At 40.8% G+C, this 72,089-nt stretch overlaps 1 protein-coding gene across 1 annotated transcript; it reads right to left on the reverse strand.

Annotated features, from left to right (window-relative positions):
• Nucleotides 1-17,537: 17,537 nt before the first annotated feature.
• Lpl (lipoprotein lipase) lies at nucleotides 17,538-44,114 on the reverse strand. Its single transcript, XM_051181917.1, has 10 exons — nucleotides 43,906-44,114; nucleotides 33,325-33,485; nucleotides 29,545-29,724; nucleotides 27,931-28,042; nucleotides 26,751-26,984; nucleotides 25,817-26,059; nucleotides 23,073-23,193; nucleotides 21,351-21,533; nucleotides 20,838-20,939; nucleotides 17,538-18,870 (listed from the first exon to the last, which is right to left on the reverse strand). Coding segments are annotated over exons 1-10 (1,425 nt in total). The 5' UTR covers nucleotides 43,994-44,114; the 3' UTR covers nucleotides 17,538-18,869.
• Between the last annotated feature and the right edge of the window lie 27,975 nt (nucleotides 44,115-72,089).

Raw genomic sequence — 72,089 nt, forward strand, 5'->3', positions numbered from 1 at the left:
CCAAATTTCCAGTGGGTTCCTGTTTTCTTCCCCTAGGCATGATTGAAGCATGGACAACCACGTAGAAACAGGAGTGGACAGAATGGAGAACCCTGTCTGTCAGTTTCTTGGCCCCACAGAGTCATTTATTTCTCCAGCTCCAGGTTTAGTAACAGATAAACTTAGAAACTGAATGCAAAATTCCCAGAAATTTAACGATGGCCTCTTTTGAACACTGGCTCCAGAGCTTACTGATAAAGAACACTTGTCTGTCACTTATTGTCTTATTACCCACAATGCTTTTGAGTTGCTTGTTTTTCCCAGTTCTCAGAACCTAGTCAGTCCTCTGCCAGGAAAGATAGGTGGTCTTCAGGACAAACCAATGCTGCCCCTACTTCCCGTAGGTAGTCATGTTTCTTGTTGGAAGGCAACTAAGGAGATAGGAAAAATATGGGTTTATGCATGATGCAGAATAATTTGTTTTTAATGAAATATTTAAAATTTTGTCACTTTTTTTTTGTTTGTAGCTCGAATAAAAGTCCTTATATAGCCTGCAAAATCTGCCTTTAAGCTGCATTTTCCCACAGCATCAGAGTCATATTCTCCAGGGACTGTATTTAAAGAAAAAGTGGAATTACAGATGTACTTACGCATCTTTTGGTAGAAAATTTTCCTGGATTCTCTACTGTGCCTGCAATCATAAAAGTTTTTACAAGGAAAGGATGAGGGGATGTGGGTAGAAGACACTCTGCCTCAAAGTCAGAGGAGAGGAAGGGGGCTTCGAGGCAAGAAGAAGGGCAACTTAAATCAGAATACACAGTATTTAGACAAGGAATGCCACCAGTAGCAAAGCCAGGCAGATGTTTGATTGCAGCCTACCTGGAGAGCCTTTGCCCTTCAGACCACAGACTGAAATAGGTTTGTATTCCTTTAAGCCAGGGAATGTGGCACCATTTGTCAGAGTAGCAAAACAAACCTGCTATGTGCATTTACTGGGGGTCTTATGGAAACACACTTAACATTTGTCTTGAATAAATATATACCGGGAAGCTGAAATCTGGTCCCTAGAAATGTGCAGGTTTAACTTCAGAAGAACTTATAAAACCCCTTTCCAACATGACTGAAGTATTTTCTGTTTTCACCAACACTTTTGCATCTTTGTCAGAATTTAATTCATGTTTTCCTCAATCTTAACCACTTAATATGAAAATGTCAACACCTTTTGCACATTTACCAGTAATATAGTAGATGTGAAGCATCTAAATATTTTGCTTAATTTAATTTTTTTCTCATCCCTATCCCACCACTCCTTCTCCCATTAAGTAACAGTTTACCATTCCGCTAAAAGTTCCTCGTTCGGGACTTTCACAGTAATGAAATCAAATCAGTGGTTTTTTTTTTTTTTTTTTTTTAAATTGGCTTTTTGCCCTTTAGGTTAGGTGTTCAAGTACAGTATTTTCTTGCTATTTACACCCAGTTTTCTTTCTCCTGGTGAGATATGAACTGTTTCACCTTTTCTGTGTTGTGAATAACGTTGTGATAAATGTCTGTGTTGACAACTTATTTTCATTTCCTTAGGATGTATAACCAGTGGGGGGATTTCTGGGGTGTATGACAACTCCCTGTAAAGTTGCTTAGCAACTGTCTGTTTTCAAAAGTGGCCTGATGTTTTCCTTTGCCACCATAATCCTATGAGGATATTGCTACCACTAAACCCTTGTTAATACTTGTTATTCTGTCTCTGTGATTATAGCTATTCTCTTATGACCAAAGATTTGAAGCATCTTTTTGGGTATTTATTTGTTATTTATCCATCTTTTCTCTAGAAATGAGTTTCTATAGCCTCTACATGTTTTTAAATTTGTACTGTTTGTCATTTATTATTATTGAGTTATATCTTAGTTAGAAGTACTGTTGCTGTGATGACCAAAAGCCAGTTGAAGAGAAGGGTTATTTGGCTTACATGTCTCAAGTCACAGTACCTGGAGGGAAGTTAAGACAGAAACTGAGACAGGATAGGAATCTGGAGGCAGGAGCTGATGCAGAGGCCCTGGATGGGTGCTGCTTTCCATGGTTGGTTCTGCCTATCTTCTTTTTCTTTTATTTTGTTATTTTTATATATAGTTAATATTTTTTCTTATTTAACATATCGATCCAAGTTCCTTCTCCCTCCCTTCCATGCCCCCAGAGTCCCCTCCCATCCCACCCCCACCATTCCACAGAGAGGGTGATGCCTTCCATGAAGGATCATCAACATCTGTCAAGTCCTTTGGAGTAGGGTCTAGGTCCTCCTTCCTGCCTCTAGGATAAGGGAGTATCCCTCCATGGGGAATGTGCTCCCAATGTCCCTGTGCACCAGGGATACATCCTGGTTCCACTGTCAGAGGTCCCTTAGACTGCCCAGACCTTCTAACTGAGACCCATGTTCAGGGGGTCTAAGTTGGTGCAATTCTGGCTTCCCAGCCATCAGTGGGGGAGCATCATGAGCTCCCCCCCTTTTTCAGGTCATTTGTCTCAGTAGATTTTCGTATGTTAAACCATCCCTGCATCTCTGGGATGAAGCCTACTTGGTCATGGTAGATGATTTCTCTGATGTGTTCTTGGATTCAACTTGCCAGTATTTTATTGAGTATTTTTGCATCAATGTTCATGAGGGATATTGATCTGTAGTTCTCTTTTTTTAGTTGTGTCTTTGTGTGTCTGCTTATCTTCTTATAGAACTCGGGACTACCAGCCCATAATGGGTTAGGCCTTCCTACATCAGTCTTGCCAGCAGCTAGATCTTATGGAGACATAAGATAGCTGTAGCTAGCCAGCATGGGTTGTGGCAGTCCTTGATATAATTCCCTTAACAGGTAAAGAGCTTGTTGTGTGAATTTGGTTTCTCCTTCCTTACTTCCTCCCTCATCTTCTCCCTCCCTCCCTCCCTTCCTTCCATATTATTATTATTATTATTATTGTAGGGAGCCGTCCCAGCATTCTCCATTACAAGATGGCGCCTGCATCCGGCTGGCATTGAGAGTAAACAAGTCAATGCGCAGATGCAGGGTGATTTTCCCTCCCTTGGCCTCTGCCTCTCCCGTGACGTCATATGGGCCGATGGGCTACAGCCAATCAGGAGGTGACATGTCCGAGGCGAAGGTTGTAAACCTATATAAGGGTTGGGTTTTGGATGTTTGGGGTCTCCGCTCTGTAAGCTTATGCTCTCCCTCTCAAGATGCATTAAAGCTTTACTGCAGAAGGATCCTGAGTGTGCCGCGTCGTTCTTGCTGGAGAGATGGTAGTGCGGGACATTTGGTGCCGAAACCCGGGAACCAAGGCCTCATCATCGTCAGCACCATCGGAGACCCCTTGACTACAAGGAAGATTCAGAACTGTTATCAGCTCTGTGCTCTGGCTGGGGAGGGTTTCCCCAGCCAAGTTGTTATAGTTCCTCTCTGGTTCCCTGGAGAGCGGAGTATAACAACTCTGCTTTGCTAGAAGAAGATTTTACAGCTCCACTATGTTCCTGTGAAGGAAGTCTCACTCAAACCTCATTCATGAGATTTATTGGGAGGGAAGAATCCAGGAGAGTGGCTGCCCTCTGCCAGGGTGGAAGTGGACAGCTGAACAGACACAGGGTTTATATAGGGTTCCTTAGGGGGTGGAGTTTTTCCAGGGAGAAGATTTCCAGGGTGGGAATTGGTCAGATTTCAGTCCCTGAGCTCAGACTGGCTAGATCTTGTCCTCAGGGGTTGGCTAGTTTTCTGCACAGGTTTAGAGTCAGATTTGACTTTCCTTTCAGGGTCAAAGTGTGTTTCTTTCACTGGTCCTTTTTGGGTCTAATTTTAGGGCAAGGGTGTATTTCTTTTCCTGACTCTGTCTGATTCCGGGGACAACAGGGACAAGGTATGTTTCTTTGACACTAATTTGGGGGTGATGGTGCTTTTTTTTTTTTTTTTTTTTTTTGGCTTGCAGGGCCAAGGTATGTTTCTTTTCTTTGGCTGTGCTCATGGTGTGTCTTTGCCTGGCCTTTTCCCTTACATTTAGACTTAGGAATAAAGTGTTCCTTGGGTCCTGAATCCAGGGTGTATTTCTTTTACTGGGTTGGGACTTACTTGGGGCCCAAACTGTTCAGAGGCTGTGGACTAGGGATTTTCTGGGACCTGGGTCTCTCAAGCTTCATTCTTTATTCCTTTGCTTTTGGCTACCCAGTTGATTTGATTTAACTTCATGAGTTTAAACTGCTAGCTTCCAGGCAGGTGTTATTTTAGGGACAATCACCTGTGCTCTTGAAGGCCTGGAGAAGCTATTGCACCTTTAAATAACTCTTCGAAGTTGCTTTTTGTTTCAGAGATGAGAAACTTACAAGAAACTGATAAAATTGCCAAGTCATTCTGCTCCTCCCATTTTAGATGACCTAAAGCAAACTTTGTTCACCATTGCTCCAAGGGCTCCATCCTGGGGGCTTCCATTTTTTCTTTTTATTAACATGTGATGTATGAAAAGATATGACCTCAAACTGAGCGTGTTCGGAACTGTGGCCATGTCTGCACAAGTGCAATGTTTTTCCCAAATAAAAGCCCTGTGCTTTCTTTGTCCTGGGAGGTGCTTCTTTGGGAATTATCAAGTCTTTGCTTGCTGCATTTGTGCCTTCCTTCACTCTTAACTTCCTGTTTATATTGCCAGTTTTATTCTCACCACTGGGTGAGCTCATTTCATTATGCTACAAAGGACCATTCTTCCTTCCATTGAATGGTTTCATAATTCTTGTTGAAAATTATATATATTTCATTGATCCATGTTTTCACTCTGCCAACAACACCATGCTCTCCAGATTACCATTGTCTTGTAGTAAATTCCAAAATCAGAAAATGTGAGCTTGCTTACTTTGTTCCCTTTTCAAGATCACTGTGACATTTTGGGACCTTCATAATTTCATATGAATTTTAGAATCAGCATATGAGTTTCTATTAGGAAGATAGCTGGAACCCTGTTAAGAATTTTATCATGTCTCTATATGAAATTTAACAAATGTTTCCATTTTAATGCCTGTTAGTGTTCCAATCTATAAAGCAAAATTTCTTTTAACAATGTTGTACAGTCTCAATATGCATTCACTGCTTTTCTCATTGCTGTGACTAAGTAAATGACAAGAAGGCAACCTAAGGGGAAAGGGTTTGCCTTCTCATAGTTTAAGGGATGTAAGTCCTTTGTGATGGGGTGGAGGACGGAGTTTTGCTGTGCTCTGGTGGCAGGAACATGAAGCTGCTTGCTCACCTTTTGATGGATCAGGAAGCAGAGATAGGACAGGAGACAGGGTAAGCTGTAAACCTTCACCTCAGTGAGTGGCTTCTAGCTAGTCACCTCTCCAAGGTTCCACAACCTCTCAAGGCAAGCACCACCAGCCAAGGGGTCCACATATGTGACCCCTTAAGAACTGCTCCATGTTCAAAGCACAACAAAATCTTAGCATTTGATTTCTTGTGTTAAATTCAAGGGCTTTTTGCTGTGGTGGTCTGATCATAAATATGTTTGAGGATATTGTTTTTAGGTTTTTGCAAGTATATAGATATTGCACTGATTTTGTAATTTAGTATTATGGAGTATGGCCTTGCTGAGTTTGTTTAAGAATCCATTTGAAAATGATTATTAAGACTTATCCCTGTGTTCTGCAGTTGAATTCTTCAGCTTTTGCATATGTTAGAAGGTAAGGCTCCAGATTCTTTCTCTTGTCCATAGCAGCGCAGTTGCTTGGTCGACTATTAACTTAGTTGAGAGATTTTTAGTTGATTCCTTAGCAGCTTCTGTCATTTATAGGTATGGATAGATTGATTCTCTCATTATTCCAGATCCTTTTTGTAACATCTTTTTGCCCAGCTGCCCAACTTAAGCCTCTAAGCTGTTCTGGTCAAGACTGACTGGAAGGGATGAAAGCAGACATCTTTATTTTTGCTATGGTGAACCCAGCCTGTTGTGGTGAGTGACAGTGATCATTTTTGTTTTTCTGTTCTGTTTCAATGTTTGTTGTATGTATGATTTTCTTCTTTTTAGGAGGTTGGTTTTTATATATTGCTTTTGTGTGTTCATTGTCTCTTTTTTATTTCTGATATGTGCAAAAGCTTATATAATATTTTATATAATTCTATTTAATGGTCACATTCTCATTGATATTTCTGATAGGATTTTAAACAATGTGACTTATAAAATACTTCAAGAAACATTGGGTTTTAGTTTTGTCAATTCCTTTAACAAATCTGATTGTGGAAAGAGGTGCCCAGCTGTTGAACTTGATAGATAAACTGTGCCAGTTCATGCTATTCCTTCTCACAGAATGTAGTATGTAAAAAAAAAAAAAAAAAAAAAAAAAAAAAGTGTCTTCTCTCATGGTTGTGACAAAAGATCCCATCCAAACTATCACATTGTTTTATCAAGTGTGAGTAGAACATGGACAGCAAAGGAGCCCCGTGGCCTCATTTGTTTTTATATAACACTACAATGTGCCCTCAGACTTGTAATGACTTTGAGATAACTGGTTCCACATCTCAGATAAAATGTTCTACACCAGTAGTGCATTAATCATCCTGAAGACCTCTGAGAGCGTAATTCCTAATTCTGTAGTCCTTATTTGGATAACAAAGTGCTGAATCTACAACGTCATGTAAATACTGCAAAGTCTTCACTTGACCTGTAGGATCCCTGTCCTCAGTGTGTGACACAGCCTCACATGATATTGGCATGCACAGAGGTTTAAAAATATTTTTTAAAATGAGGAATGAGCTATTAAGATAATATAACATAAATGCATTTCTTCCTTCTTTCTAACTTCTGTTCCCCATTGTTTTCTTTTCTTTTTTTTTTTTTTTTTTTAAGCCTAGTTCAATGCACCCACTTTCTCCAAATGGCTTTTCTGAGGGGAGGCGCAATATCTCAGTTCCTGTTTTTCCTTCCTTTTTTTCCCCAGTACATATAGGGGAAATGCTTCCTAATGCTAATAATATTTATGGTTGTTACATTCTTGAGAAATTCACTCTAATGAATCAAGCAATGTATTTTTAGAACATCTTATGTGTCTTACTTCCTGGGAGAATGAGTACACAGGTCAGTTTCAATTGCCCCCACTATGTGTAGAACATAGTGAAATGAGAATTTCTGTTTACTAGTCAGAGTTCCAAAAGTACTCCTCATGATAGTCATGACCCTTTTATTTATTTGTTCATTTATTATTTATTATTAGTGAAATGTAGATGTATTGGACTAAGATGTTTTATTTATTCAAGTGTGTGCATTTGTGTGTATGCACGTGAGCACACCATGGCACACTTGTGGAGGTCAGAGGGCAACTTGTGGGGGTCAATTGTCTCCTTCTGTCATGAGGGTCCTAGGATTGACAGCAAGTGCCTTTACCCTCAAACCATCTTGTTGACCCAAGTCTCTTTTTTAAAAAGAAGTAGATGAATGTCAAAGTTACTGCCATCAAGGTAACTTACTGTTCATTTGAGAAGGTGAGACAAGCATCCATCATTTGAAGCTGAAATAACAGTACAGTTTTTTATTTTAGTTTTCTTGGAGGCTTCAACATGTGTAAGTCTTTCATTTGTAATTTACATGAGGCCCAAGGCAATAATTAAGTCTAGGTTTAGCATGTGTAGCATTTCTGTGTTTCTGTGTGGATTAACCAAAGACATCACTCTGGATAGATAAAGACATTGCCAAAAGACATTTCCTTCTGAGCACATGAAGCACATGAAGACCTGCCCTAGACCAGCTCCCCTAGATACTTCCCTATGTCTGTACAAAGCTGCAAGAGATACTGTGATGCTGCACCTTACAACTGCTTGATATAGAGGCTACCTGGTAAATATACTGCACTTTACTTCCTTTATCCCTCAAGTTGTTAGTATCATTCTCCCAGCCATCTTTCTGTCACTGTGACAAAGCGCTCTAAGTAATCAACTTCAAGGGGAAAAGCTTTCTTTGGGTCATGGCTGGAGAGGTTTGTGTCCACACTTCTGACTGTTGTTTCTTGAGGTGGGACAGAGTATCATGGCAGGGAACACACAATGAAACAGAGCTGCTCACCTCAGAGCATTTGGAAATCAAATCAAGAACTTGTGTTTGTAACAAAAACTCTTCCCATGAACATATAAAGCCATGAATCCATAAGTGAATTAATTTATTCATGAAGCCAGAGCAGCTCTCAAAACCCTTATCTCCGAGGATTGCTGGCTGCGCTGGGGACTAAGCCTTCAATATCTGAGCCTTGGGGAACAGTTACGATCCAAACTTTAACAACCTTGCTGGAAAAAAATATTTGGCCACCATTCCCTCTTTCATGGCCACCAAATCACCCTCTGATTGTCATGGTTGCTCCGTCCAAGCCTCATACATTCTTCCCTAGGGGATGGGCTGCAAGGGCTGCAAGACCACAGTGGAAACAGACATACTTCTGTGTGTTCTCAATCATTTTCCCTAGAAGAAACTTTGTTAACAATAGACTTTTGATAGATAATTTTCAATTAGCCCAGATACCTTCAAATAGGCTTGAAGCTGACTAAGAGTCAAAGTGAGACTATGAAAGCCAGCAGAGAAGGCTACAGGCAAACTGGACTTCCCTGGCAGTTGTAGAGTTGTTAGAGTAGAAAGACTAACTTGACTGAAGGAAGGTAGTCAAAGAAGGGAGAACTTGAAACTGAAGTTAGGAGTTAGGACCAGCAAGTTGTAGGATATGCGTGGAGGACCCTTTGCATAAGTAGATTAGAAGTTAAGATCATGGGAGGACACTGGGAGAAGAGTTCCCAAGGCTGGAATGTTTACGTGTTATCAACATAGATTCCAACTCTCTGCAGTATAATGTATCTATCCTCTCAAAGTCTAGTTTAAAAAAAAACAAACTTTTTAAGGAAGGGTCTTAAATACATATCATCAAACATGCTATGTAACTGAGGATGGCTCTGTCTCCCAGATGCTAGGACATATGAATTGCTAGGGATTACATCCAGAAACCCATACATGCTAGGTAAGAACCCTACCAACTGAGCTACATCCCCAGCCAGTGTTAGGCAACATATTTTCTCTGGAGTAAACACAGACTGTGAGGCACTTTTTCTGTTTTGGAGACTTGAGCTTCAGGAGAATGGAATTAATTAATAAATTGATCTCTATTATAGGTGGATGTAAATATTGTATACCCACCTTTTTTTGGTTTTGTTTTTAGTATATAATTGAGCTATAGCTGACACATAGCAACCTACATTTCTAACTTGTACAATTTCTCTCTAAATTTTAAAAGAATCTGCTCTTCTAATTTGTGTCTGTGTGTATTCCTACCTCTGTGTGTTCATTATTTGACACTATTTCTGAGGAGATGTGAACTAATGTCCACTCATCCCAGATAGGAAACAACTACAGTTCAAAGTAAAGATACCACCAAAGTCCTCCTCATGGAACCAATGAGTTTTAATGGGGTTACTTGAAGAAATATGAAGGAAAGGCTATTTACAGGATCAAAAATGAGTCAAGTATAGCCATATCACCAAAGCCTATCCCAGCATGAGTGACAGTCCACTGAAGCCAGAGACCTGGAGTGTCCTGCCCAACTTGCAGGCAGAGCAATAGGTTGGAGATTATCCTTTCCAGCTAGCTAAGTTGATCTGAGATGCTTCCAAGCAGCTTGGCTGGTCTTGGCTTTTTGCATGCATCTTGACTGCTCTGTTTCTTGGACATGGCTAGGATGGTCTGAAACTCTCCCAGGCAGCATCTAGGCAATTCAGGTGGTCTGATAGTAGTTCTAAGTAGTCTTTGCTGTTTAGATATACTTGGGGAGGGAGAGGCCTAGTGAATTTGGCTGAAGAAATTGGGTTGTTATTTCCTGCACATAATTAGTGTCTCTAAAGGATGGAATGTTTCACCTTCCTTAGAACACTGTTGCTTCACTCCTTTTTATCATCCCGAGTAACAACCTTTCCTCCAAACTGGGCAGTTTTATCCCTGCATGCATGCATGTGTGGTGCATTTTATGTATGTGTATAGATGTCTACACATGTGCTCAGAGGAAGGTGTTAGGTGTCCTCCTCATTCTATGCCTCATTCCTCCCTACTAAGCCTTACTCCTCTGAGGTAAGATCTTCTTCTAAATCTGAAGCTCATATTTATTGGATAGGCTGGCAGCCAGCAAGCCCAGTGATTTCCCCCCCCCATTGCTGTTCCCATAGCACTGGGCTACAGACACACAGTGTCACACCCAGATTTTCATGTGGGTGCCAGATATCTGAACTGGGTCTTCATGGTTGTACCACAAGCACTCTTAACCACTGAGGCATGTCTCCAACCCTAACTTTCATAGTTTAATAAACCAGGTGATGGTGAAGCCATCAGGTCAATCAAGTTGATAAACATATCTATGACTTCTTGAGTCTTTTGTAATTCCTTTTTCTGGATCTTTTCCCACGTAGTCCTCAGGCAGCTGCCAGTCTGCTTCCTGTCTCTATGGGTTAACTGGAAGCTACTGGAATTCTAAATAATCAGAGTGACACAGCATGCACTATCAGTTTGGTTTCTTTTACGTAGTAAAGCTATTCAGTGGCTTGTCAGTGCTGTTGAGTGTTAGCAATAATTCTTTCCTCATATTGCGAAGTAGTGCAGGTCATCATGTTTACACCCTCACTTGTTGAGAGACCTGAGGTTGTGTCTGGTTTGTAGCTGTTACAGATTTAAGTGCTATGAACATTCACACACAGGTGTGTAGACATAGCCCTCATTTCTCTTCACTAACGTTTAATACACGGGAATGGGAGTTATTTTGAACTATTTGTGTGTTGTTTCACATCCTCATCTCCAGTAGATGAGCATTCCAGTTACTCAGCATTATCACTAAGCTGTTCAATGAACTATGTATCTCATTTGGGCTTCTTTATAAACACATTAACATGATGGACATGATTAGATTAGGCTTATTGGGTTGTAATTATTTTCAATTTGTCTCATTTTTGAATTGTTTCCTTCCCTCTTTTCTGCTTCTGTTTGAATTGTGTATACTTTATTCCTTCATTTTATCTTCTATAACATTATTTACTTTTTAAGCCATTTTTCATATAACTTTTTATCATAGTCTTTGCTCTAATGATACTAGACACTTTCTCCTCCTGCATAAGAACTCTTCAGTCATGGTAAGCTTCCATTTATCTCCTTATCTCCTCTGGTTCATTGTTGGCATTTCTCTCTCTCTCTCTCTCTCTCTCTCATATATATATATATATATACATATATATATATATATATGGACAATATATATATATTGCCCCAATACACTTCCCTTCCTCCCTTCCTTACTCCCCTTCTCTTTCTTTACCTCCTTTTTCTTTCCCTCTCTCTGACTTTCCCTGTTACTGTTTGCTGCACAGTACCTGGTAAGTCTTCGAAGTATAAAACTTAGTAGCTCACAGTTTTACCTTCAAGGAATAGTATATCTGAGAAATTAACAACAGTGTACAATCTGTTGGAATCATGTAGCAGAAGACAGTAATTTTGGTGAGAAGAAGATTACCCCTGAGCATTTGGGATGAATACCCTACTGTAAGCAGAGGTTCCAGAGTTTCCCTCCCTCTCCAGGCCATCAGCAGCTTTTCACTTCAGCCTTCTAGTGTGTTCTTCCACTTTGCAACCGTGGTTCTTTTTAGTGACTTTGCCATTCTACCAGTGGAAATGTTACATTTCCTAGAAAAGCATTTTAGCAAAACTATTTCAAGTGTCAGATAGTTAAACTATTTAAATCTGGTTTCAATGAAATATTGAATAATGAAAAAGATAATTATGCTTCTCTAACATAACTTTTTATACTTGTGACTTTTGTCATATGAACACATTTCTGTGCAATTTTGAAAGCAGTATAGTTGATATTTCAAACAATCAGAATTTGAAGAGGTACACGTGTTTGAAAATTATTTTAAGTATGAACAAAATTTCCATAGTTGTATCAAGGAAACTTCTTTATACAAGCTTTGTGATTCAAATGACACCAGGGAGGCCACCATGCAGCTGTGTGAGAAGACATTCCATCCTCATGATTCCATCACCCAGGGCCCTGTTTGTAGCAATCATAGGATAGGAACAATGAGGCTGTTTCTTTGCAGAGTCACTAACTCACATGCTTACTTCAGCTACTACCCTTGGCTTGCCTGTGTTCACACCTATAAGTTGATCTGATTCCTCATATTTTCTTTGAGCTTTGATAACTGTTTCCTGAAGGTCAAAGTCAGTGTTAGTAGGAATCATGGGAAAAATAATGTGTGAGCAAATGCTCGGATTCTAAATGTCCCTTATACTGAGGTTGCATTTAATTAGGGCATCCTCCATGTCCATTGCCATTCTGCTACTCTAGCACTGAACAACAAGGCCATCTAGAACCACAATGCCAGCATCAATATCAATAGCATTTCTCTTTTTAATTAAAAAAGAGAGAGAGAGTGTGTGTGTGTGTGTGCGCACGCGCACGTGCGTGCGTGTGTGCACTTCTGCTGCAGTATGCACATGGAAGTCAGGGACACCTTCAGTTGTCACTCCTTGCTTTCATCCTCTAGGCTTACTAGCCTGGGAACTTCTAGGTGTTCTACAGCTCCACTCCTATCTTGCTGTAAGGATGCTGGAATTTGGTACCCTTATGCTTGCACCAGAGGTACTTTATCTATTGAACTGTCATCCCAGCTTCTCATGGATAGCATTTCTAGCAGCCTTCAAGCTGTAAGTTATATGTTTTATTTGACCCATAGTCTGACAATGTGGATTGTTACATTTCTCAATAGAACATCCTTTTTGTCAATATATATTCAGACAAATTCTGTATCTTCCACATAGTGAAGATTCAGGTCATGAAAGGAGAAAACAAACCAGAATCAGGCTTTCCATATTTTCTGAAGGGAACCATGTTCTTTTCTGAATCAACACAGAATTTATTTTTCAGCATTGGCCTTGTTAGTTATGTCGTCAATGATCATTCCTTTAGCTCTTGATAGTTTCTTTCCCTCCCTCCCAATGCCTCTCCTGTGCCCTTGTAAGAAAAGCCAGCATTCCCTTATGTTTTCATCTCCTAAAGGTGTATTGTGCATGATGATGCAAGCCTCTTCTCTTTGCCTAGGATGCTGTTCTGCATAGTACCCAACAAGCTCCTTCCTGGGCTTATAGCAGTCTGAGATCTGTGTTTCTTCTCCATGATAAAGAGGTTAATAGGTTCATCTTGCCTTTCAAAGACCAAAATGGAGTCCAATGGAGCTCTACTGAGACATCAGCAAGTTCTACACCAACTTGAGTATATAAAGCTGTTCTGGCCATACCTCTGTTTCCCTGCCCATATCTTTGCTTATTTTGACTTGTTCCAAAAAAGCAAAAGTCACACAGTTGGGAGGGGATGTTTTTCAAGCTTGGGTGTTAAGTCTTTTCTATGGCTCTTTCTAGAGATAACTTTGATTCATAAATCTGTGTTTGTGGGGCTTTCCCTTCAGATTGTAACACAATCTCTGATAAGAAGACTGAGAAAAATCCAGTGGAGGATTTTTATTTCTCTAGTCATACTCTGCTGTGGAAAAGCATTCACAAAGCTAAGTTCAAGTATTTTGGGCCAGAAATAATTAACATCCTAAAGCAGCCGCATGACGTTTGTAAAGTGACAATGAGGACACTACATTATTTACACCCAACCTGCAGGGTTAGTGCCCATGAGATAGACAGGTGATTAAGTCCCTCCTGAAGTATAGAACAGGAATAACTTATTGGATGGTGTGGTTAATTCACAAAATAGATGCCTTGTCTAAAATATTAGTGGCTTAGTCATCTCTAAATATATTAAGAATTCTGGAAATATTTTAAAATCATGTTCTGATTAGTTTAAAGCAAGAAGGAAGCAAAACATGATAGGACTTGGGATGTACTGCTGTGATAAAAGTGTGTGCTTGGAATATACAAGACCTTGGGGGAAGTCTGTACATGGTGCCATATACTTATAATCTCAGTTTAAAGAACAGAAACACAGGAGGAACATGAGTTTGAGAACAGACAGTTTGATTGATCCCAAAACAAGAAAAAAATGTAAAATAAAAAAGGAGCACTGTGACCCCAGTGGTATTCACCTTTAATCCCAGCACTTGGGAGGCAGAGGCAGGTGGATCTCTATGATTTAGAAGCCAGCCTGGTCTACAGAATGAGTTCCAGGAAAGCCAAGGCTACATAGAAAATACTTGTCTTGACAAACACCCTCGACAAAAGGGGAACATTATGGCTGTGGGAGATGTTTGTCTAAAATGTACAAGGCCTCAAGTTTGATCACCAATACTAAGGGGAAAATATAGAAGAAGGAAGAAAAAGAAAATAATATATTGCTAACAACTGCATAGCTGTTCAAACAGTAAAGGCTTCTACATCCAGGGAAGGTCAATTGGCTAGAAATTGGTGCGGGGACTCCATCTTCTCCATCAGGCTCGACAGGGGACATATGCTGTGGTTTGTCTGGAAGCCTGGCAGCAGTCCTGTGGAGTTATGTGCAAATGTGCATAACAAAGGGTAGTGAGATTGAAGGCAGTCCCTTTCCACTGTCCCCTGTCCTGTGCCACCTCCTCCGGGCTTCTAGGGACGGAGTTCAACTGTCTTCCCCTAGAATGTTTCTAGTGCTGAGTCATTTAGGCTAAACGAGACAGCTCATTTGTCACTCGCGGTGTAATGACTGAACCATGGGGAGGCATTCAGTAAGCTTGGCTAGCACTTGGGACACAAAGCCAGCTGACTTTTCTGACCCTTCACCTAGACCTTAGTACATCCCAGGAAGACTCCACCTTGACTCTACTCTTTAGCCCCTGTGCTGAAGGAAATTCATGTCCCCAATGGGAGAAAAAAAGACCACCCGCCAACTTACAATTATGCTACTGGAAGGACAAAGGGGAAGCAAGCCAACTAATAATCATGGGATTCCCAAACCACAAGAATGTCATGAGAGTTTGTGTGTGGGACCAATTTTCTGGATGGGAATACTATGGGAAGAAGGGACAGGAATTCAGTTGGCTATTCTTAGCTCCAAATCTCAGTTGATTTAAGAATGTCTTCATAAACCACCCTGTCCTATGAAAAGTGTAGTAAAAACATTATGGCAATGGTGTTCTGTTGTGTAGCAATCTCCTTCAAAATGGAACATTCCATTCTGGAGGGAAACTTGCTATGACTCAAAGAATCTAAAGAAAGGTGTCTTAGGATTCTGGAAGTACAATCTCACAAGGCTCAAGTGAACCCTGAAACTTAGAGTTGCAAGGCCTCTTCCTCCCCTAGGCTAGTATAAGTAGTAAGGACTGTTGAGTGTTAAGGAAAGAGACTCTTCAACTTATGAAGTTGTCTACATGTCATTCGGCATCCCAGGTTTACACCTTTGATGAGTTGTCAGCTATATTGGAATGTTTTTTTGTTTGTTTGTTTTTGTTTATTTTTATGATGTAGCTACCTTTGAGTCATGCAAGGTCCTGCACGTAAACCCTCACCGGCAGGTAACTACATTAAACTCATTGGTTTAAGTTGGATTTCTAGTGTTAATACTTTGGTCTATTTTTAGTTCCTATTTGGAACAAGTACACATTTGTCCACACCTCCCCAATAGAAGTTTCTAGCACAACGTTGTATCTTTGCCTACTGTCTTCTCCCTCCTCTTGAGAGTATCCAACTTTGTAATAAACTCTTTGTTCTATATTAAGAAAATAAAGTGATAAAATGAAGCCCAAAGTGCTGACAATTCTTGTTTTGCAGAATGCTAAATGAAAGATATAGAAATAAGTGTAACCTTCAAAGCATAAGCTTCCCTGGTTCTTTCAAAATATGGACTTGTAAGTGCTTGACTTACAAGGAATTAATTAACTAGATAAAGCTAACTATGGGCCTTAGTCATTTATGGCTACATAAAAAAGCTAGCCCCCAAGTTGACAGGTGAAAACATTTATTCAGTCTCTGTGTGCTAAAAATCATGGAGTATTGGGGTGGAACAGGGTCTCACTAGAGGTTATAATTAAGCTGTTAGTCAACATGAAGCTTGACTGGATGTAAGGAAGCTATTTCCAATTACTCATATGCTCAGGGTGAATTCTGAGCTCCAGTTGGTGCCTCACTGTCCCTTCTAGATGCGCCAAGACAGAGTCAACATGAGAGACCCCCAATGGAAGCTGTAGTCCTTAACAACTAACCTGAGGTTTAGAATGAGATGCCAAGGCTTTTCCAGCATGGTCTTGGTCACACAGATCTTTGAGAGAAAGATTACACAAGGGGGTTAATATCAAGAATCAGCTATCATGGTAGCAGCTCTGGGAACTGATTTCTACAGTCCCTACTGTTCTATGCATCTGAATATGGGCTTAGTCCACAAATTGGGATTCTGATCTATAGGGAGCATAAATGGGGACCAGTGTAAGAATAAAAGAAAGATCGGCCATGTGATCAACATCTTGGTATCCACAGTGTGGCAATAACTTACTGGAAAGTCCAGGCATGTGCACTGTCATTGAGGAGAGGAGTTGAGATTGATTTGATTAGTTTGATTTTAGTAGATGATCAAGCATATGTCTAATGGGAAACTTACATGACTTCTATGACTTACTAAGTACTGTAGTTACTCAGTCAAAATTTGCTGACTGAATATGCCCTAAGAATAAATCTAATTTGCCTAGACTCTAGAAGGGCTAAAATTATACAAAATGATGACTTTGTATCATGATAAAATGTCAACAGTTTTATTAAAAGCAGATTCCATTTCTTCACATAGTTCAATTTCTTTTCCTCTTTTAAAAGCCTATTTCATTGTACTAGTTCACCAGAGTAAGTTAGCTCAGTGACACAGACCATCACTGATTGAGATGAACAAAGTTAGCACCACAAATCTACACTGCAGATAATCACAACAGCCTTTCCCATGTTTACAAGTTCTCTTACATACCCACACATATATTTACAGCTAATAAATAAAATGTAAAGCTAAAGCATCATTGAGATACATATGTACATTATATATATGTATACACATATATGTATAGCTTTAGAAGCATTTGTATATATATTAGAAGCCAGACAGTGATATGTACAGGTTGGCTAGGTCTTCTAAATTTGTGAGCCCTTGATCCAAACCCAAGTGTACAAAGTCAACGAATTAGCAATAAAGGGGATGCCAGTGACAAATTGCATATCATTTTATTGTTAGAATTGACTCCAAGCCTGAAAAAATCCGTCATTTTTGTCCTATATTACATAGGCACAACCATCCTTCTCCTAGCAAGGGCTAACATTCTAGCATATCTGGAACAACTTCTCTGACATTCTCCAGTATGTCCCTTGACTCTTTTCCCTTTCCAAATGACATTGAATGACAATTATACTTGTGAGACTTTGCCTGCAGGTAGGTGTTCAGACACCCACAGTTTCACAGTTTGTGTTCCCAGCAATAGCCTGTGGCATAGGACTTTTTTATCACTTTATATTAATATATAGTAAAAATATTCTGAAAATATGAGATCTAGTTCATAAATAATTGTTTACTCACTCTTGATTGGGTTTTTTTGTTGTTGTTGTTTTTGTTTTTTAAGTAAAATGAAACAGTGGCAATCTGCCTGGTACTTCCTGTGGCTATTATAATTGATGACTCCCTTCTTTGTACACAACAATTTACAAGCATTGATAAGCATATTTCCTAGTAATTTCAACTTTTATGTGGTAAAATGGCCATTATCTAAAATTTGTACATTGCGTGCTGAAGAGTTTGAACTTGATCATGTCTTAAACTAGAAATGAATGTGATATGTTAGAATATGGCAGAGGCATGGCTGAGAAGAGTCTCAAACTAAATGCAACTATTGGCTGTTGACTGTGTTCAACTTGATGAAAACAAATAGGAAAAATTCAGTGATAAAATTATGGTATCAAGCCCGGTATGGTTCATGCTAATAATCCCAGCACTCAGAAAGCTAAGACAGGAGGATCACTGATTGTTCAAGGAAAGCCTGAACAACATACCTGAGTTCTGGGACAGGCTTGGCCTCAGAGTAGAACAAATGAGAGTTTTTCTCAAAAAAAGCAAAAAATAAAAGTAAAATCAGACTAGGCATTATTTTCTTTCCATTCAATTTATGTGTTACCTGAGTTATAAGCTCATTATCAACATCTACTTAGAGAGCAATGTTAAAATATAAGACAAACTTTTAAAAGATGTAGGGGTTAAGCCATAAAAATTCAAGCCAATTAGAGTTACTGAATCTAGTTCTGTACCTCTGTTGACTTATACTTTGCCATAGTGAGACCAAGGCTCAGGACATCATGAGCTCTGGCCTCCATTGCTTTTGCTAAGTCATACATCCCTGATTATCTTTTTGTTGTTGTTGTTTTTGCTTCATCACAAGGGTGAAAAGAACTAGTTACAAAGACCAGGTATTTCCACTGCTAAAGAAATGAATCTGACTCATGCCACAAAAATGTCATCTATATTAGACTTGGAGAAAACTTTGAAAAGGTCTCAGTTTAAAGCCTCAGAATTCTAACAAAATAAGAGGCCCTCACCCTCACTAATTTTTTGACCATGACCAATTGGGTGACAGGAAGGAGTTGTATTTATTGGGAAGAAAAGATTCCTTCTTAAGGGACAAAAGTCACCATGCTTCTCCTATTTGCTGTCCTGTGATGCTGGAAAACATAATATTGGCCACGGGACTCCTCACCTTATTAGTCACGTTTTACTATTTGAGCTTGTCTTCTAACTTAACTAACAAGATAGAGCTGGGATTAATACTCAGGAAAACCCACTTTCAAACACCCAAACAAGGGTATTTTTTTCTTTTTTATAATTTACTTCGCTCACTCCAGTCTTCAAAGAACTCATGTGCTTTCTTTTCTTGTTGGTTTGTTCAGTATCTGAGGAAAAACAGAAGAAAGGCAATTTATCATCTGCTTTGCCTTTTACAAATCCTTTACCTTCCTACTACTACTACTGTCATAATGAAGAACAGTCCAAGAGACATTCAGAACCAAGCTTGTGGGATGCAGATAATGGACCTGGGAAAGCAGTTGTGAGTTGGAGCAGTAGACACACCTGATGGGTATATAGATAGGCTACTTCTATGAGCATCATCTTCAGAAGAGTGGGTCATGTGATGGCGAAAGTCACACAACTTTCCTTAAACTCTAGACATAACGAAAATCTTGCTCCATTCTTTTCTTGGAGTATGAGCCTTTTGAAGAGTTAGGCAGGGATGGTAGACTGAGTCTGTGAGCTGAAATCCCTGAAGAACATTGATGTCTGGTTCATAATGACCTCCTAAAGTTAAAGTGCATTGCTAGAAATAGCTGCCTATGTATTTGCCATTTAGAAATCCTATGACTAGACAGAAAGGTACATCATTTGACCTTCTCAGATAATTTCTCATAAATAGTCTGACCAGAATGTTTTGTAAACAGTTGAGGTTATTTCTTTGGTTTTGGATTTATATTTGTTAAAGAAGACTTTATCTTTATATTCATATATGTACTTAAAGTTACTGATGGTTTGGGGGGAGGTAGGTGTATATAAGTGTATTTATGTGTGTATCTACATTTTTATACTAAGCCCCCATTTTTAGAGTGGAGGCAGGTATGAAGTTGTCTCAGATCCATGATTTGTAAGCAGCAAAGCACTTATGGCTTAGTGGAAATTTCCCTTAGTTAAGAGTCATTTTTCCAGCTTAATACTGGTAACTATTCCCCATGGAATTCATAGTAATGTCTGGGTCCCTTATGACCTCTCTTTTTCATTCATTGCCACAATTCTATGTTTGTGATATGAAAACATGTAGATGTCATGTCTGTGTAGCGAAAAGGACATAAACCAAATTGTTAGGCACATGTCAGATATTACCAATAAGGCCTTATTGGTTTTCTTTCTGTCTGTTTTTCCTCATCTATCCATAGTGAGCCCATATAAATTATATTTAAGTAGACATTGTAAAGGAGGTGCTCCACACAGGATTTTTAGTATTCTTTTTCTGAAGAGGCAATCTTTATTCAGTACTTCTGTCTATAATAATCTAAGAATCAGGATAAAGCAAAAGCAAATGCTTTATTTCCCAGTGACTCTGTGACCAGCCTTTGTGGTTGTTTCAGTGTTGCTGCCTTTGTGGTGCTATCTAACATTCTACCTTTAATATGTGTAACCTATTAGCACTTGGTGTCTGGCAGAGGAGGGAGGGGCGGGATGAAACCGCATATCCTGAGAACTTGGGAGAGGAGATGGAAGGTCACATGCTTGGTCTCCACTTAGCACTGACGTGCTGGAAAGATTCTGCTGCCAGCTGCCCTGTGGATTAGCCCTAGAGGTCATGTCGGACAAGCCAACAGTTGGTTTGAGATTGGAGAACAGTTTCCTGTACTCTCATTCCCCTTTCTCCCCATCTTTGGGGTTTTGACACAGTTTAGGTCTCCCTTGTGGTCCAATGTCCTGGACTCTATGGCAACTGGAGACGGAATGCATTCTGTGGCTCCAGCTGATATGAGACACTTTTGTCTCTGGATATATCTTGGGAAGAGTTGAACCCACACCCACATGGTCCCTACTTCAGACAGCATCTATGCAGCTAACAGACCTGCAGTACTGGGGAATACAGAAGTGAAGATTTGTGGGTAGTTTAAGAGATATTGTAAAATTGAACTTGTATATCTGAGATAAAGATCAGCAAGGTGAGAAAGGAAAAAAACAGTATTAAGGTGTTAAAAAAAAATCAAGTGAACATAAGAAAGAAGGCTATGAGGCACCCCTAAAGAAAGGGACCGCAAGAGTTGCAGGATGAAGAGCTGGGCAGGGGCCACTTTAAGTGGATACTTAGAGAGTTGTGGTTCAAGATGCTCACCAGCCAGACTTCTTCAGAGACTTATCATGGCACTTCACAAACACCGCAGAGTCCTTTCCCTTCTGCAGATGAGACACTTTCTCCCTAGCACAGAAGATGACCCTGTGGAAGACAGTAGATAGGACAATAAGAACAACTGTTCAAAAATGGGTGCTTGGTCAAGACCATTTAAATCCTATGTGATCACATTAGTTAATGCGGTGGCATTTCCTATCACCGGTGCCATGTCTCACTCAGAAGGTCTGACCGGGAGAAGAGTTACAGAACCACCTCTTAGCAAACCCAAGTCCAAACTCTTCCAGTCCCAAGAACAATTGGTGTGCAATCAGTACTCCCTCCTCTGTGAGGCCATGAAAGAATATTCCTTAATCATCTGTAATAATTAACTAGGGCTCAGGGGACTGGAGAAGGTTTCCTGCAGTTCCACCCTCATGTTGAAGGTTCCAGAAAGGTTTCCCCTAGGTAATGACAGGAAGCTGTGCAAAGTATATGGGGAACGCTCCCGTCAATTACTTTTTCTGAGTCTCTCCTGCTTTCACCCGAATCTTCTCGATGACAAAGCCGGGGCTGCTCCACCAGTCCGACCAACTGAAGTAGGAATCACTCTTCCACTTGAGCTTCATCATCAACAGTTCTCCGATGTCCACCTCCGTGTAAATCAGGAAGGAGTAGGTTTTATTTGTGGAGACCTCAGGCCTGAGTGAAAATCCCACAAATTTGGTTACTTTTAGAAGTCAGCCTTTTCTCCTCCCTAGACATAAATAGCTTTATTGTTTGGCTGGTATTTTAAAAATGCAAACCATGGCCATGATGAATGTCAGCAGCATTTGGCGTATCTTAGGGTCCCACACCCCTTTCCTGTGCTCCAGAATTCCTCTTAACACTATCAACTATTTAGTGCAGCTCTTAGGAGAAAAATGTCCATTAGCCACTTCGATTTCCATTTATTCCATTTTAATTTATACATGTGTGAACCTATATCCACTTTTTTTTACTTGGCTTTCTCTGTTTTCATCATGCTTTTCCTATTTTTCAAGAATTCTAATTTTTAGAGGCTATATTGACTTTACTGACATTATAAGTCATAACTCACATGACTTTTGACTCAGTGCTAATTAATACTCAATTTATGGTATTATATGTTCCATGACAATAAACATGCTACTCTTAAAATTGTAAAGATTAAGTATTTAAAATTGTAAAGATATTAAGTACTTCAGGATACATTGTAAAAGAAGCCATCCTAATCCTTGAAACTATAGCTATAGAGAATTATTTCCTCACTGCCTTCCTTGCATGGAAAGTTCTAGCAACCAGCAATAGAACAGGATATGTGTGTCCTGCCCAATCATTTCAGTCACTGTACATTTTAGAAGATGTGGCATAAGCCTTTAATCCCAACACTTGGGAGGCAGAGGCAGGCAGATCTCTGAGTTCCAGGCCAGCCTGATCTACAGAGCTACACAGAGAAACCATGACTCGAAAAACAAAAGAAGAAACAAAACAAAACAAAAAACTAAGAAGTAATACTTTGCCATGGGCTTTTTACCCATATCACTTTCTATATCTGTCTGTCTGTGTTGTAGGTTAGCTTCCTGTTACAATTGTCCCTTCTTTCTTCCTTTTTTCTTCTTTCTTGGTGATGCTGGGACCACATACAAGTATTTGGTAAGTGCCCCACCTCCCAGGCACATCCTTGCTTCATAATATCAACTCTTTTGGGGGGAACTTAACTATTTTGTCACTGCTTCTTGAAAGAAAGGAAGGAAGGAAGGAAGGAAGGAAGGAAGGAAGGAAGAAAGGAGGGAAAGGTCTCAAATTGTTGAAAAACAAAACATGAAGTAGAGAGTAAAAACAAAAATAAAACAGAGATTAGAAAACAGTATTTTCTCTTATGAAATGGTGAAGATTTACATTTTTAAATTCTAATTCTAATCTCTCTCTCTCTCTCTCTCTCTCTCTCTCTCTCTCTCTCTCTCTCTGTATTTTGACACGGAGTTTCTGCATAGCCCTGGCTATCTTGAAAGTCACTATGTAGACCAGGATGACCTCAAACTCAAGAGCTCCACCTGCCTTTGCCTCCTGAGTGCTGAAATCTCAAGGCATGCTCCACCATACCCAGCTAAATTCTGATTTCTTTAACTAGAGTTTCTTTTGGGGAGAGGGTGGTGATGTACTCTGTTTCCCAGATCAAGAGCTCTGGCAATGGCTGGAGTTGTACCCTGAGCTACTCACAGAGTGAAGGGGATGTTCTCACTCTCGGCCACTGTGCCATACAGAGAAATCTCGAAGGCCTGGTTGAGCTGCTTGTCATTCTCAGTCCCAGAAAAGTGAATCTTGACTTGGTAGTGGAAGACTGTAGGGGAGGAAGAACATTGGTACAAAGGCAGGCATGGAAACATCATAGTCCCCAAACAATCAAGTGATTCAGACCCATAGAATAAATGTTTTTGGAGGACCCAAACAGGAAATGCACACATTAGACTATCCAAATGGCTTGGAATACTTCCTATTGTGTGCTTTTCAGCATGGCTGCAGTATATGGGAGAAACCCAGTTGTATCTGAATTGCCAACCTGGAAGGGACAACCAGGGAAATCAAATTAATAACCAAACACTTCCTGAAGACTCTTTGTAACCTCTACTTGCCTTGGCCACCTTATATTTCTACATCTGTACCAAGCACATTTGGTATTTGTTGCTTTATTACTGTGTATGGCCTCATTTCTTCACATTTTGTGGACACATTGTTTTCCCTGGTCCCCACCCAGGTCTCATTCTGTTCCTCCACCATCTGCACAGGGAGGTGTGAGGCACAAACAATACAGTGAATTCCTGTGAACCAACACAAAGACTTGATGTCTGACTTACAAAGCCGGGTCCCAAACTGTCCTGACTTAGGAAGTGTGTCTGGAAGCAGGAACTTGAACTTCCTCATTTCTTCCTGGTTCTTCTCTACTTATCCACCAAAACCCTGAGCCTGTAACATAGCTACTGTGACTAGAATGGGGATCATTCTGCACTTGTCTCCTGCAACCCAAGATGTTATGAATCTTTATATTATAGCGTTGTCTATTAAATGCAATTTCTATTAATCTGGGATCCAACATCCTTAACTTTAATGGCATAGAGTGTGGCAAAATTGAATTTAGATGTCACCTTGGATATTCATATTCCTGAAAAACATTTCAGTATATTTTGTTGTGATTTCTTGTGACAATTTATATTTATTTTTGCTCTTTGTTTTGTTTTAAGTGATATTGTGCGCACGTGTGTGTGTGTGTGTGTGTGTGTGTGTGTGTGTGTGTGTGTGTGTGTGTTAAGATAAGATTTCATGTAGCCCATCTGGCCTCAAATTGACTATGTAGTTGAAGATGACCTTGAATTCCTGATCCTTCTGAGTCTACTTACTAAGGACTAGGATTACAGGAATTTGCAACTATGCTAACCTTATAGTTCATTTTATAACTAAAATAAGTAGCTAGTTAAGCAAAAACAGAAAACCAAAACAACCAAACCCCAGAACTATTCAAAAGTAAAGAGAAATCATCGTGTGGCTAAGGTTGTCCATATGTCTCTAAGAAGCCCAGACAGAATTAACTCTGGGTGACCCTGTGTAAGCCTTTAGCCTTTATAGTATGGCCTCCTCCATACCTCACACCTGGTTCTAGAATTAGAGAAAATAAGAGCTCTCTCATAGCCTACAACATTTCTTTGAATAACATGTGCTCCAACATCTGGGCCACCCTGCACATCTGCCAAGCACTGCTGAAGACATTTTATCTGAGGAAACTATTCTTTAACAAGTGCCGTTCCTTCCTTCAGGCTTCTACCTGAACTCTACCAAAAGCAATTTGTTCAAAATCAGTCCCTGTCACCAGATGTGTTTTACAACACAACTTCCTTCCTCATTTACCCCTGTATGTCTTTAACTCTTGTTTTAAGCAAGAAGCCAAGTTTTAAGTTCAGGTTGGAATTGAGTTTATGGCAAGATGAACATATGACTTGGCACATTCTTGTTTTCCTAGTGTGCTGGCTAATTTTATGTCAGCTTGAAACAAGCTATAGTCACCTGAGAGAAGGGAGTCTTAATTTGGAAAATTCCTCCATAAAATTAGGTTGTAGGCAAACTGTAGGGCATTTTCTTAATTAGTAATAGATGGGGAGGGTCTAGTCCATTGTGGGTGCCGACACCCCTTGGCTAGAGGCCCTGGGTTCTATAAGAAAGCAAAATAAACAAGCTATGCTGACCAAACCATGAAGAAGCCATTCCATGGCCTCTGCATCAGCTCCTGCCTTCAGGTTCCAGCCCTGTTTGAATTCCTGTCTTGACTTATTTTGATAATAAACAGTGATGTGGAAGACTAAGCCAAATAAACCTTTCCTCCCCAAGTTGCTTTGACTGTGGTGTTTCATCACAGCAATAGTAACCCTGACATTTGGGTTACTTGAATATTAGTGGTTCTTGACTTCATGAAAAGCAAATTTTAAAAGTGGCAAATGTTCTGTGAAGTTCCAGAAAGTAAGAAATTTAGTCTTTGTGGACTCTGTGGGCTTTGTCTCAATTACTTGAGTCTGCTTTTGTGGCAGGAAGGCAGTGTTAGATACTGTAGAAAGCAATGTGTCTGACTATATTCTAATAAAACTTTATTTATAAAAGCAAGTGATAAACTGAATTGGGCCAAAGGACTAGGATTTATAATCCCAAAGTGATGGTTTCAGATTAGCTTTAAAGCCAGTACTGGTCATAGCTACAGAGAAGTCTAGCTGCAAACTGAAGCCTGAGCCCTGGGGTCTTGCCGGTATGGGAATCAAGAGCTAGATGAAATAGTGAAAATCCCACTGTATTAACAGAGGCACAAGTGATAGTTCAGGACTTAGTAACATCTTCCTTAACTCTATTGTAATAGACAGAATCAGCCCAAGATAAGAGAGATGGCACTAACCACTCTCATCTCTTTCACAGAGCGTCCAGCTTACCTTTGTAGGGCATCTGAGAGCGAGTCTTCATGTACATCTTGCTGCTCCTTTTGGCTCTGACCTTGTTGATTTCATAGCCCACATTGTTGCATCGATTCTTTCTGCAACTCAGGCAGAGCCCTTTCTCAAAGGCTTCCTTGGAGTTGCACCTGTAAGCCTTGCTGGGGTTTTCTTCATTCAACAGGGAATCAATGAAGAGATGAATGGAGCGCTCATGGGAGCACTTCACCAGCTGATCCACATCTACACAAAGAGACATGGAAAATAGCAGTTCTCCAGAAATTGTCTTGCATTGGGGTAGATTTGGTACCAGGTTCTTTTAGGATGTGTTCTTGATGGTAGCTCCTCACCTCCCTCCATAAGTGTCAAGTTGACTGTTAAAGGTTGATAAAGAACTTTCTACTCTTGCTATCTTACATTTATGAATGTTTATTATACCATAATAGATAACACTCAAGACAGACATTTATTCCCTCCTGATTAATACAACCTTTGCTTTATTGAAAATGTCTACCTCATCTAGGTGTTTCTAAAAGCACAGTTTTGGAAAGCACATCATAAAGGACATAATTGTTAAATTAATAGCAGAGAGAGGTCAGAGGCCAACCTTGGTCCTTGCCTTTTATCTTATTTTGGACAAGGTCCCTTGTTTGCCACTATGCACCCAGGCTAGCTAGCATCCGTAGATTCTTCTGTCTGCCTCCCACATCATTGTAGGATATCTGGGATTACAGAGAGGCACTATAGCATCTGGATTTTATGTGGAATCTGTGATCTAAATTCAGGTCCTCACACACACACAGCAAGTGCTTTACCCCCTGAGCTGCCTCTCCTCACCACAAGTGTGTATACTGAAGCCACACACTGTGGAGGCAGTGAACAGGACACATCACTCATCCCTAAACCTCAAAACTCACACTTCTGTTTTACTCACCTCCCAGGCCCCTCTCTGCAATCACACGAATGGCTTCCCCAATGTTGCATCCTGGCTGGAAAGTGCCTCCATTGGGATAAATGTCAACATGTCCTACTGGTTTCTGGATACCAATACTTCGGCCAGGAGACCCTCTGGTGAATGTATGTAAGACATCTACGAAATCTGCATCATCAGGAGAAAGGCGACTAGGGGCCTCTGCATACTCAAAGTTAGGCCCAGCTGGATCCAAGCCTTGGTGAGAAAGAAAAGGCCCCACCAATTTAAAAGTCTGCATTAAGTTCAGTCTTTATGTCAGCATCTTGCTCATTTGAATATAATTGGAAATCCCTTAAATTCTTACCAGCTCCTAGTCTTAGGAGTTGACTCTTTCAGTGACTAAGTTTCAAAAAAGTAGGCATAGCTCTTCTAAAATAGAATCTTGCCCATTTACTCCCTTGCTGCCTCACCCCCATTCCCTCTCCCAGGCTAGCCTCAAACTCTTTATCCTCCTGCCTAAAATTCCATAATGTTATGACTACAGATGTACATACTGTTGTCCACACATTTGAGTTACTCTTACTCTCCACCTTTCTCCAGATGCTCCTGTTACTAGGATGGCTGTAAACACACAGTGTAGTTGTCAGTGACTTTGAACTTCCCACTTCCCTATCCTGAGTGTTACAGGCATGCATCATCAGGCCTAACAGGCATCTTTTGAGCTGACCAGTCTACAGTGATTGTTCACACCTAATGGCCTGATTTCTTCTTGTAAGTTATTTCTGAGTCTAAGAAGACCTATTTCATCAGCAATTCTTTTCTCCCTCTCTCTACAGCAAGCCCTTTATAGCCACTTCCTAGATGCCTGTCTTATTCCAGATGCTCTCTAGAATCAGTCCTTATCAGTCTCCCCGGTACTGATGTGACAGGGGATGGCATAGATGCAGTCTTTTGGCTCAACTGGAGTAGAGGAAGGTGAGAACCCTTTCTTGGAGGAATGTTTGGGCCTCTGTCCTTAATGCTGTTATCTGCTTCTGTGTCACGGCCAGTGAATGGAAAGCTAAAACCAAGCAAGAGATGGTGAACATTGGACGCAAGCCTCACACCATGCTTCTGGGTATCTAATGAAAATAACTCCAATTCTCTTTCAGAGTGATGGTTGCACTGGCTCTTGTGATGAGAGAACAAAAGTGCCCCTTACCAGTGATTCTGTTAACCTTCTTGTTCGTCAGACTTCCTGCCACACCGGCAGCATGGGCTCCGAGGCTATAGCCCAAAAGGTGGACATTGTCCAGGGGATAGTTAAATTCTTCCTGGGGGAGAAGAAATGAAAAAGTCTTGGAGTAACTGTTAGCCAAACATCAAAACCAAATTAATAAAAGTGAAAATAAATATGGGTTTTAAAATGTTGGCAGTACTATAAGTTAATTTTACTGATTTTTGTGTTATAGTTAAAAGAGACAAATATTCTATGGTATTGATTTTTTTTCTTTAATGATAGGTTGAAACTAGGAATTTTTTCTGGACATCTAAAAGTGTATTATTTATATATACAAATGAATATGTATACATAGTAGATGTATATATACCATATAAGTGTACATATAAACTTTTGCACAATATCTGCTTGTCCAAATATCCTGCATCCTGTTGTTCCTTGAAGTTGGCCAAGCAGTGACTACAGCAGACAGCAGGAGGGAAGAGATCAAAGGAACATGTGACTCAGCTTTCTGCATTAACAGGTGTGGTGGTTTGAATAGGACTGACCTCCACAGGCTCATGTATTTGAATTTGTGATCCCCAGCTGGTAGAACTGTCTGGGAAGGATTAGGAGGTGTGGCCTTGTTTGAGGGGTGTGTCACTGGGGGTCGGCTGTGAGGTTTCTAAAGCCCACACCATTCCCAGTGGCCTAACTGCTTGGCGGCTGTGTCTCAAGATGTGAATACCACACTCTCTCCAAGATGGTCAAATACTCTAACCCTCTGCAACCCTGAGCCTCAAGTTAAATGCTTGGTTTTCTAAGCTGCCTCAGTCATGGTATTTTATCACATCAATAGAAAACTAAGGCAAGTGAGAAGCCTGGGGCTCAAAGCAGTAATCTTCCAAGTTCATTTGTCTAAAAAGCCAAGGAATGGATTTTGTCTTTTGATGATTAAAGTATATTTTTCTGATACAATTCCCTGTTTTAAGTAACTTGGCCCTATCAGAGTATTAGCTTCTCTTTAGCCCTCCCCCTGATTTCCCCCTCCCCCAAAAAAAAGACCATTCAGTGTTAACTTCCAGAGTGTGGCTCCCAAGAGAAGAAAGTGGGTAAAATCTACAGGCAACTCCAATTCTGAACCCTTAGCTATGTCATGCCCTATGCATCCCCCCACTGTTTCCCTGTTCCAGTTCATCTCTACTACTACTGGGTCTCAGCAATCATCTGGATCTTTTATCTTCTCTAAGTGCTAAACACTATTTGCAATTTTGTTAAAGAGGTTGGTATTCTAATAGGAGTCAAAGCCAGGATAGAATTCCGTGGCAGCCAACTGGAGGGGAAAGAGGTGGCTGAACACACCATCTTCCCTTTGTCCTAGAGGGAAAAAAAGGCTTTTGTTCCCGACTGCTCCCTGGAATATCAAAGAACAGTCAGGGTAGAATCATTTGCTGGCTGTATAATCTAGCCATTCCTGCCCTTCTGACAATTTGAAATGCTTCAGAAAACACCTCAGATCTTGGTGAAAAGGGGGAAAAATCAGCTGTCTGTCTAGCTAGTTCCTACCTCACCAGGAGTTTTCTCCTAAGCACAGAAGGCTCCCTTCCCCACTCTTACCTCCATCCAGTTGATGAACCTGGCTACATCATTTCCCACCAACTTGGTGTAGCCAGCAGACACTGGATAATGTTGCTGGGCCCGATACAGCCAGTCTACCACAATGACATTGGAGTCAGGTTCTCTCTTGTACAGGGCAGCCACAAGTTTGGGGACCCAACTCTCATACATTCCTGTCACCTAAAAAGAATAATACATGATTTCTTCTAGCTATAATTTATAAATATTACAGCATGAAATGAGAGATACAGACTTGCATGGAAGCTCATTGATTCTGCCTGAAAACTCAGACCTCAAAGGTCCTCTAATTCTTTCTTATTCCTTCCCCTTCCATGGCAATGTGAGTATACCAGGGAGTGTACTGGCCTCAGCCACAGCAGGCTGGAGATTAACTTGCATTAAAAACTGTTTTAACAATTAGTAAGACATCAACAATTCACACTATTAAAAAAAGGTCAGGGTCAATGTATTAAAAGTATATAGCCAAATTACACACTTTTAGAAAAGAAATGTTTAATTACTTTCAACTAAGCTGAGGAAATGTATCCCAAAAGAGCCAAGTAAGAAGCCAGGCCTGTCAGCCATGTCTATAATTTTAGCACCTCTGGAGAGTAAAGTGAAAGGACGTTCATGACCAGCCTCAGTTACATAATGATTTCAAGGGAGGTTAGTGAGACCATCTCAAAAACAAAGAGGGCAAGAGCCATTGCACAGTGCAAAATGCTTGCCATGAATTGCAGAGCCCAAGGCTCAACACTCAATACTACAAAATAAGAACAGAAGAAATTTTTAAGGGAGGCAAATGCACTGCTTTGCTTATAAAGAATGGTTTGCTAAGGATGTTGGGGTCAGGTCACTGCAGCCACAGTAAAGGCTATCGATTATTCGGTGAGCTTAGAATATGGTGACAAATATGTTTAAGGAAACTTAATGCAGACCTACAAAACCAGCAAAGAAATGGGAACCTTGGACACCCAAATGCCCTGGCTCCATTTGGAGTTTTGCACTCATGAGATGAGACTCCTGTTTTATTGTTTATGCATTTACTAGACTAAAATAACCACACATGAACCTTGCTTCACTCTGTGCCCTAGACAAGCTGCATAACTTTTCACCTAGTTTCTGTGCCCTGTACTGGGGCAAGGCCAGCCCAAGAGATATGTATTCTACCTCTCCTATTAATCAGTTCTGTAAACTAACTTCAGCCCTGCACCACAGGGCCCAGAATGCCTCAAAACTGCTCATACATTTCCACTTGTGACCAGTCTGGTTCCCTGTCTCCTTGCAGGCATAGGGCCATCTCCACTACTATTTCAAGCTTGGAGGGAAAATGAAGAAGAAAAGGCACAAAGGTGGTGAGGTCAGCCCACTAGGAACCTGGTTAAGCCTCTCTGGACATGACTCTGGAAGGATGCTTCTAGTCAAGGTACAGAGTGTGTCGTAACCCCCTCCCTCCCTTCCTGACTGCTACACTCACTGTCTTTTGTAGCTCCAAAGCAAGGCCATGAGAAAGCAGTGGCCTTTCTTCAGAATGCCATGCTAGCTGCATTGCACCCACCCCACAGTAAGACCCAGCAAGTGCAAAGCCCCAGAAGAAGTAAGCAGTGCTGATGTGACACAGAGGGTCCTGACTTCCCCGAGTCTGTGCCCTTGAGTGACCTGGAAGCTTATCTCTGGCAAGCTGTTTGTCCTAGGTTCTGACTGTACCAAGTCAGGCCGTCTGGCAAAGGGCAGGTGACCAATTTACCATACTGCTGGGTACCTCTGTTAACTCAGCAGCAACTAATCTAATCCTTTCTATTTTTGATTCAACACAAAATATAAATGAAAGAAATAAAAGGGGTTGAGGAGGCTGAGAACTGTCTTCTACTCAGGAAAGGTCTAGATTTTTCTACTTACAAGCCTTTGACAGACCAGTCTCTGAACCAGAGCCCACTCTGTTACCTATGGCAGGTTGTGTGTCTGAACCCAGTCTGCGTTTACTCAGATAAGCCAGAATCAGCTGGCTTTATTACATTTCCAGACAAGGCAAGCCTGTGTGACTGGGAGACACAGGCTGTTTGGCCCACAACCTTGTTTGAGTCTAGCACTCAAAACACCAGGACATGTGACTTGAAGAGCACAGGTGGATTTAGTGAGACAGCAGGGCCAGTGGCAGCAGCTGGCACTATGTCTGGATAGTGCATTAGTCATGTCATCTTAGCAAGAGACCTGTTGTAACTTCCTAAAGCACCAAATTCTTTCAAGGTGAGATGCTTAGGACTTGATACACGCAGTTGCTTCCTGTGTGCTCCCTAAGCTTAAACTTCTTGGAAAGTACTAAGAGCCATGCTGTGTACATCCAAAATGTCTCTAAGAGCCTTAAAGGTCTTTTCCCTACTTACAGTTTATGTTAGGAACTTAGACTTTCTTTATATGCTATATACCTTACTATGTATACTAGTAAATGTGTATCTTAAACACACACACACACACACACACACACACACACATCTGTATGAGTCCTATTGCTGACATATCCATGGAAATTACAGCATTTGCCTATGGTTTTAATAAAGAGATCACTTCAGTATGTGGGAAGAGATAGCTGGTTTGGATATATATCATTTTTACTTAATTTTTCTCACTGGAATTCAGTATCCAGCTATAGCATTCACAGGTTGTATGTCACATCTTTAATCACCTATCTTATATAAATTATTTTTAATAAATAATGCAACCTGCTCACTAGAAATTGAAAATTGTAAAAAGTAAACTAAAATATTTACACAAGGAAAGCAACAATTTTCATTTTGGGAGGGTTGTTTATGAATATTTTAAATAAGTAGCTTTAACCACAGCTTATACTTTTCTTCCTGTATTTTTTATGTGTGTACATGTGTCTGTGAGGATGCATGCAGGACAGCCTGAGGGGCTGTGTGTGTGTGAGTGCATGTGTGTGCAGGTGCATGTGGCACAACCTGAGGGGCTGTTCTCAGGAGCTGTCTACTTTGCCTTTTCAGACAGGAATCTCAATCTGGACTTCACCGAGTCGCTAGGCTGGCTTGCCAGTGAGCCCCATGGATCTCTCTGTCTCTGCCTCCCTGAAATTATAAGGGTATATCTCTGGGCCCTGCTTTTTATGTATTTCTTTTTTAAGTGATGGACTAGAATTCGGGTCCTGTGCTTGCAAGACAAACATTTTGTAGATTGAACTATCTCCATAAGCCTGTTCTCCCATGACAGTCCCCTGATAAGCTCTCTTATGTTTATAACGGGAACAGATTGAGGGTGGAGGGGCCTTAGACAAGTCTAGTCCAAATAGTTTGTTTTACTGGTTAATAAGCTGGGGCCTAGAGAGACAAATAATTTGATAGCATCACAGAGAGGGAGATCGGGTAAGAGGCACTTGGATAGCTCTTTTGCTCTAGCCTCCTCCTACTCTTACAGGTGCCCTTCAGGAATTGGCCTTTGGTGAATTAATTAATTAATTCTTTATTCTGGGTGAGCTCGTTCTGTGTATATCAGGATCATACTAGGCTTCCTCCAGCTCCCCGAAAAGTAACATCTTGTGTTGAGTGGAACATCCTCTTGCACCTCCACAGATGTAGGATTCAAGTGCGGCAACCAGGTATCAAGTCAAAACAAAGGTGGGTGCCAGCCAGGGGAAGAACTCATGAACCTGGGGGCTCTAGGGACTACCTTGAACCAAGACTGTATCTATTCAAGTCTACCCAGAAAGTAGACAGATCAATAGCTTGGATCTGCTTGACCTTAACACACCTCTAGAACCACTCTTACCGTCCAGCCATGGATCACAACGAAGGTCTTGCTGCTGTGGTTGAAGTGGCAGTTAGACACCGATTCTGCTACTCCAGGAATGAGGTGGCAAGTGTCCTCAACTGTGTCTTCAGGGGTCCTTAGGGCAAATTTACTTTCAATGTCTGTAAAATCTCTTCCCCCTACAGGAAAAGATGTTGAATTTGTTAATTGGGAGGGGGGGTAATTTGGTTTTACTTGGAACTTACAGGTTTTAGGTTCACAAGCAATCAGTGCCAAAAACAAACACCCTTGGCTTTTGGTTCTCAAAAACTGAATCTGGGTCTGTGCAAGCATGAAGATGAGGGTCGAGAACTCCAGAACACACATAATGCCAGATGGGAGTGGTGAGTGGTGACCTGCTGTCATTCCAGCCGCACAAGAATGAGGTGAAGGGATGATCGAGAAAGACATCCTCCATCAACCTCCAGCCTCCATATTCCCACGTACATGGGTGCATCTGCACACATGCATACACACACACACACACACACACACACACACACACACACACACACACACAATATTTTTTAGAAGAAAAAGAGAATGTGTATTTAGAAGAAAAAGAGAATGACTGATGTCCCAGTGTGACAGAGTGGACAGAGATGACTGTAATTGTGGGTTAAGCAATCCATGGCTGCCAGCCTTCCTTTCAGCCCATTTCCAGTTAGGGGTATGAGGATGTGCGCTTAATTCACACAAGTGAACTACTATGTGGAAATTCCTAATTTCAACCTGTCTCACATGACTTGGCCAAGATGGGAAAAAGCGGGTGGACTAGCACTCGGGACTTCTAGCTCTAGTTCAAAGTTCATGCTCCTGGAGGACACTGCCTCATAGATCTTGTGTGGCATTTAGACCCCAAATGCATAACAATACAATTGGACTCATTTGAAGAAAGGAACCCCCAACGATCAGAATTGTAAAAAGAAGAAAAATTGAAAGCCCAAAAAGCCTTTCCCCTCCTAATGGCAATAAGTGCTATCTCAAGCCATTTTGAGAGAATGAATGTTCAAAGATACAAGGGCATGTGTGAGCCATGGTCCATATGTTCTTTAAGTATCTTTCCTTTTCCTTTTGTCCTTAGAATCTTGTACACAAAGTCAAATCTTTAAAATTACAGTAAGTCTTAGCTGAGTGGTATTAACATACACCTTTGATACTAGCATGTGGGAGGAAAAGCAGGTGGATCTTTGAATTTAAGGCCAGCCTGATCTATATAGTAAGTTTCAAGACAGCCAGGGGTGTACAGAGAAATCCTGTCTCTAAAAAACAAAATAAACAAAGTAGAATCACAGTGAATCTGGCTATAAAAGAATGTGGCACATCTACACAATGGAATACTACTCTGCAGAAAAAAATAATGGTATCTTGAAATTCGCAGGCAAGTGGATGGCATTTGAAGAAACCATCCTGAATAAGGTAACCCAGTCACAAAAAGAGGAACACAGTATGTATTCACTCAAATATGGATTTTAGACCTAGATCAAAGGATCACCAGCCTATAATTCACACCACCAGAGGAACTAGGATACAAGGTGTATTCTAAGAGAGTCATATAAAGTCCCTCATAGAACTGGGAAGGGACAAGTCCCCCCAGAGCTCAGGGGAAGTGGTGGGGGGCAGCGAATGGAGAGAGAAGTAGGAGAAAATGAGGGGGAGGAAAAGAAAACGTGCGACCAGGAAGATTGAGCCTGGTTAGGGATAGAAGACAGGAAGGAGAGGGAGACAGAGACAGAGACAGAGAGAGAGAGAACATAAAAGAGGGAGCCAATATTGGTTTGAAGAGAAAATTGAACACAAAGAAAGGTCTAGAGAACTACAAGACTGCTCCCAACTAACAATCTCAGCTTCCGTGGAAAGGCTATCATAAATGTCCTTCCCGGAGAGTGAGATCAACAACTAACTTATCCATGGAGCCCTCAACTAATGCCTGTTGAAAACAGGATCAAACACCCACACATAAACACTGAGTTGAAGTAGAACCCAGATGCAGATGGACAAGACCATGCGGCAGAAACACATAGAGACAGCTTACCTGAACAAGGAGGAGCTAACGGGCCCCCAGACTGATAGCTGGGAAGCCAGCATGGGACTGACTCAGGCCCCCCTGATTATGGGTCTCAGCCAGAAGGACTGAGCAGTCTAAGGGACCTCAGACAGTGGAGCCAGGATGTATCCCTGGTGCACAAAAGGGCTTTGCGAACATATCCCCCTTGGAGGGATAACTGCCTTAATCTAGAGACAGGAGAGAAGCCCTAGTCCCTACTTCACAGGACCTTTCAGATCTACATGACCCCAACTGGATGGCATTCCCCTACATATGGAATTGGGGTGGGGGGATGGGAGGGGAGGGTGTTTAGAGTGCATATGAGAGGGCAGAGAGGGTAAAAGGGAGGGAAGGAGGGAGGGAGAGTTGGGGGGGAGGGAGGGAGGGAGAGGGAATTGGGATCGACATGTAAAATAATAAATTAAATTTAAAAAAATGCTTTGACTACAAAATTTAAGTTGAAGGACAAGTTACTGGGGAAAAGGATTTCTATTTTTATTTCCACAGAAAATGAAAAGATGTGGATTCCTTCCAGACTAATGTGGTTTGATCAAGCCAGACCGCCTGAAACATAGTACAAGGGGATCCTACATTCAAAACAGCTAGACAAAACAGCCCTACAGACTACAGCCAGGATATCTGAATCTTCTTCGAATCCCCCATGACAGCACCCCTTACCAGCAAGAAGTAGTTTGGAAAGAACGATGCCCAAATTCCCAAATATTGTGTATAAATGTTTGTTTTCATTTAATTGGACTTTGTTATATAAAATTAAATAAAAAAAAGAGAAAAAAACTTTGCATTCTTCACAGTATTCTTAAATTGGATAAGGAGAAACGATAAACCTAGCTTTTGATATATTGACATATACCTAAATGCTGATAAATCTTTATGATTATTATAGGAAGTAAAAATTGCTACATTGCTAATATAAGACCCTTTCCAGGAAATAGGCCACAAAGGACTTAGGGAAAATTATTTGCTTCTTGGTCAAATTATAGACACATCCTACCTACTTTCTATTAAAAATATATAAAATTTGAATGTTTCTCTTTCTATTTTTTTCAGGAAATGAACAATTGTGATTATTAAGACACTACCCATACCTCAATCTAAACCTATTTCTTTTTTATAACTAAAAATGTGAAACCTCGAGTTTCAAATTGGCATTGCAAAAGTCAAGCCAAGAAGGAAAACAAGAAGGATGCAGAGTGACAGTGCAGGCATTGAAATTGGGCTCGTCAGGTAATTATCTGAGGACTGGCAAGCATTTCCTTTTTAAGAGATTATTTTTAAATGCTGTGGTTAGCTGCTGAGTGATTCATTATCAGCAGCAATTCAACTGTACATATGCACACCCACAGCAAATCTCTACTACCTAACACAAAGGAGATATTTCTTAATGATTATATTTGCTCACAATAGTTGTTAAACACTCACAAAGCCTTTATCCAACTAAAGTCCTGATCTTCAACGCTTTTAATAACTCACTGAATCTGTTCTGCCACCAAGAATTTGGGCAAGCTCTCATCTTATTTGATGATGCAGGCTTTCTTCTTCCTCCCAAGCCAAAAAACACTTAACTTTACTAGTTTGTATAAAAGAATATTACATGCATTTAATTAATCTGATTCTGCCCAAGAAGTTACTTTATGTTTAGAAAGTGTTTTAGGCCCCCTCTCTCCACCTCTAATAGTTCACACTCCTCTCCAACAGTCTGGTTTTTGTGTATTCAGTGTGTGCACATGTGTGCAGGTTAGAGAACAATTTGAGTTGGTTCTCTCCTTCTACCATGGGGTTCAGGGGATCAAACTGGGTCTGTCAGGCTTGGTGGATGGCCTTAATCAGTGTTTTTCAAGGATCAGCAACTGAATGGCCCAGCAGACAAGCTCCCTCACCATCCACCTTTGTATTGCCACATCAGAATATTACCTAAATAGCTCCAGAAATGCCACTCTGCATGCTCACCTTTATCTGGAATTAGGCAGTTTAGTGGCCCTGTATTGCTGCTGACTTTAAAATTGTCATGGGTATTATTCTCTGAAATCATTAAGGCTGATTTCGTATATTTCCATGAAAAAAAATCTGTTTAAGGCTGAGGTCCATTTCAAAGGCTCAGGTTGGATTCCCTACAACCAGCATATCCACTGGACCTATCACTGACTGAGAAACAAGCAAACAAACAGGAATTCATACACCATCACATAGATTTGCACATGGGAACTTTTATTTTACTTTTAATAGGAAGGTGTGTGTGTGTGTGTGTGTGTGTGAGAGAGAGAGAGAGAGAGAGAGAGAGAGAGAGAGAGAAGAGAGCATTGTGAAGTTCTCACATAAAGATGGACTGCTTAATGAACTCTGCAAAAGCTTCAGTTCTATGTTAGATATAAAGTCACATATCTTTCAACTGCTTAGTCTATGTGGTAGGAATTTTTCATATTGCTAGTGTGTTCCGCCCTTTAATAGTGTCTCAGTATCCTAAAGATCAAGGTGCTTTCCCAACCTCTGTGGTCTCTGCAGCATGAGATGAGAAGGACACGTAGACAGGTAAGATGAGAAGATGGACCCCAGGGATGGTTTCTAAGTGTTCATCACCAAGGTTACTCTGAGCTGACTACTAGAATGGCAGAAGAGCTTGAGCTAATCTGAGGTGACTGTTGCTAAGAAAACTAGCAAATGTAATCAGTGACTCTGCATTCCTCCAACTGTGCTGCCTTTTGCTAGGTTTCTTGGGGAATTAAGGCCACTTTAGAAAAAGGAAGAGGAGAGAAAAAGAGGAAGGAAGGGAGTGAGAAAGAATGAAGGAGAGAGACAGTGGCATCTAGCACATTTATACTACCCTGACAATCAAGACCACTCATACATGTCTGAATTAAACACTAGGGTGATGTGTTTATGTAGACAACTCACAAGTCCATGTGTTTCCTTTACTATGTAGCCTTTATTCCTAAGTGTCTAAGAAGATAGCTTGAATGCAGTAGATAAGAAAAGACATTTATCCTAATATGGATAACCATCACAGAGATGAAATTAGGCTGAGCCAAAGAACCATAGAGAAGGGTAAGATTACATAGAGAGACTGTACTAGTGTTAGAAAAGGAGCAGCCTTGAGCCTCTAAGGAAGGGACAAGTGACACTGAAGACAGATGAAAGCTATCAGGTGAAGAAGCACCAAGTGTATAAAGACTAAAAACTCAGTTATAACCCTGCCCTTTTCTTTTTCTCCTAAAGGACTACATCTATCAATCACTGCTCACCGAGACAGATGTTTATGGCACTGTAGACTGCGGGATTCCAAGACAAAATAAAGAAAACACTTTCAGTTATTGAATTGGTCAGTTTGGTGTGGAAAAGACAAACCATCACTGCTGTCTGACTGCCTCCATGAGTGTACTTAGATACTTCCGTGTGGGCACTGTTTGTGACTTACCTAGCAAACTAGGGTTTGTCTCTTTCGTAAACAGTAAAGAAGAATCACTTTTTTCAATCGAGTAATAAGAAGAAATATTACCTAAATGTCATGTTGAATTTGTTCCAAGAAAAAAATCTATAATATCTCCAGGCAGGGTCACAAACTGGGCTGTGAACAGCGAGTATGGACATGGCTCAAGGACACCCTGTGGCCTGGTAAAGGAACAGCTGGGCAGAGGGTCCGCCTTTAGGATAAATTGAAATGAAGATTTCTAATTGAAATACAAAATTCTTGCACAATTAATATGAAATTACTTTTTCTTAGCTGATAGAGATAGCAAAGAAAAAAAAATCCAGTTGCTTTAAACTTTCACAGTGAAAGTTTATGCTTGGTATGCTAGCATTCTGTCTGATTATCATATCAACATTTTGTCGGAGGGAAGGCCAAATGAAGAATAGCACTCCAAACTGGACATGGTGGTGCACACCTTTAATATCAGTGTTCAGGGGGCAGAGGCAGGTGAATTTCAGTGAGTTTAAGGCTATTCTGGTCTGCATGCTGAGCTTCTGGCCTGCCACAGTAAGACCCTGCCTCAAAACAAGAAAACAAAACAAAAAGAATGTCATTCCATTCTTTTGCATCTATAGATGAAGAGTCTCACAGCCAAACAGTAGGTGGACCTCAGGAAATCCTGCAGAAGATGGGGAGGAAGGGTTGTAGGAGCCAGAGGGGTCAAGGACACCACAAGAAAACCCATAGCATCAACTAACCTGGGCTCATAGGGCTCACAGAGACTAGAGTGACAACCAGGGAGCCTGCATGGGACTGACCTAGGCCCTCTGTATATGTCACAGTTGTGTAACTTGGTCTTCTTGTGGGTCTTAACAATCAGAGCAGGCAATATGTCTGTGTGGCTTTTGGGACCGTTATCCTCATACAGGGTTTCCTCATCCAGACTTCAACTTGATATGCCATATTTGCTTGGTATCGGTGGGAAGTCTGTCCTTCTCTGAATAGAAATGAAGGAGGAATGGATGGGGGAGGGGCAGAAGAGAAATGAGGGGAGGGACTAAGGGGAGAGGAAGGAGGGGAAACAGAGGTCAGGTCATAAAAATAAATAAATAAAACAAAAAACACAATTAGAAATATCTGCACATAAATAAAACCTTTATATTAATTTGTTGAAATGGAAAGGGAAAAAATTGGAAGTTCTAACTGGACTTTTTCATCATAATTAATTTTATAAGTATTTTTTTTCCCAGAAGGAAATTATTGATTTCAAGATAACCCTATCTGGTACTGAGGAGGGCTAGACTCACTTTGACTCCCTACACTCCAAGAACCTGACTCTTTATACTGTACAAAAGCCACTGTATATGTCTATATCCATATTAAATTAACATGGGTCAGGATAGGATTGTATAGAACAGACTTCTCCAGAATACAGACACCAAGGTAGTCAGTGGGTACCACAGACACCACTGGAATAGACCCATAGTGCCTTCGCCCATTGAGCCAGTTAGCAGGGAGGACATCTTCATTTATTCAAAGGTCAAAATTGGTGTTATAGCTAGAATGTAATTCAGTCAGTGTGGGAGAACAGACTAGGAAGAGCAGGAAGAAGTTGGCATAGGCATAATGTGAACTTTACAATACGTTACACCAAGATAACCCACCCTTGCCATCCTAGTCAATATTCATTTATTCCACAAGAACTCGTTAACACTTGTTAGTACCAAAATGATGCTACATCTCACAAACAGGCACTCTCAAGATGGTCTTTAGGCAGGGATGCTGATGGGAGATGTCATTCTGTATATGCTTCTCATACTGGTTAATAATAAATCACTGTTGGCCAGTAGGAAAGGAAGATAGGAGAGACAAGGAGGAAATAGGAGGTAGTAAGGAGGGGTCAAAATGGAGAGTCAGCAGGGAGAGACTGGAGAGACGGGACGCTGGCCCCTTTCCCCGGTAAGAAGACCACGTGGAAATACATAGAAATGGGTTAATAATTAAGATAGAGCTAGCCGATAAGAAACTAGTACCTGGCCAACAGAATTATATCTAATACAGAGTCTCTGTGTGTTAATTGGGGCTAGCGCGGCAGTGGGACCAGACTAGCAGCGGGAGGAAAAAACCATACACCTTACAGGATGCAAAGTCACATCCTGCTTAGAGTGTTTCTCTCTCCCCTCCCCCCGCCCCCCAGGAGTGGACAGGGAGGGACAGCAGGTTTTTTGTTTGTTTGTTTTTTGCTTGCTTGCTTGTTTGTTTTAATTTCAAATTTCAAACTCTTAGTTTCAGAGTAAGCTACAATTTTACTCATTTAAAACTGGTAAAACCTCAACTTTTGCAAAGAATGGATGTGGTAAGGGCCTCTTGTGACAAATTCCTATCAGGTTACAAAATCTACATACACAGACAATGAGAATTATTTAAATTTCAAATGATATTTCCTGACATGCAAAATAATGATGCTTATATTGAGTTCCTCTTCACAGTATAAGACCCAAAGTCATCACCAGCCACCATTGTGATGGTCAGAACATTTTTCTCAGACAAAAGGGTGCAGCCAGTGGAGCAAGAGTGGCACATACTTTTGATTCCAGGACTAGGGAAGCAGAGGCAGGCGGTATCTATGAGTTCAAGATCAGCCTGATTCCCAGAATGAGTTCCAGGACAGCCACAGCTATAGAAAACCCTGCCTCAAAAACAAAACAAACAAAAAAGATGCAGCCTTTGTGATAATAATGTGGAAACAGGCCGTGGTCAGAGGGAAAAGGGACAACCTGACAGAATAGTCACAGTCAACTGAGTGGAACAGTCTCCTACAATGCAGCAGCAAAGCGAAGCTGTGCTAAAAATACACTCCGCCAAAGAAACTGAACATCTTTCCATTGCGACTCTTCCCCCACTTGACTCTCCCCACCTTTCAATGTAGCTATTAATTAATCACTCCCCTGTCAAGATCTCTCGCAGTGGCATTCGATGCTCTGCTGTCATTACCCAGTTGTTTAACTCAGTTATTAACCCACAAGCGAGTACTGTGCCCTGTGGAACAGAACTGCACCGAGCAGGGAGCAGGGAGCAGGGCCCTCTCTAGTCTCTTTCTCAGCTCTCTACTTTTCTGACTGAGGCCAGGAGGGCTGCAGAGGCTCCAGGAGGAAGGCACTCCAGGGTAATGCCTCTCTTATTAGTACACTGTTCTCAGAAAAAAAAAAAAAATCAAGATCGATCAAGGAAACTCAAAGCTCAAAAGGAAGCTGGGGTCAGTCCAAACTGTGCCTTTCCCAAAGTCTTACCCCTAGGTGAATTCACTTGCAGGAGAAAGGGCTAGAAGGTGCTAGGATAAAAGAAGACACTATAAAGGGCTGGTAGAGAGAACAGAAGGATGATTAGAGAGAATAACTTTACATCTGCTTCAGCATAATATTCCCGAATACATTTTATTAGTAGGAAAATCGGGTGTTGGCTAAATTACAAAATTATTATGCAATTTCTTAGGTGTCCATTTAAATTCAAGTATAAGGTTGGGACCTCGGAGCACTTTGAGTCTTGCCAGGTTTCCTAATGTTATAACCCATGCAGCTAACCCCACAAGGGTGGCTGAGGAGCTGGCCCAGAGCGTCTAAGGAAACCTTAGCAAAACTTGCAGATGTGGAGGACCCCAGGGGAGTTTTCAGTAAAAGCAGTTTCATACTGTGATATGCTTTCTGGGATATGAATTGAAAATTTGCTCTTTTCTTAACCAGAGTCGCAAACTATGCAGAAAGGCAATCTGCCCCAGGAAAGGCACAGTCCTCAAACACCTGAGATTCTTATCTTCCTTGCAGTTCTCCCAAGATGGATTTTCTCTTCTGTGATAACTCGGCAAAGACATTTACAACAATATGCAGAAGTAAAGCTCGCTTTTAGCTGCAGTCCCTGACTCCACTAAGACAGGAATTGGGCTGCCACCTTCGAGCACCTCCAGGGGACACTACCCTCATGGAGCTTCCACTGGCTGCAACACAAGGAAACACCAGCCTCCTTTTATGACTGGGTTCAGTTACATTTTGAGTCCCTGGTCTATTAGCTCAACCAAGGTTCAAGTTACAAGGCTTCTCAATTGTGGGCAGGTCTCAACTTCAAGGCCATAAAGAAACTTGCAACTGACCCTAGTCATCTTCTCTAGGCAGAGAGAGCAGGCAGCGCCCTGTAGGTTACCACCCTTGTGACAGTAGTAGTGACTGAGACCTCCCTGGATTCTAGAAAACCACTTGTTCTCTCAGCTAGGAGAGCGCCTCGCCTTGGGCAAGCCTTTCCTGGGAAGACAGAAAGGATAAAGTGCTGGAATGGCAACCCCCAAAGCAGAGGCCCCAGAGTGCTGGTGTCTACCACGTTTTCCGGAGGATCGGCCCTTTGCTGGGCTTTCTTGGGTACTTAGCTAAGCGGAGCCCAAGAGCTTGGAGAGTGGATAGCTCCCCAGTGCAGAAAGGCGTGCAGGACGCTGGGTCCTAGGATTCCTGGCCACGCGTTCCTCTGTGCCACTGCCACTGCACTCCTACTCCCAACCGGTTAACCCTGCGCGGAGCCCGGACACAGACAACGCGTCCTCCCACCCCCATCCCTGATGAAGCCACAATTGGCTCACTCTTCCCGCCTTCAGAGGGGTCTGATCCCTGGTCTCAGCCACCTTAAAGTCACCTTAGCCTTCATTCCTTGCATTCAGCACTCCCACTCCCTATTAGGGAGGTTACAACTTGTCACTACCACAACACCCGACCTCCACATCTCCCCCATCCCTTCGGTTACACCAACCCCTCTTCCCCCCCACCCCGGCCCTTCCGTGCTGTGGTCCGCAGCAGGAGAGAGCAAGGGACAGAGCGGAAAATCGGGGGGGGGGGAGAAAAAAGCGGGAACCCGGAGTGATCAAAGGCTGAATCTCTCATCGCTCCTCCTGAATTCCATTCCAGCCACCCTTCCCCGGACTCCCTTTCCCTGATGCACCAGGGAGTCCCAGTGAGCGCCGCTTCCAACTTTCTCCCTCCCATCTTCAGATGGAGAGGAAGTGGTGCGGATCGGGTCTGCAGGTGGCGGCAAGTCGGCGCGCAAAACATACCATCTACTGCGGCCACCCTTCCATGGAAGGCGGTCAAACTCTGGAACCACACTCCCAGGACCACGAGGAGCAGGGCTTTGCTCTCCATCTCCCGGCGCGTCCTTCTGTTTTGCTGCTGGAACTGCGCGGGGCAGGCGGACAGGCGGACCGGCGGGCGGGAGGGAGTGGATCCGCGTAGCAAGGGGTTGAGCAGGAGGCGCTAGAGGGCTGGAGCGCTGTTGAGCGCTTCAGTGCAAGTCAACCTTTAAAAGGGGAGGGCAGGGCAGCTGGAAGGGGCAGAATTCCTCGGAGAAGGAGGGCGAATCGAGTCTGACGGTTTCCTCGCCACTGCGGCTTAAGTGACTGGAAATATGCAAATGAGCCTCATCACCTATTGGCTATAAAATCATAAGTTGGGGGGAGGACTCTAAATTCACTTCCAAATATTTGAGCAAACTGTAGCGAGGCTCAACGGTGCCAGCAAGAAGAGGGGGAAAGGGCAGGAAGGAAAGCTTGCTTGTGGGTTAAGCTCCGCTTTGCTTACCCTGAGGAATCTGCCCGCCTCCCGACCCCCCACCCCCACCCCAGTAGAGACACGGAAGAGGGGTTCATACTGATTTATGTTACGTGTTCAATGATCAGTTTTCTGAGTGGAGGAAATTTTGCTCTTAAAAGACAGCTGCCCAACGCTTTAATCCCTTCTCCCTTTTGTTAAATTTAAGAGTTCTTCTCCACAGTACCCTTGTCCCTCTACCCCCACCCCTGCGCCTAAGGGACCTTATGACGCATACTGCTCAGCGACTGGTGCCTTCACAGTCTGCTTTTCATCGTTGGCAAAGTGGGTTTCCTTCTGTGATAGGAGAACAGGCCCACTTGTGTTAAGTAGTTTCTAATTTTTGCCTTATGCAAATTGTACTCTATTTCCTAATTCAACAAAAAACGCAAGAATAACATTTGTCTTCAGAGGCAGAAGGTCATGGTCAAATATTGTAAGCTATACTGGATTCTCATTCCAAAAGACACGCATTGTACCATTCCAAACCTACAAAGACAGGAAATAGGGATATGGAGTGCTGGGGGGCAGGGGGAATAGAAATATTCTGAATTCCATTATGGTTGTCACTGCACAACTTTTTAGATGCATTAATATTGAATTGTACTCTGCACCGGTAAACACTGAGCTTTTGCAAGTGGATTAGGACATGTATGTAGAATGAGAAGAAAAATAAAATCGCATCCTATACTATGCCTGTCTGCCCCAAAACTTGGAATAATTGTATCTTTTTAAATGAAGAGGATGTTGATTGGCTAGAAAGAAACATTAAACACCCCACCTTAATACTGAGAAATCGCCTCAAAAAACCAGAGCCTCCAACTGGCTTTCTTTGCTGATCTTGATATTTTTAATATGGCCCTGTCTCCATAACACACACACACACACACACACACTACACCATAAGCTTTGATACAGGCCCATTTTTTTTAAAAGTATTCTCAAAAATAAAAGCTGAACATGCTTCTCTGTAGATGAGCTCTGTCCCTCCCCATTTCTCAGGATCCCATCTTGCATTGCAATCCTTAAACAGTGTTTCGTCCACATTCATCACCAACTCCAAAGCATGCAGCGAATCTTGACAGTTGGCAAGAGTGAAACTCCACTGAACAACTTTGGAAATAACAGACAATATGGCAGGGTGTGTAACTAGAATGTGGCCAACCTCCATGAGAAGTATATAGGAAATTTTAATTTTAAAACGTGAAGTGCAGAAATGCCTACTGCTTTATCTAGAGTAGCCACACAGCCTAGTTTCAGTTATACATGTGATTTGATATGACTTCAAACCAACCTGTACCTCTGCCTGTAACTTTCAGAGAATTGCAAGATCTTTATAAAATTAATAAGGGGGTGTCTGATGCTTATATTACATTTTCAAAATGATCTCTCTGGTTAACCTACCACAAAAAGCACTCCAGAATTGGACTCTCTCTCTCTCTCTCTCTCTCTCTCTCTCTCTCTCTCTCTCTCTCTCTGCTGATAAGTATGAACCTGGTTTATACTGGCCTGCATTGTCACTTTGCATGACCAGGCACAGAGATTTCCAGGAAGAGCTAACAGAATTCAGCCTGGTAGAAAAAAGCAGACAGATTGGCTCCTTTCCAGGGGACAAGTGGTGGGCAGGTGGGTGTGGCAGCCACACTCTGTCATGATTGGTTGCTTTGGCCCTGGTCAGGTGCCTCACTTCTGCCTGCAGAGGCTCACATGAGGTCCTGGAGGAGGTCAGGATCCTGTGTACATTCCTTGTGTCTGATGCCCAAACCTCCACAAGGTTATTTGCCATGCATAGCTTGAGGCTCTGCTTTTTCTAAAATTGACTTTTCCTTTGTTGTAGACTTAGAAAAAAGAGGTGTTTAAAGCTGAACATTTTTAAATGTTAATAAAGTAAGATCCTTAGGGCAGGGCACTTTGGTGTATTTTGTAGTCAAAATTGATGTAACTAAATTAACCAAATATGTATAGCTTACAAAACACTGAAGTCCCAGATGTAAGGAAAAGCACTGTCTGTACAAATGACTGTGTCTATCTGTCATGGCTTTTGATAGATGGCTTGCTATTTACACACTGGGCTATTTTCATCCTCATGCATTTAATGATTTTAGTTGTGACAGAGCTGAATAATATTCCCATACTACAGACTGGAGAAAATGAAGCTTCCCGAAGATTAAATAACAATATCCTGAAATCACAGACTATACTCCCTCTACTTTGCAGCTCTAGGAGAGAAAGATAATGTATTTGTTAAATTTTAATATTTTAATTGCAAACCAGAAAGGGAAGCAGACCTTTTTGTATATGAAGATTTTAGGTCAGATTTTCTTCTGTGTTTTCCTTGCTAAAAGTGAAATATGAACCTGGCACTTGTGGCACACACCTTTAACCTCAGCACTCAGGAGGCAGAGGCAGGCAGATCTCTGTGAGTTTGAGACCAGCCTCTACAGAGTGAGTTCCAGGACAGGCTCCAAAACAATACAGAGAAACCCTGTCTCGAAAACAAACAAACAAACAAAACCCCACCCCACCCCCCAAAAAAGTGAAATATGCTGAAATGTTGAAATAAGGTTGAAAGAGCATCAGTGCTATCTTGGAGCTGATAGCTCAAAATGCACTTCGCAAGGGAGCAGTGTGGCTCATAGATGTAAACATGTTTTAGAGCTGGAGTGATGTTTTAGTGGTGAAGAACACTGGTTGCTCTTCAACAGGACTTGGGCTTGATTCCCAGAACCTACACAGTGGTCTACAACCATCTAAAATGGAGCTGAGTTCCACGAGATTCCATGCCCTCTCTGAACTCCAAGGGAACCCAGGATGTGACATAATTACATAAATGCAAGCCAAACACCTATACACATTTAAAAATGTTTAAGTCCACTTTAAATATGTCCAAATCAAATACAACAGCAACAAATCAAGATGTTTCCTAAAATTTGTCATGAGGGTTTTTCTGCCATCACCTATGCATAGCCCAGGGTTAAGCTGCAGATAGTAGGGTATGGGGTTAAATTGATCTGAGCAGCAATGGTGATCAATATAGTGGTGATGGTGGTGGGGATGACACAGCAGAGACCAGCAGCTCTGCATCTGCTGGTGAGGGTGGAGCTCTTTTCTGGGCACTGCAGATCCCATCTTAGCAAATCACTCTGCTGTGTTATGCCAAAAGATCCCAAAGAACATATTTCAGAAACACTAAATTCAGACCTAAGACAGTTTCTTTATCAAAGCTGAATGTGAGACTGAAAGATGTCAAAGGGACAAATGAATAGCATATTTAGCCAGTTTTCTATAAGACACGCCCCCCACCATGGTTGTGCTTGATTGGGGCTGCTGAGTGTGGCATTGCTTCAGACTGTGAAGTTATTATGGTAGAAAATGGTCTGGACACATCTTGAGGATGTTGCTTTTCTTGCATTGAGGATAGTCAAACAATCTCCACTTCTGAAAGCCAACAATAATAGCAAATATATAGACATAAACACACATGTACATGATAAGGTAGGATGTCAGTACCCAGGTTTATCTGAATGAAGAATAAGACTTAGTTTTTCAAAAGAGAACAAAGCTTTGCCCCAAAGCAAGTGTATTGCGATGGTCCTGTTAGCCAAGACTATGGGGTGGCCTGGGGGGGGGCAGAATATTCAAGATAGGGAGGATGCGGCCGTTCCTAGAAGACAGTTCATAAGAACTGAAAAGGATGCCCCCCATGTTCATTTATAATCAGATTCATCTTCTAAAACACAAAAAGTAAAACAGAAATAAAAATTTAAGTCTACATAGGAGGCCTAGTTAATAATGTGAATACACAAAGTCACGAAGGCTTTCCTCAGTGACATCACAGAGATAAAGTTAGACCTCAGTCAAGCTTGGCCTCACACAGCAAAGAAGGAGTTTGTGGCACCCCCTGCTGATTTCATGGCTACATTACCTATCTCAAAAAAGTTTAGAACACATTTGACTTGATTATTCTACATTTTTATTTAGCACACAAATTGATGGATTTTTAATAGTTTTAGTACAAATGTGCCATTACAATTTATTCCAGTTTTCTCTGTTCCCGCTGCTCTCCCGTCTTCCTTGCCCCTTGTCTCTTATTGGTCTCTTCTCCCCTCAAATGGTGTCCCCCTTCGGCTTTCATGTCTCATGTTTTCTATTACCCTCTTTATCTTCCCTCCCCTCTTCTATAAAGACTCTCCATACCCTCTAATGATCTCCTTTCTAGGTCAATAATGAACACACACACACACACACACACACACACACACACACACACTAAAGCTAAAGTCGACATTTGAAACAAAACATGGCATTTGTCTTTCTAATCCTGGCTTATTTTGTTTAACAGTGATTTTCAGTTCCAACCATTTTTCTGAAAATGCCATGAGTTCATTGTTTACTATGTGCGTGCTAATATATCATATTCACTTGCAAATTTTACAGAAAATAAAGCAAATATATAGAAGGAACAGTATGTAGAATGTCAATCAAAGACTTCTTAGGAACAGAGGATTTTATTTCCACAGTCCAAAGTGTAAGCACTTACACATGTGAAAGGCAAGGGGACACTTCTAGTTGGCAACCTTGTTTAAAAAAAAAAAAAGACATGGCTATTGCTCTGTGTTTGAAATTTTAGCATTGTCCTATCACAAATGCAATTTAAAAGATTGCTTGAAGTAACTTAAGCTTTTACAGAAATCTTCTAGTAAACAGGTAAAAGTCACCTCTAGCATCTTAAAACACAATCATTCCAACATTTAATTCTAGGCTGTTATCATGCAGTGTTCTGTCAGCAGTCCATTATGGTGAAGACCCGAGACTCCCCTTATGGTACAGCTTCAGCCTACACTGTGATGCATGGGACTGTCAATTCACTTGTGGGACATGTCTACATCAGTGTCAACTCCAGCTTTCTAAAAACAGTGACTGCCAACTATCCAGATGGGCTATATTGTGGTGATATATTGTTTATGATCTAATAAAGTCATTGAAGATCAAAATTCAAATCCAGCCACACTAGTCAGCCATAGAGGCTAGGCAGGGGTGGCACATGCCATTAATCCCAGGACTCAGGAGATAGAGACAGAGACTCTGTGAGTTCAAGGCCACCAGGGCTACATGAGAGTGACTCAGTCTAAAAGAGAAACAGAGCTCACACCTTTAATCTAAGCATTTGCAAGGTATATAAGGAGTCTAGGATCTCATGGGGCATTCAGTCTCAGGGCAGGACAGGATCCTCCTTCCAGCCTCGGTAGAGGAAAGAGCTCTCTGGTAGCTTGGCTGTTATGTTTTTCTGATTTCCAGGAAAGCTTTATTAGATCATAAACCACATAGCACCACAATATATCTTATCAACTTTTGCATTTAAAAGACTTGAGGGGACTCTTAAAAGTCTTAAGATGAGCAGGGGAGATGGCTTAGTAGGTAAGTGCTGTGTGGGCCTGAGGGTCTGAATTCAGATCTCCAGCAGCCATATTAAAAGCTGCTTGTGATAGTGTACATCCATAAATCCAGTTAGGGAAGAAACAAGGGGGACCTGGGGCCTGCTGGCCAGCCATTCTAGATGAAACCAAATTCCAGATTCAGCAAAAGAAGGTTAGGTGGTAAGGTGGAGAGCAAATGAGGAAAATGTTCTGTGTGTCCTTTGCTCTGCAGGCATAGGCAAGTGCAACTGCATGTACACATGCACATGTGCACACACACATGCACACACGCATGCACTCACACACACACACACACACATAGACAAGTTTATATAATATTTAATATTATGTGAAAGTAATAAACTGAAATATATAACCATAGTAATTCACCATTTGGTTTAACAAAATTTGTTTCTCTCAACATCTATAACTTCTTGCAGCACAATGGTGATGGTGATATTTCCCACAGGATAAACAGAATCTAGTGTTCTTACTGTACAATTGAAGGAGGAATTAAGAATGAAGGAACACATCTTTAGCAATTTGAAATAACTGTGGGGATAACAAACACATCTCACTAAAATACTAGTATAGGGTATCCAAGTACACCCAGTATTTCCCTCTTTGCTTAATATAGACATTGATTTGTTATTTGCAAAGATATGTGAGAAAAACTGGATGAAGTCAAAGCATGGATAACTCGGACATCATCATGACTACAAGAAGGACACTTTGTCTCAACTGTTACATCACTGCCACATATCCAGTGATAGAGGGAATCCGCTACAGCTTTGCACTGTACACTCATTTAGAGAAGGAGTTGTTGGGTCCTAAAAGAGTGAATGTAGATTGTCATTAAACATGAGGCCCAGGTTTACAAATTAGTCTTCCTATATCATCACAAAGCATTATGTATTCTGCTAATATTGTTCAACATTAAGAGGCTATAACTGATGGTGCAATTAATTTCTCATGTATTTCAGCAAGCAATACACTTGCCAGTAATATTCCCATAGTGAAAAATGGATAAATTAAGTAACTATGTAAAGAAACTATACCTTCTGTGTCTTGGGCTTGATTAACTAGCTCCGTACAATAGCTGTTCAGAGACCATTGTAGAAAGCATCCTCCAATGTCCAGTGGCAGGCTGCAAGCATGAGAACGCTTTGTACATCCTTTCTCAAAAGCCTTGAGATCTTCCACTTGCTGCAGTGTGTCCAGGACAGGTTACCACTATGGCCCAGTCCATCATAGCCCTTGCCCCTAGACACTAAGCTCTAGTATTGTTAATTGAGCTTTCCTGTTCCCTTTGTTAGTTCATAACTAATAAGAATGGAAATATGTTTGGTTAGGTACTTCCCATAGCACTGAAGGACATGCAGGACATTAGAAATTCTTAGTCAATTTGTGAATCAGGGCCATAAAGTCAGACCAGATGCCAATTCGTTTGTTTTGAAATTTTGCTAACTTCGATCTTCGATTATCTTTCTTCTTTCAATTTATTTTCTAATTTAAAAGTAATGCTTTATTGGGTATGTAGCTTAGTTGGCAGCTGCTTATCCAGCAAGTATGAAACCTTGGATATCATCCCCAGCACCACATAAACTAAGTATGATGACATCTACCTGTAATTCCAACACTTAGGAAGTAAAGACTGGAGGATCAGGAGTATGTGATCCTTCTCAGCTGCTTGGTAAGTTCAAGATCAGCCTGAGCTACCTGGCAATTTATTTACAAAAAAGAAAAAAGTAGTGTGTTTTTTTACTAAAACCAGAATTCCAAGCAATATGAAAAGCAAATAGGACCAAATGAAAGCCTTTCTTTGACTTGAGATTTCCAATCCCTACTAATTCCCTTTTGTTTCCTTCTACAAATTCCATGCAAACACAAGCATAAATATGAATACAAATGCATAAGCATCTATCATCACATACATAAATTACTTTCTGCAGTAATCTCAGTACACCATAAGTCTTGTAATTTTTCATACATACATACATATATGTATATGTATACACACACACACACACACACACACACACACACACAATCTTAATAGCAAGCTCATTGCGCAAAGTGCCTGTCTCCATTTTGCAGCCTCATAAGGTTTCCTTGTATGACTGCACAACCATTTATTTAAGCAGACATATATTAATAATTCCCCGGGGTCTTTTGGTAATTTAAGCCTTTCCAGAAGAAGCAGAGAGAAATTCTCTTAAATTATTGAGCCAAAATATGAATATTTATTATTTGATAAGTTAAGCCATGAGACTACACAAATTCACACTTCCACCTACAGCACGGGAGACTTCAAGTGTGGGTACTCCAGCCATTACTGTGTGTTACTGAAGTGCTGGATATTTTCCATTCTAGTAAGTGAAAGATGGTCTCTTGATTTCATATGACATCAATAATAACAAGCCAATCTATGGGCATCAGTCACTGTGTGCCTGACATTGTTCTGAGAGCATAGTATACAGGTACTAACTGATACACAGCAGCTTTACACACTGAGATTATTCTCACACACAGGTCAGCTGTTTAAAGTATATAATTATGCAGCTGTGGAAATGGCTTAGAGGATAACATGCTTGCCATGCAGGTGTGATGACTGGAGCCTGGGTCTCCAGAGGACACACATTCATGTGGGCAAGATGGTTACCTATAATTTCAGGGCTTGGAAGTGCAGATAGAAGCTCCTTGGAGCAAGGTAGCTAACTAGACTATCCCCATATTTGTGGTTTCTGGGTTCAAACAAGAAGTAAAGCCTTAATGAATCAGGTGGAGACTGATCCAGGAAGATTCCCAATGTCAATCCTGGTCTCCATTATCATGCACATACAATGCACCTACACATGTGAATATGTATACCCACACACAGGTTCCCCCTCCCATACACATAAAAACTATATATTATGGAGCTGGGTATGGTGTAATCCCAACTACTCAAGGTTTCAAGATCAGCTTGGGAAATTTAGCAAGACTCTGTCTCAAAATAAATAATAAATTGGTGATTAGATGGCTTTTAGTATATTTACAGATGTGTGTGCTGGTTAGTTTTATGTCAACTTGACACAAGCCAGAGTCATTGGAGAGAAGGGAGCCTCAATTGAGAAAATACCTCAATAAAATCAGGTTATATACAAACTTGTACGGCATTTTCTTAATTAATGATTTGTGAGTGAGGGCCCAGCCATTGTGGGTGGTTCCATCCCTAGGCAGGTGGTCCTGGGCTCTATAAGAACGCAGGCTGAGCAAGCCATGTAGAGCAAACCAACACACAGCACCCTTACATGGTTTTTTAATCAGCTGTTGCCTGCAGGTTCATGCCTTGTTTTGAGTTCCAGTCCATACTTCCATCAACAATGAATGGTGATATAGAAGCATAAACCAAGTAAACCCTTCCCCCCCAAATTTCTTTAGATCATGGTGTTTCATCATAATAATAGTAACCTTAACTAAGACAATGTACAATTGTCCTCAAACTTAGAATAATTTAGTTGGCTCCAAGGAAGTACCATAGACAATAGCTGTCAGCTACTTACTACTACTCTTTTACCCAGAAGCCGTAGCCAACTCTGCCCATAGAATTGCCTGTGTTAGCCATCTTGATTACATATAAAGATTATACACACACATACACACTCACACGCACACACACTCTCACACACACACTTATACACACACACACACACTCACACGCACACACACTCTCACACACACACTTATACACACACACACACACACACATTCATGAGATGGCTTTTTTAAACTGATTTTTATTTAGTCAAATATTTCCAAGGTTCACCCACACTGAAACATTCATCAGTTCTTTCCTATGATAGTCTATTCTTACAGTACCCCATCATTATAAACAAAATTGCTACATTTTATTGACTCCTTTCTAAGTTAAAGGACATCTATGTCATTTGAGCTATCTAAATAACACTGCTTCTCATGTGTGGCATGAGCAACATAGAAGTGGTTCACTTGCTTGCATAGAAAGGAGTTCATTAGGCCATTCGGGAAGGAAATTTAGGTGTGTGGTTTACAAATCTTTCCCCATGGAATTTACTGAAGTTCCCTGGGAGAATGTGTTATCAGGCTCCATTCTTTAGTGTTGCTCTTACATATCATTTCATGTTTCTCTTCTTCATGACATTGCAGCTTCCCAAAGCAGAGAGTTACCCAGTCTCCATGTATTTATCACCACAGAGCTGGAACTGGGAGGAACATAGCTGGCTTCTTTCACTTAGCAAATGACTAAATAAAATTAAGCATTTGAGAGATGAAAACAGGCATGTGCCACATGGTAGTTAATTCACTTTTACAATAATTTTATGTTGTAGTTTCCTTGGCAAGGTAGTTAAACAAAAGGCCAGAATTAAAAACAAAAAAAGAAAGGAAGGAAGAAAAACCTCATTGCAACCTTAAAGAAGCTCAGGGATGAAGGGAAATAACAGTGTGGTCCTGCTCATTAGCAAAGTCAGTGTAAACAGATAGAAACAAACCCTGAGGGGCTCCATTAGGTGCTTCCATTGCCATAGGCATGAGTGGTCATACCAGCAATACTTTTAAACATCTAAAAGTTTTTACCAGCATATATTAGTTGTACATATAATAGGTTTTATTATGACATTTTCATATACATGTATACAGCATCACTTCTGCTTGAATTGGTGTTTGCATATAACATTATTAAAATTATCTTTTTATAAGTGTTTAATGAGTATTGGTCATCCTCTGTAAAGCCAAGCCATTGTTTTGTCATGATTATTTTTATATTCTACAAACCTGACTCCCTACACTGACTGTCCACTCACATATTGAAATAGTTTAATGATAATGTAATATATTACCTATGACCAGGCTCCATAGCTGTGATGACACAGGCTTCAAGCTCAGGGTTGAGCTTTGCCTACCTTCGGTTCTCAGCCACCTGGAAACAAGAGCACACAGGTGGATCTTCAGAATCATCCCTGAAGACCCTGCTTTCTGAGTCTACACATCCCTCACCACATTTCCTGTCAGAACACAGACCCAGGTTTGGCCCATGTCCACACTTTTACACAGCCACCCTAAGCCTGCCACACACACACTCTCCCCCAGACCTATTCTTTGGACCATTTCATGCTACAGAAGTTCAACCCAGTTGACTGATTACTCAATGGCCATGTAAGAGTGGCAGAATCTGCCAGGACCTTCAGCCTACATATTAAGGGTTTTCTCTAGAGGTCTTCATCCCCATTTGTTAGCTTAACAGGCCAGGAGAAAACAAGCAGCCTCACATGCTCAGTCCTACTAGAATGAGGGGGCCTTCTCCATTTTAGACTTGGGCTCTGGAAGCTTTTGTGAAGAAAAGTCCAATTGAAAACACGTCTGGTTAGAACTCCACAGGAAATCCTGAGAACAGGAGACCAGGACCACAGTGAATGGAGACCATGGAACCTGGAGTTTTGGGTCCTGGCTCCACCGGTCCTGCTGATATCAGTAGCAGCAGATATTCTAGGAGAGAATGTTCTCTCAGAACACTATGCTCTTATCTGTAATATGCTGGAGCTGGCTCATGTTGGCTAGTAAAAGTTGGTTGCTAACTCCATGATCATTTTTCAAGCCAGGTTGACAGTATTAATAGCCACTGAGGGAGTATTTACACCATGCAAATCAACAAAGCATTCTGAACAAAGGCTTTTGGACCCTGCAGGGAGCTGGCTAGCTAGATATTTACTATTAAAACCATTTATTGCCACTTACAAAAACATGCATGTAAACTTGTAGTTCTCAGTCAGAAGTGTTGGGGCACCCAAGTGATGTTTGGGTCCAGACATAATTGTTTATCAAACTGAAGTAAGAATTATGTTGTGATATGAACACTAACTGTCGCCAGAGGCACAGGTATTTGAACGCTTAGCCCCTAGCTAGTGGTGCTGTTTTGAAAGATTGTAGAATGTTTAGGACAGGAGCCTCGCTGGAGGAAGTGAACCACTGCTTTAGTTAAGGTTTCTGTTGCTGTAGAGAGACATCATTTCCACCACAACTCTTATAAAGGGAAATGTTTAATCAGGGAATGGCTTACAGTTCAGAGATCTAGTCCCCTGTCATGGTGGAGAGAAGCATGGTGGCATGCAGCAGGCACGCAGGTGTTGGAGAAGTACCTGAGAGTTCTACATCCAGTTCTGAAGACATCAGGAAGAGAGAGTGACACTGGGCCTGGCTTGAGCACACGAACCCTCAAAACCCACCCCCAGTCTTCCAACAAGGTCACACTTCCTAATAGTACTATGGGAGCAATTTTTCATTCAGATAACCACGGCCTCTGTGGGGGAATGCTTTGGACATGTGAATCTTCCACTTCCTAATTGCTGTATCAATGTGACCGGCTACCTCATGTCCTTGTTGCCAGGCCTTCTCTGCTATGATGAGATTATTTCCCCTCAAACTGCCACTCAAAATAAATGGTTCCTCCCTAAGTAGCTTCTTCTCAGTTATCTGGTCACAACATAGAGGAAAGTAAGTGCTGTAGGGTACAACTGAGATCGCGTGGGTATAGAGAGATGCCACCCAACATTGCAGCAGGCTCACACGATGAAGAGCAAGGGTTCTCCAGCTCCTGGTGTCACGGTGCTGTTAGTGTAAACAGGAATTAAGAGGGGGTTTTTGATGGGTTCTGCTTGTTCACACTGGCATAAATCCCTCAGGGAACTGGATATCTCTGCAGCTTCTCTCTCCTTCCCTAGAAAAGTGTCAAAAGACTACTTATCAGCCATTGCTAAAGCTCATGCCATCGAAAGGTTGCCCGGCAGGTTGGTCCTTCATACATCAGCTTCTGGTCAAGCAGTACTGTTCAGTTTCGAGTCTCGCCCAGCACTTTGCAGCATGTGTTGCATCTTGAAGCCCTGTCCCGCGCTACCGTCTTGCCAGCAAGAACGACATGGCACACTCAGGATCCTTCTGCAGTAAAGCTTTAATGCATCTTGAAAGGGAGAGCATAAGCTTACAGAATGGAGACCCCAAACATCCAAAACCCAACCCTTATATAGGTTTACAACCTTTGCCTCGGACGTGTCACCTCCTGATTGGCTGCCATCCATCGGCCCATATGACGCCACGGGAGAGGCAGAGGCCAAGGGAGGGAAAATCACCCTGCACCTGCGCACTGACTTGTTTACTCTCAATGCCAGCCGGATGCAGGCGCCATCTTGTAATGGAGAATGCAGGGACGGCTCCCTACATCTCCCCTTTTTTTATTAATTAATGAAAAGGCTTCAAATTTACAAGCAAATAGGTCACCCATATATTGAGGGATAGAGGCAGAGGTTGTACCTTCCCAATCAAACATTAAGACTGTGTACGAGAGTTGCCATTAGGCTGTTAGCTTGACCCAAAGCTCTCTCGACCTGTCCTCTGCCATTTTTCTGGGAAAGGGAGACTAGGGCAGGCAACCCTTATGCAGGACAACATACCTCCCAGAGAGACCTGCATGCCAGGCAACTCCCTGTGCAATGCTTTGCTCGGCATCCCTCATGGGCTGCTCAAGCCTGACACTCTACCCTGTGCAATGAGCCTAGGCTCCGGGTGTGCAAGAGCTGTCTAGCCAGCGGCCTACTGCTTAAGCATAGATAACCAAATATCAGTGGAAGCCCCTTGTTCTAAGGCTACAAGCGCCTGGGTAATAACCACCTTGTCTCTCTTAGTTTGGGCTCTGAGCCTACAGACCAGCCAGAGGAGCAACACAAGTCCGCAGCAAACGGCTGCACCAAACAATCCCACCCCACCCATTCCTTGAAATAGGAAACAGCTGAAGCAATCCACAACAGTCCCTCCGTCAAGGATAGATCAAGGCATGTGGAATTGATCTGAATAATGATGGCTCTCAACTCCCGAAGCGTCTGCTCAAACTCGAAGGTCCAATTCTGCAATATGAACTGAGGTTTCAGGGGGTCTGGCTTGATCAAACCACATTAGTCTGGAAGGAATCCACAGCTTTTTATTTCCTGTTGAAACAAAAATAGAAATCCTTTTCCCAAATAACTTGTCCTTAGACTTAAATTTTGAGTCAAAGCATTTTTAAAATATATAAATTGAATTAATGCAGCAGCATTTCCTTTATCAGTTGTTATTTTCTCAGCAGTCAAACAATGCAAAGACAATATAATACCATACAGTAACCAGATTCTCTCTGAGCTTTTCATCTTTACGTGGCTTTATTATTACTCCGTTTCTTTTACTTTTTATTTTTTATTTTTTGAGACAGGGTTTCTCTGTGTAACTCTTATCTGTCCTGGAATTCACTTTACATACCAGGTTTACTTTGAAATCACAAGAGATTTGCTTGCCTCTGTCTCCCAAGTGCTGGGAGACAGCTACCACACCCAGCTTAGACAAATTAGCTGCTTTGGTATCTGACAAATACACTCCCTTGTCATTAGACTCACCGGGAGGGCCTTTTTAACTTTTTTTTGGGACGGGTTTTTTCCTGTGCGAGTCCAACCTCTCACTACGCTCGGTTTCTGACATGCTATCCTGGACTTCTTACCAAGGTCCAGAAAAGACATACCTCTCTGAGGACATCTGCCTGCAGTTCTGAATCCTCCTTGTAGCCAAGGGGTCTCCGATGGTGCTGATGAGGTCTCGGTTCCCGGGTTTCAGCACCAAATGTCCCGCGCTACCATCTCTCCAGCAAGAACGACACGGCACACTCAGGATTCTTCTGCAGTAAAGCTTTAATGCATCTTAAGAGGGAGAGCATAAACTTACAGAGCGGAGACCCCAAACATCCAAAACCCAACCCTTATATAGGTTTACAACCATCGCCTCAGACGTGTCACCTCCTGATTGGCTGCAGCCCATCGGCCCATATGACGCCACGGGAGAGGCAGAGCCCAAGGGAGGGAAAATCACTCTGCACCTGCACACTGACTTGTTTACTCTCAACGCCAGATGGATGCAGGCGCCATCTTGTAATGGAGAATGCAGGGATGGCTCCCTACAAAGCCCCTTTCTCTCTTCATCAGTGGCACAGTGCTATCAGTAACCAACCCTCTCTACATGCCTAATCTACATGCATTTGAGATTTTCCTGTGTCTCATTGTCCCTGCTTCTGCCTCTGTCTTCTGTCTTTCTCCCTTTCCCTGCTTACCCCGTGTGTGGTGTGTGTGTGCGTGCCATGCATGTACAGGTGCCTACAGAGCTTAGAAGAGGGTGTCATAACCCCCAGAGCTTGAGTTAAAGGCAGCTGTGAGCTACCCTACATGGATGCTGGGAGCCAAGCTTGGGTCCTCTGCAAGGCCAGCATGCACTCTGAACTGCCAGGCCTTTTCTCTTTTCCCCTTTTAAAATAGCTTTATTTACATAAGTACATACCATTCCTAGGCAACTATTAATGTGCTTTCTATCTCTATAGATTTGTCTATTCTGAATACAGTGTATGAATAAAATCATATATATTTTGTTTTGTGATTGACTACTTTCGGTTAGTATGTCTCAAGTTTCAGCCTGCGTTTGTCCTTTTTTTTTTTTATTGCTGAATAATAATTCATTATAAGGATGTGCTACATTTTATTTATTCATCTATCAATTGATAATGATGTGGACCGCCCCCCCCCTTTTAAGCTATTACGGATAATGCTACTGATGTTCCTGTACACACATTTTTGTATTGATCTGTGGTTTTCCTTTAGTGTTAAAAGGTAAGCATAAGTCATATGACTTGATGAATCACAGACCCTTTTCCAAAATAACAGTATGATGTGCCATGTGTGCCATGTGTGTATAGATGTGTGTATGTGTGTGCCATGTGTGTGTATAGATGTGTGTATTGTGTGTCATGATACACACATACACACATCTATATACACACATGACATACACGTACACACATCTATATACACACATGACACACACATAAACACATCTACATACACACATGGCACACACATACACACATCTATACACACATGACACACACATACACACATCTATACACACATGACACACACATACACACATCTATACACACACATGATACACAATACACACAACTATATACATACATGACACACTCATACACATCTATATACACACATGGCACACACAAACACACATCTATATACACACATGGCACACATACACACATCTATATAAACAGAGGACACACACATACACACATCTATACACAAAACACACATACATATCTATACATACACATGACACACACACACACATTTATATACACACATGACACACATACACATGACACACACAGACACATTTACACACACGGCACACACATACACTCATCTATATACAGATAGGACACACACATACACACATCTATATACACACATGGCGCACACATAAACACATCTCTATACACATAGGACACACACATACACACATCTATACACACACATGATACACAATACACACATCTATATACACACAACACACTCATACACATATTTATATACACACATGGAACATACATCTATACACACATAGAACACACACATACACACATATATACACACATAGGACACACACATACACACATCTATACACACACATGGCACACATACACACATCTATACACACACATGGCACACATACACACATCTAAACACACACAAGACACACATACAAACAACTATACACACAGGACACACACATACACACATCTATATGAACACATGATACACACATACACACATCTATACACACACCACACATAAACACATCTATACACACATGGCACACACCTATACACATCAGACAAACACATACACACATCTGTACACACACATGATAAACACATACACACATCTATACACACACAGCACACATACGCATATATATACACATAGGACACACACATAATACATCTATACACATATGACACACACATCTATATAGACACAAGGCACACACATACACACTACTATATACACACATGACACACATACACACATCTATACACATAGGACATACACACATCTGTACACACACGGCACACACATACACATATCTATACACACACATGGCACACATATAAACACATCTATACACACATAGGACACATACACATCTATACACATGACACACATATGCACATCTACACAGATAGGAAACACACATACACACATCTATACACATAGGCCAACACAATGCACACATCTATACACATGATACACATATACACACATATATACACATAGGCCACACACAATACACACATCTATACACATATGACACACACAAAAACACATCTATACACACAAGGCACAAACATACACACATCTATACACACACATGACACATACACACATCAATACACACGGACACACACATATCTATAAACATACATAGCACACACATACACATATATACACACATTTGGCACACATATACACATCTATACACACATAGGATATACTCATACACACATCTATACACACACAAAACACATACACACATCTATACATATAGGACACACACAATACACACATCTATACACATATGACACATACATACACACATCTATACATACAAGGCACACAATACACACATCAATACACATAGGACACACACATACACACATCTATATAAACATAGGACACACACATACAGACACCTTTACACACATTTTTACACATTGGACACCCATACACACATCTATATACACACATGACACACATATACACACATCTATACACACAGGACACACACACATCTATACACACACATGATACACACATACACAGTAATACACACACGACACACATACACACATCTATACCCACACAATACAAATACACACATCTATACACATAGGCCACAGGCATAACACATCTATATACACACATGGAACACACCTACACACCTCTATAAACACACATGGCACACACATACATCTATACCCACACGACACACATACATATATCTATACACATAGGTCACACACATAACACATCTATACACACACGACACACATATCTATATAGACAAAAAACACACACATACACACTACTATACACACACATGACACACATACACACATCTATACACATAGGGCATACCTAACATATATACACACATATGACACATACACACACCTATACACATAGGACACAAACATAGCATATCTATATTCACACATGGAACACACATACATCTATACACACACAAGACACACATACACACAACTATACACACAGGACACACACATACACATATATACACACACGGCACACACATACACACATTTATATACACATAGTACACACACATAAACATCTATACACACTCGACACATATACACATATCTATACACATAGGACACACACATACACACATCTATACACATATGAAACACACATACACACATCTATACACACACAACACACATACACACAACTATACACACAGGACACACAAATACAAACATATATATACATACATATATGACACACACATACACACAACTATACACACATGAAACACACATACACACATCTATACACACACAACACACATACACACAACTATACACACATGACACATATACACACATCTCTACACACATGGCACACACCTATACACACCGGACACACACAAACACATCTATACACACACGATAAACACATACACGCATCGATACACACAAAACACACGTGCACACATCTATACACATAGGACACACATATCTATATAGACACAAGGCATACACATACAAATATCTATACACACATATGGCAGAGATATAAACACATCTATACACACATAGGACACACACACATCTATACACACGACACACATGAACACATCTATACCAATAGGAAACACACATACACACATCTATACACATGACACACACATACATACATATATACACATACGGCACACACATACACAAATCTATACACACACATGGCACATACATACACACATTTATATAAACACAGGACACACACATACACACATCTATACACACACAAGACACACATACACACATCTATACACATAGGACCCACACATACACACATCTATATACACACATGACACACATATACACACATCTATAAACAAAGGAAACACACATACATACAACTATACACACACACACGATACACACATACACACATCTATACACACGACAAACATACACACATCTACTCACATAAAACACACACATCTATACATACACATGACACACACATACACACATGTATATACACACAAGGCACAAACATACACACATCTATACACACACATGATACACATACACACATCTATACACATAGGACATACACACATCTATACACATACATGGCATACACATACACATATATATACACACATAGGGCACACATATACACATCTATACACCCATAGGACACACTCATACACACATCTATACACACAAGACACACATACACACATCTATACACATAGGAAACACAAATACACACGTCTATACACACACATGGCATACAATACATACATCTATATAATCACAGGACACACACACATCTATACACACACAAGCACACATACACACATCTATACACACATGAAACACACATACACACATCTATACACACATGAAACACACATACACACATCTATACACACATAGGACACACACATACACACATCTATACACACACGACACATACATACATCTATACACATAGGTCACACACATACACACATCTATATACACACATGGCACACACATACACACATGGCACACACATACATCTATATACACACATGAAACACACATACACACATCTATATAAGCACAGGACACACATACACACACCTTTACATACACAAAACATACATACACACATATTTATACATGGACACACACATACACATCTATATACACACATGACAAACACATACACACATCTATACACACAGGACACACACATACACACATCTATACACACACATGATACACACATACACACATCTATTCACACCGGACACACACATACACACATCTATACACACACATGATAAACACATACACACGTCTATACACACACGCACACAAATATACACATCTATACACACACGACACACATACAGACATCTATAATCACATGACACACATACACACATCTATACACATAGGCCACTGACATAAAACATCTATATACACACATGCAACACACCTACACACATCTATAAACACACATGCACACACAAACTCACATCTATACCCACACGACACACATACACACATCTTTATACATAGGACACACACATAACACATCTATACACACATGACACACACATATATATAGACAAAAAGCACACACATACATACTACTATACACAGACATGACACACATACACGCATCTATACACACAGGACACACATAACACATATATACACACACATGACACATATACACACCTATACATATAGGACACACACATAACATATCTATATACACACATGGAACACACATACACACATCTATACACACACATGGCACACACATACACACATCTATACACACAAGGCACAAACATACACACATATATACACACACATGACACATACACACACCTATACATATAGGACACACACATAACCTATCTATATACACACATGGCGCACACATACACACATCTATATACACACAGGACACACACATACACACATCTATATACACACATGACACACACATACACACATCTACACACACACATGGCACACACATATACACTTCTATATACAAACCTGACACACACACACATCTATATACACATAGGACACACACATACACACATCTATACACACACATGGCACACACATATACACATCTATATACAAACAAGATACACACATACATCTATATACACATATGACACACACATATTGTGATTAAATAAGGATCAACATAAACAAATAGGTCGAATAGTTGTTTATTCAGTGAGAAATAACTTACAACCTACACAGAAGAACACCAGCAAGTTCCACCAGATGCTCTCCTGTCCGAGTCCCACCAGAGAGTTCCCCAGATCTTTCTCAGACCTCCATCCACAGGTCACCTCCGCCCATGGCTCCACCCCTAAGTGGTCATTTTCAGTGCCACAGAAGGAGACAAGGTGAATATCCCACTACAATTCCCCTTTTAGTCCAAAGAAAAGATTTAGGCTTGATACAAAACTATATACAAAACAGTGAATAACAAGTGTGCTCTAAGAAAAGGAAAATCGAGAACAAAATGACTTACATATCTATTCCTAGGTTGAAGGCATAACGGAGTTTACAATAGAGTTATGTAAGCTGGAATACGTAAGTCTAGTACCTAATATATCTAACTAGGAAGAGAGAATAATAGTTGTGATAGTTTAGTCTTCAACCTTATCAAGACCTGAGAAGGAAAATAACAATACTAGGGTAAACAGGAGGTGCAGCTAGGCAACTTCCAAACAGTGCAGTGAGGACAGAAACAGCAGGCCATCTGGACAGTCACCCTAGGTCTTACAGCAATGTTGGTACACCCAGTTTTGGCTAAGACCAAGAGTCCTTGACAGACCATAACAACAGCAGGGAGGTAGAATGGCTGTCTTACCCTGACTTGGCAAAGTCCAGCAGTCTTCTATATTTGTCTCCTGCAAGCACATAGGACTGCATGTCCAAATCAGTGGTCAAGGTGGGGGGCAGTTCTTTGCCCAACAGGCCGAAGCGAGGATGAACTCCAGAAGGAGCAACAACAGCGTCCAACATATTTTCGGGAAAGTGAACGGTGCTGTCAGGAGCAAAAGTGTCTCATGTCAACAGAATACTAATATTAAAACATTTAAATGCCATGTTCTTCATGTCTATGAAGTGATTGAAGATTAAGCATCTATATCTGACTAATCTCATAGGTACAGGAAAACATGAGTGAAGATAATCTGTAATACTCAGGAACTTAGCTAAAAACCTGATTGAAACTTCCCTGAGTAAAGCAGGAACAAATACCTAAACAATATAACTATGTACATATATATATATATACCTAAAATAGAGGTAGAGTAAAAATGTCAAGACAAGAGGTAGAACTGTAAAGGGCAGCATGATAAATCTCCCAAATTGTATCAATATACAAAATGTCTTGAGTACAAGAAAAGTATACATACATAGAATATGGCAAGAATAAGTGTGCATAAATTGTATCAATATACAAAATGTCTTGAACATAAGTAAAAGTATACATACATAGAATATGGTAAAAATAATGTGCATAAAACACATTGTGGAAAGATTTCACACAATATAACAAAATATAAACTTAATTTTGCATAGCTTACCACATATAAGAATATATAACAATGTAAGCTGTAAAATACTATCTCACTCTTACTTAAATTCACAAGAAAATAGGCTAATCTACCTATATCCCATCTAAACCATACCTTTCCCAACCATACCCTATTCCTGTCTAAAAGATAAACCAGAGTCTAAGCATTACCTTCCATACCCAACTATAAATAACTAAAATCAACCCAAAGAAGATGAATATTATCCCCAAATTCCAAGAGTAGTGAAAGGGGGCGTTGTTATCTTAAGGTTACTTCCTGCTGAAATGGGACAATGATTGCTCCAATGGATCCTGTAGGAAGAAAATTTTTAGCAACCAAATTTCTCAACAGAACTGGCTGTGACAAAGGTAGCTAGTCACTGTGTCCAGAAAATGCTTGACTGCAGTTTTATTTGAAACTCTGGCCAGGATGTAATAAGAAGGTGCACCATTACAGATAGCTAGTCCTGAGTTGTCTCGAGCAAAACAGTCTCAAACTGGTTTTAGGGTGATGTTTGTAGTTCAGATGCATCAGGTTGAGTAAAGTGGAAACAATGATGTGGGGCCCCATCTTCTTTCCGGAGAGTTCAAAGATTGCTGTTAGGAATTGTTACTATTCCTTGTGGAAAACCTAAACATCAATATTAAAGTAAAATTTTCAAGTTTTAAGGTATGCATTAGGGAAAGACAACAAGAAGCATTAAAACGTATGTGAGAAAATTAGGATTTCAGAGAGAAAATTGCGTATAAGAAATGAGTCCCCAGATTTTGTTTTCTTCTGCCTTACACCAATTGGCTTCTTGATTTAAGGCAGAAACCATGAATTTAATCTTAACAACATGCTTGAATTTAGAGAAGGAAAGCCAAATCCAACTCCAAAGCCAGCATTGATTTACATGAATTGGGACTACAGGAATACTGGATGGTAAAGAGAAATAGATTTCTGTATAGAAATAGTTTACTATAATTAAATATTTTTACCATATATCAGATTTCACTTCATTAAGTAATTGTTTCTGGAGATCTGTCTTCTCTTCTGTAGGTACCTACATGCTCAGTGTCTTTTGACTGTTTGATGATAGGTTTTCTCTGTTTTCCTATAAGAACAAGAACAGAACACTTCCCCTACCTTTGAGAGGTCTCCGCACACCTCATAGGACCTAGTTTGTTGGATGACTTGTCATTTCTCTTCATTAAGATGTTTCTCTTGTTCAACTCGGATCTTGATTAACTTAGATGGTATCCATAGTTTTTCTTCTCCTGTAGATACAAATGCAAAACCCCTACCCCAACATAACACATATTCTGCTTTCCATTCTGAGGTCAATATATCCTTGAAGTACACTGGCTGATTTAGTTCAGAAGTTTTTTCTATTGTCCAGTGTCTTTCTGCAGCTGTTTTTCCTTTTTCATCAGCATTAAGAAAGTTTAATGTTAATAAAGCATTATGTAATCTGTGTTTGGGTGTCTTGGTTCCTCCTGCCTGTTTATGGAGCATTTCTTTTAAAGTACAATTGGGTCTCTCAACCACTGCTTGTCCTGTAGGATTGCGTGGTATACCAGTTATGTGCTTTATGTTATAATACTCAAAAAACTGTTTCAATTTGCTGGAGACATATGCTGGAGCATTGTCAGTTTTTATTTGTGCAGGTATGCCCATAATGGTCATTACCTCCAATAGGTGTGTGATAACAGAATCAGCCTTTTCAGAGCTCAGAGCAGTGGCTCATTGAAACCTTGAAAATGTATCTATAGTGTGATGTACATATTTTAATTTTCCAAATTCTGCAAAATGAAACACATCCATTTGCCATATTTCATTCCTATGTATACCTTTAGAGTTACTTACTGCCTGGTGGTAAAGGAGTTTGGTTATAGAATGAGCAAGTAGGACATTTCCTTACTATTTCCTTGGCTTGTTGCCAAGTGATAGAAAAATCCTTTTTTTTTTAAACCTTTGCTGTTCACATGGTGGTTCTTATGAAACTCTGAGGCTTCTAGCACACTTCCTATCAATAAACGATCAATTTCATCATTGCCTCGTGCTAGAGGACCTGGCAGACACGTATGGGATCTGATGCATCTTATATATACAGGATGAGTCCTCTTTCTGATAGTATGTAACTGTATAAACAATGAAGTTAATTCTGTTTTGTCAGGAATAAATTCTGCAGTCTCAATGTGTAAAACGACTCCCTCTACGTATTGAGAGTCAGTAACTATATTGAGGAGTTCTGTAAAATCCATAAGTACCATGAGAATAGCATGCAATTCTGCTTTTGTACAGAATTGTAAGGGCTTTTGTAATGTGTACAGTATTTCTGCCCTCCGCCAGTCTTTTGTCCCGCCGCCACGCCAGCCCCAAATAATGCACAGAGACTCTGTATTTGATATTATACTGTTGGCCACGTACTAGTTTCTTATTGGCTAGCTCTGTCTTAAGTAGTAACCCATTTCTGCTGATCTATGTATTTTCACATGGCCTTCTCTTACCGGGGAGGCGGCTGGCGTCCAGCTCTCTCCAGACTCTCCATCTTGACTCCTCCTTACTACTTCCTTATTTCCTCCTTGTCTCCTAGTCCCTCCTATCTTCCTTTCCTATTGGCCAACAGTGCTTTATTATTAACCAGTATGAGAAACATATATACATAATGACATCTCCCATCACCTCCTCTTTTCTGTCTAAATAAAAAGAAGGGTTTTAATCTTAACACAGCAAAATATATAACACAACAGTTATCAAGTAAGAATCACAGTTAACAATATTTAGTCCATGAACATTTAGCAAGACTAAAAGAAACTATTCTATCACCTATCCTCTCTTTGTGAATCTAAAGTCCTATAAGTAACTTATCTTTAAACCTAACTAAGGAAAATTATAACCATAACTATTTGTCTTCAACTCCATCAAAGACCACAAAAGGATAATATATAAACTCTAGAAATGACAGAGACATCTTGCCTTTGTTAGTCACCGGAAGTTCTTCTGTAATCTTCCATCTTCAGCCCATAGGCCATAGTGTGTCTGGCAGACTCTTCAGCAAAGCAGGAAACTTTAAACTGTCTTCTTTTATTGGCAGTTTCTCAGTCACTTTCCTCTGTGTCCTGCAGACTGTCTGGCAGACTCTTCCATGAATCAGAAACTCTGTAGCAATGTCCATCTTGAATCAGCAGTCACTTTTCTGTGGGTCCTGCATGTCCAGTTTATACAGCATAAAGTCAAACAGTCCAGACAAGAGCAGTGTCTTGTCTAAATGGCTAGTCTATCTCACTACAGGCTTTGAACCACTTTGCTAATTTTTCCTGATTTATATCCTGCCTTACCTGATTTGTTTGCATCAGTGTAGAATGTATGAACTCCAGAAATAGGTGTTTTTCTTATAATGAGTGGAAAGATCCAAATTGTTTTCTTTATGAATTTGATTCTCTTGGGATAGTTGTTGCTAATCATTCCCAAAAAGTTACTGCAAGCTCTCTGCCAATATTCATTATCTTTCCATAAGGAGGAAATTTCCTCATTAGTTAAAGGTATTATAATTTCTGCTGGGTCCCTTCCTGTTAGATGACAAAGTCTTAATTTACCTTTTATAATCAAGTCAGAGATTTTTTCTATATATGTTTTTAGTTTTTTATTCTGTTTATGTGGTAGGATATCCATTCTAATATGATATCTTCTCTCTGCCTCAAAATCTCTGAAGGATATTCTCTAGATGGTAATATAACCATAATACAGTCTAGGTTTGGATCCACATGGTCCACATGTGCTTCTAGTATCCTCTTTTCTACCCATTATAATTCCTTTTCAGCTTCAGCTGATAGTATTCGTGGACTATTCAAGTCCTTATCTCCTTTTAGGTCCATTTTCAAGTTTTTCAAATCATGCCCTTCCTCTCCAATAATGGTTTGCAGTTGAGAAATCTCTCCTAGTAATTTTTGAAGATCATTAAGAGTCTGGTAGTGCAGCTAGGATATCTGAATCTTCTTCGAATCCCCCAAGACAGCGCCCCTTACCAGCAGGAAGTAGTTTGGAAAGAACGACACCCAAATTCCCAAATATTGTGTATAAATGTTTGTTTTCATTTAATTGGACTTTGTTATATAAAATTAAATAAAAAATACTCTATATGCAAAAAAAAAAAAAAAAAAAAAAAAAAAGAGTCTGGTAGTGATATCTTCTGATCTGTACTTTTTGTGGTCTAATTTTCTGTAGACCTATTTTATATCCTAAGTAGTTAATAGACTCTCCTCTTTGTATTTTTTCAGGTGCAATTTGTAATCCCTGGCGAGGTAAAACTTCCTTTACTTTCTCAAACATTTTTTTCTAATATTTCTCCTTTAGATTCAGCTAACAATATATCATCCATGTAATGATAGATTATGGATTGTGGAAACTGTTTACGAATTATTTCTAGTGGTTTTTGTACAAAATATTGGCACAGGGTGGGGCTATTTAGCATTCCCTGTGGCAAAACCTTCCATTGATATCTTCACCGGTTGAGAATTATTGTAATTAGGTACCGTGAAGGCAAATTTCTCTTTATTTTGTTCTTGTAAAGGTATAGTGCAGAAGCAATCCTTTAAATCAATAACTATAATAGGCCATTCTTTGGGTATCAAAGAAGGCAAGGGCATTCCAGGCTGTAGAGAGCCCATTGGCTGGATAATTTTATTGATGGCTCTCAGATCTGTAAGCATTCTCCATTTACCAGATTTCTTTTTGATCACAAAAAAACAGGAGAATTCCAAGGGCTGGTTGATTCCTCGATATGTCCAGCATTTAGCTGTTCCTGAACCAGGCTTTCTAAAGCTTCTAACTTCTCAGAGGTCATAGGCCATTGTCCTACCCAGACAGGTTCCTCTGTTAGCCATTTTAAAGGTAGGGCTTTTGGTTCCTCTGTTTGTTCAGCACTTGTATTCTGTTTTTGTACAGCCTGGATATTTGGTAGCTGTCTTGTATAGTACTTTATAATATTTTTTCCACAATCATGAGGTCGTTTATGGTTCCTATCTAATACTGGAGGAATGTTAATCTGTGTATTCCATTGCTGTAATAGATCACGACCCCATAAATTTATCACTACATCAGCCACATATGGTCTCAAACTTTCTCTCTGTCCTTCTGGTCCTATACATTCAATCCATCTTGTGCTCTGTTTTACCTGAGACAGGGTTCCAATCCCTAAGAATTGAACATTTACCTCATGCAGGGGCCATCTTCGAGGCCAAGATTTATTAGATATTATTGTTACATCCGCCCCTGTGTCCAGGAGACCGTCAAACAGTCTATTATTCATCTTAACTATCAACCTAGGCCTTTGACTATTTATAGAGGTTTGCCAAAATATACGTTTTTTATTTACTTCTGTCATGTTTGATTCAACTTCCATCACTAGTTTGTCATACAGAGCGGTATGAGTTTTTATAATAGTCACAGAATTTTCTAATTGTCCTGTGGGAGATTGTCTTCCACTGTGACTGGGAATGTTCGGATCACCTGTGATGTGGGGGCCTTCGAGAGGCCCTCCAAGGAGTTTCCTGATGGTAAAGGGTTTCCTTGCTTGTCTCTGGTCAATCTACACTCATTTGTCCAGTGTCTGCCTTTGCCATACCTTCTACATAACCCAGGACACTGAGGCCTTCTCTTTGATTCATTCCTGGGAGTGTTATTTCTAGGGAAGCTTTGCCTACAATTTCTTTTTAGATGTCCTATCTTACCACAGTTACAGTATCTGACATGTTGATATCTCTTCAAACCTTTGGAGATGGCTTCTCCAACCCAAGCTCCTAAGTCACCATAGTAAAGAACTCTGTTTTCTTGATGTCTTCTCTGACCTTTAGATATGGCTTCTCCTACCCATGCTTCTGTCTTATTGTCATACTCAATGTTGCCTGTATATAGACCCATTCATCCAAGGGTGCTGATCACAT

The sequence above is a fragment of the Phodopus roborovskii genome, unplaced genomic scaffold (genome assembly GCF_943737965.1).
Source record: "Phodopus roborovskii unplaced genomic scaffold, PHOROB, whole genome shotgun sequence".
Classification (NCBI taxonomy): Eukaryota; Metazoa; Chordata; class Mammalia; order Rodentia; family Cricetidae; genus Phodopus; species Phodopus roborovskii.

Excerpts from the sequence above, each read along its gene's own strand:
- Lpl (XM_051181917.1), bottom strand. The coding sequence starts at position 43,993 with ATGGAGAGCAAAGCCCTGCTCCTCGTGGTCCTGGGAGTGTGGTTCCAG. Across the intron at positions 29,725-33,324 it reads TTGTGATCCATGGCTGGACG|GTGACAGGAATGTATGAGAG; the intron begins GTAAGAGTGGTT and ends TATTCTTTTTAG. Across the intron at positions 26,985-27,930 it reads GAAGGTTAACAGAATCACTG|GCTTGGATCCAGCTGGGCCT; the intron begins GTAAGGGGCACT and ends TTTCTCACCAAG.